We start from the raw sequence: 72,089 nt of genomic DNA on the forward strand, positions 1-72,089 counted from the left end.
TGTTATGGATGGGGTATTACCTGCCCACACCACACACTCCCAAAGTAGCATATCTGCAAGAGCCAGAGTGAGTGAGTGAGCAAGTGAAAGATAGATAGATAGATAGATAGATAGATAGATAGATAGATAGATAGACAGACAGACAGACAGACAGACAGACAGAGACAATTTTATTAAAAGTTTTAAAAACAAAGGTAAAAACTAATACAAACTAATATTAAATTAAGCAAGGAAGAAAAAAGAAAAAGAAATCAAAGAGAAAGCTAAAAGTGCAAGGAAGAAAGAAAAAGAAAAAGAAAAAGAAACATAGAAAGGAAAGAAAAAAAGATACAAAGAAGTGGCTTCCAATCTTCTTTACAGCAGTTTTAAGTACAATTATAAATTCACCTCTTTCTGTAAAGTTGCATCATGGCTCTCTTCTTTCTATAATGTATCCTGTCTAATCATCAAAACCATAAATCATAAGTTCATTTTTTGTGTGTATTATACAAAAAGTCCATAATAAATGTAGATACTGTCTTTTCTCTAATCAAAGTCAATTTGGCCATCTCAGCAAGTTCTATCATCTTCACCAATCATTCCTCCATTGTAGGTATTGCCAAATCTTTCCATCTTTCTGCATACAATAATCTTGCTGTGGTTATCATATACAAAACAAAGTTCCATGACTTTTTTCCAATTTTTTGTCCATTGTCTTCCTCTAGAACCAGGGTGCTCCTTGACCCCCATCTATTTCTAGTTTCCCAGTTGGGGAATTTAGAGGAAGAAGGGTGTTCAGAAGACTACACCTTGCCTGCCAGCTGTGTGGGTCAGACCTGGCACACAGTTATCTCTGCTTTATTCACAATATAAACCACCCTGACTACTACAATGTGTACTGTGTCGGGCTACCCTTGAGGAGGGTCTGGAAACTTCACATGGTGGAGAACAGAAAACAGGTTGCTAAACAGTACCTAATATTGGAAGCATATCAAGCCCATGTTGAAAAGCTTGCATTGCTTACCTACTCTTTCTGGGCAGAATTTAAGATGTAGATACTGATTTTTAAAGCCTTTTAACCATGTGGGGTCTAATTATCAGAGGGATCACCTATCTTTCACTAAACCTAACTGAACATTAAACTCTCTTTTGTCAGTCACACAGAGGGAACCTTTTCCTATATTACTCTTAGACTATAGAAGGTATTCACTACCAGCTCAAACTCTTTTCTATTTTTACAAAAGATTGTAAAGCCTTCCTTTATAGACAAACTTTTCAGTTTGAAGTGGCAGATATATTGTTATTTTAATTGTTTTAATAGTAAAAATAAAATATAGTGAAAATCCAGTTAACTGCCTTGAGGGTGGACTACAATTTGAAAATAACAACAATACCTGCACAGTGCAATTCTATATGAGTCAACTCTGACTATATCCCTTATATATAAGCTTATATTATAAAAACATGGCATCAAGATCTGCTGGAATGTAAAGATCCTGATCTGTAAAAACAATCAATGTATAGTAAAATGAAGTCAGCTTTGACTGTAGTGTGCATGTTCCTTTTATACTTTATAAGTAGTTTTTAAAAATATAAAGCTTTATAAAGATATAAAGAAAACAATATGTGTGGAATATTAAATGAAGTGGGTCAAAAGGCTAATCTTATTCTTTAAAGGTCAGTGAAAACAAACTGCATTTTTTGCATCCATCATCCACAAATTTGTCACAAAACTGCAACCCAATTGGATGCTGCCAATAAAATTGGAAGAGATCTGAAGGCTAATCTAATCAAGTTTAAGAAGAGTCTCCTATACCCTATACCTATGTCAGATAATGCTAGCATGAGATAAGACTGTGGAAGAATCATCCTAAAGTCCTACTTCTGGTTTTTGCCAACAATTCTGAGTTATCTTCTATAGACATTGAGATTTACACAGAAGAAGCATATAAAACTCCTACATTAAGTCTTATTGGGGAAGAAGTGGATGGAGGGAAGGACTCCTTAATGCCTAAAATGTACAATAAATCGTTTTGGGAACACTTGACATATGCAGCCTAAAAAATTATTTATTTATTTTATTTTATTTTATTTATTTATTCATCATTCAACATAAAGAAACTATTACCAAGCTGTTTCCTTCCTCCTATCACCTAGTAATTCCAGTTCCTCCCATTTCAATGATGTCAACACCACCTTAGCTTAGAGGGGAGGAAAAGGAGGGAAAGAAGGGGAAATTATTGTTGTTGTTGTTGTGATTTGTCGCACAGCCAGCCTGATGTTTAGACTGGATTTGGCATTTTTATCCACCTATCAAGTCCTTCCCAAAGACCTGGGATAGGCAGATGTTGTTTGATGGTGTTAAAGGTATCGTCGCAGGATGTAAGCTGTGCCAAGTAAAGCTGCCTTTTACAATTGATGATGGTGATTTTGTCAGTGCTGAGGGTCTTCAAGTGGTGCTCCAGATGTTTTAGGATTGCATCCAAGATGCCTATTACTATTGGTACTATCTTTGCTTTCTTTTGCCATAGTCATTCTACCTCTATTCGCAGGTCTTCATATTTTGTGACATTCTCTCATTCTTTCTCATCTATTCTGCTCTCTCCAAGTATTGCGATGTCCACTATCCAGACTTTTTTGTCTTTCTTATTAACAATTGTTAAGTCTGGGGTGTTGTGTGGCAGATGCTTGTCTGTTTGAATTCTAAAGTCCCAGAGCACTTTAGCTTCTCCATTTTCTATTACTTTGTCTGTTCTGTGATCTCACCAGTTCTTGCTTGCAGGCAAGTGGTATTTCTTGCAGATATTCCAATGCACCATTGTTGCTACTTTGTCATGCCATTGTTTGTAGTTAGTCTGTGCGATCTTCTTGCAGCAGCTAACTAGGTGGGTCACTGTTTCTTCAGCTCCTTTGCAGAGGCGGCATTTGCTCTATTGCTGTCTTCTCAATTCTGGCTTTGTATGCATTTGTTCTTAAGGCTTGGTCTTGTGCAGCCAGAATTAGCCCCTCTGTCTCTTTCTTCAACTTTTCTGCTCTTAGCCATTGCCAGGTCTTGTTGTTATCTACTTTGCCTGCTAGTTTTGTGTGTGTGTGTGTGTGTGTGTGTGTGTGTGTGTGTGTATGTACTGGCCATGTAATACTTTGCCTTGCCATGTCTCTTTTCTATTCTTCATTTGTCCTTTCTTATAGGCCAGTTTGGTTTCTTTGGTGTTCAGTAAGCCTTCATGATGTACTAGCTTCAGTGCATCTTCTTCACTGTCCTTTGGATATTCTTCCAATGCCCTTTTTTCTTCTTCAACTGTCTGATGTACTTGTAACATTCCACATCCATCTATGCTCTTTGATAAGTAGAGTCAATGGAGTTTGGACTAGGCAAATGTGCCAGTCTTTCCATCAACAGGGGAAAAATAGCGACAACTGAAGGAATCAAGATGCTCTATGGAAATAACATCAAGAGTCTGGATGAAGATCATTTCAAATACCTGGGCATCCTTCAGGCTGACAACATCAAGCACACTGAAGTCAAGAAGAAGGTTAGTAGTGAATACATCAGAAGAGTGAAGAAAATCTTAAAGTCCAAACTCAGTGGCAGAAATACCATCAAGGCGATTAACACCTGGGCAATTCCAGTCATTAGATATACAGCTGGAATAATGGACTGGACTCAAGCTGAACTAAAAGCCCTGGATAGGAAGACCAAAAAAATAATGACAATGAATCATGCCCTTCATCCATGCAGCAATGTTGAAAACATCATCATCATCATCATCTGCCACGCAATTCCTAGTGACAATAAGATGTTAAAATAACAGTACAAGAAACACAAAACAAATAAAAAAAGATGGCAGAGAAAAGAAATCCAATTGGGAAGAAGGGAAAGGAAGAAAAGGGGCTTCAATTATCCTCACCAAAGGCTTGGGCAAAAAGCCATGTCTTCAGGGCCCCTCAAAATCCCAATAGGGTGAGGGCCTTTCAGTTCTCAGGGGAACCTCATTCCAGAGGGCAGGCACACAGAGAAGGTGTGCCTCCAGGGTCCTGAAAGACAGTATTGTTTAATGGATGGAACCCAGAGCATGCCAAACCTTCCAGATGAAATCAGAGCCTCTTGAAATTCCAGAACCTTGGTCAGGGTTTTCTTGCTGGCTCTTGGTCTGTCCTTTCCAAATACCGCAGTCTTGTTTTCCAGCTAAACTGCTCTGCACATCTCCTTTGGCTGTTTGTTCTTGCTTGTTCCTCTGTTGCAGGATTAGGAGGATTACTTCTTCCTCTAAGGATCATCTCTCCAATTGTGCCTGGATTCACATAGCATCTTCACTCCCCACTACAACACCAACAGCCCAACAATGTCCTTGCCTAATAGAGCTGTCCTTTTCATACCTTCTCCAAAAAGTAGATATGTCTGCCTGAAGGTGTCTTAATTAGGCAAGAAGCTTCTGGGTGTCTGGTGAGCATGGAGTTGGCAAATAGACAAAAATCCTTTACCTTGAGTTGAATTACATCATCCCGTGCCCATCAGATTATCTCATTCTGCCACACCCCTAAAGAGGGGGGGAAAGGCAATTGGACCTCATCATAAGAAGAATGTCCACCTCTGCCTTAAACAATGCCCAGAGTTTAGAATTGTCCCTGGAAAGAAGATACTGATAATCCTGCCTAGTTTCTCACACCTTTCTGTAATAATCTGAAAGTGCTTTTGTGAATATGAAAAGTGTTGAAAGAGTTTGTCAGGTGTCACCAGTTGCAGCATTGATGTGCATTTGGATTCATGCTTAATTTGACCAAATGAATGAATGAATGAATGAATGAATGAATGAATGAATGAATGAATCTTCCAAAGTTTTATCATGTTAAACTAATCAACAAAAGGAAGAAATACATACAATGCATTAAAGGATCAATGTAACCACAAAACCAACCAGGAAAAAAAATAAGTAAATCAAGTCCTGGAAATTGTGTTATAAACAGATCTCCAAAAAATCTGAACATATTCCTCAGCTCAGAAGTCTTCTTCCTTGCTTCTTTGTTGAAATATTGACAATACCATCAATTTCCAATCCACTGCTGCAAATCAGGCGTAGATTCCTCCTTCCAGTATTGTTTACTCACTCTTTTGGTCAGTGTCCATGCTGGCTAAAGTAGTAGTACTATCATTAAACACCCACCATTGGATTATTGTCCTTTTGTTTCATACAAGAACAAAAGGCTCTGGTCTACTGTCTTTTAAATTCAGCTCTTTAAAAAGAATGAGATTCAGCTTAAGCAAGATTGCCTATTTTTTTTTAAATAAGAAGCATTGAGCAAACCATAACCTGCATTGTTGGGTGGGTGTGGAGTGTCTTTTAACTATGGCAAAATCATTCCTTGCCAATAGCAATTTCTTCCTTTGCCTCCACAACATGGCCTTCAGCTTCTGCCCAGCCCATGACTGAAACAGTTGTTACAAATTTCTCCATTTATACTTTGTTCATTCTTTTCCTCTTTTAGATACCCCATGGAGGCACCCAGCTCTCTTGCAATCTACCCAGTCCAGAGACCAGATAGGTGTAATTAAGGCTTCACAGTGCATAGCTCTGTTTGGGCAGGGGGATTATTAGTAGATATGTTCACACACTTTCAGTGGAGATAAAGGAGTCAAGATCTTATGCAGCAATGAAATACTCATGGTAATACACAATACCCCAAGACTTTCTGCTAACCTACGAAAGTTTTATTATTGACAATTGCTTAAGCATTATATGCACATGCATGTTAATACTAACTTGATCTGCTACACCCTGGCCAGAGGATGTACAGAAACTGTAGAAGACAGAAGCTCCCTGGACGTGATTGTTGTGTACGTGAATTGAGGGTTTTCCAATAGAGTCCTATTGTATGCAGCTTGTCCCTTAACTTTTTGCCAACAGCTTCTGTCCTGCATTCCTTTCTACACATCACCTCAGCCATTTGCTGACCTGCTACACTGCTGGGCCAAATACAACTTGCTGCATGGCAATTAACTGTTAACTTTCTTATTTCTAGTTGCTGTTCTCTGGTCCTTGTTGGATCCTGATGGATTGTTTCTTTGTGATCTATCTCTGGTAACTCATGTCCACATCTGGTCTGGTGGCTTCCTTGTTCTTCACCTTCTCTGCACATCTGAATTTTTCCTTGAGTTCAAATTCTCTTCATCTCTCTCTCCTAATGTTTTGTTTCTTGTAACAGAGGCTTAAACAGTCCTTTGCTGTACTGGTATTAAAGTAGCATTTACTTCCTTATTCCGACATGGTCTGGGGTAGCCTCAAGGCATGTAACATGTTATGTTTTGCCACCCCTGAAGTTAGAGATAAAGACCAATGACCAATACAGTGAATATCAGAGAGGTATTTATTAGTTGCTTGGGGATGATGTTGGCTCACCTGCTCTGTTCTGGTCTTCAGTAAGTGTTTTCCCTGGCATTTTGTTATGTGTTCCTTAAATAATTGGATGTAGTAACACAAAATGTTAAGAAACTATCAAAGGTGTCCACAAGTGGAATCAACAGTATCAAAATGACAGGCATGACAATCAGCCTACCCCCTTTTAATATGTGTCACACACATCTCACACATGTAAACATTGTTAGGGTTTCAATCTGCTGGTCAGGCCCTCCATTTTAACTCTGTTGATCACCCCACCACCACCACTACCAATAAATGCTCTTGGAAACTACTTAGTGGATATGTAGTCTGGAACTGAAATAGTGTAATTGCAAAATGCTGGAACTAACCCTTTTGCCTCCAGAACACAACACAAAGGAATCCACAGGTCAGCAATTGGTGAGTATATAGAAAAAGAAAGAGGCAAAAAAGCTTAAATAAAATTTCTCTCTCTGAAGAATTGTTGCCAACAACTCCTCTCCGTTCATGATTTCCCCCCGTCATTTTATTTGATTTATGTCAAGACAGAATGGGATCTGGAAGGAGAAACAGACAAAGCTGCCAAGAGATTCCTGACAGAGTCCTGGTGTCAGACTCCATTCCCCCTGCAATGCCATGTTTGCAGATTACACACACACACACATACACACACAAAGCTAGTGCTATACCAAAGAGGGAGGCAGCAAAACCAGAGGACTGTACTAATTGCTTTGCCTATCACAGGCTGCATATGCACGTGCATTATAAATAACATTATAATGAGGACAATTCCATTCAGCAGTGACATGGAACAGATGCAATAAAGGAAGAATAGAGATCAACAATGAGAGCAGCAAATTTCATGCTGATGTAGTTTTCTGCTAGTTCAAGAATGGGTGGATAGTACTTTAACTCAGTAGGGGGGAAAGGCCTTTAATGTGCTTTTGTTTTCATTTTAAAGCACTGTAAGGAACGGTAAGTTAAAGGAGGAGGAAACAGGAAGATTCTCCCCACCCCAGCTTTTCTTTTATCCCTGTTAAAGTTAAAATGTCATTTTTACATATTTCTCCAAAATTCAATCACCACCAAAAAGGATATGCTTGTTTATTTGGGAATAATTCTAATTAATTGTCCCTATACTTATACTGATACACAATTTTTCAAGCTTCACACACAATATTAGTAGAACACTTTTATTTTTAGTCAAGGCTTACCTATTATGACTTCTCCCAAAGACCCCTATTGCCACCTTAGTACTAATTTGCTACATCAATCTTTTTATAAAAAAGATAAACGCAGTAAAAAGTTATGTTATTCATAAGGCCGTGCAGATGGCTACCTGCCAGCCAACCTGCAGAACTTTTGGCCAAGAGAATGATTTTTATTTTCATTTAATTTATTAAAATATTTCTTTTAAACACACACACACACACACACACACACACACTAAATAACAGAACCAACCCATCCCATCTACTTTTGTGACACCAGGGTGAAAAACAAGGAGGCAATTGCTTTCTCTAGCCACAATACTCAAAAACATTTTGACTTTTGTCCCAAAGAAACTTTCTCCAGTTCTGTCCCACTGGAACAGAGTTAACTCTGAATGTTCCAATGGAAAGGTTTGAGGGGATCTGTTTTGTTCTGAGCTCAAAACAAAACACATTCCCCATTTTAGGCACATACCTACACTTTTTCTATAAGCACTTTAGGTAATTGTTACTGGGTTTTTTTTTTAATTTATGATGCAATAGAGCAAAAATAATGCTAGCTTACAAGGGATGGTATGGTCTTTTTTCCCTTAAGCCCACCAGATGTCCTTTCTCAGGATCATCTACCTGAACTCTTTCTTTAAAAGAACTAAACAACCATTAGAAGTCAAAAACAATTTTGGCTCGTCTGTGATATTATTGCAGTTTATTGAATTAATTAATGGTAGAGCTTTTCCATCTCCATTAATATATCTGTATTACCAAAAATGCTATGCAAATCTTTCATTCAAAGATTCAGTTCATAGCCAGTTTGATTGACTCTTCAAATCAAAGTGGAAAGTTGAAATGAATAATCAAATTGTCTCAATTTTCTAAATTGATTTGAAAGGTTGGATCACATTTAACTGAATCAATAATTCAGGTGAGACAATTTGGACAACATTATTAACAAACAAAGCTTTTAAGTCTAGTTATTTATTTAGGACATTTTTATCTTGTTCTTTAGATAAAAGATTTTCCAGAACAACTTACAGATCATTTCAAAAACAAGACACACCATGTCAATTTTTCAGCCGGGGATAAGATGTGTCTGTATTCCTTATAGCAACAGAAAACTAGAAAGATAACCTTTAAAAAAACAACTAGATAAATAATAAAATAATTTTGCAGATACAAGCACAAAATGTCCCAGAGGATGAAAAAGGCACACCTTGGACAATGCTTCTTCTTATAAAATCTTTTTCATTGGCATTTGCTTATTCAAAATAAATACAGAGGCATTTAAAAATGGGCTGTCCTCCAATTACTTTCTTCCGAAAAAGAATCCAACATATTTTATGTTGAAATAGAGCAAAGCAAGCCTTTCCATTTAAAAGCAACTAATTATTTCCATCACACTGTGTCTGAAGTTGATTTTTTTTACTTCCTTGGTACAGTATAATCTCCTTACTATGTGAAGTTGTGTTTTCTGTTTCAGAGGCACAAATTTACTTTGGGGATGAACAGAATGGATTAAACCGTCCTTGCTTAAAAGATTTCTTGATAGCTCCCAGTAGTAGGTCATGTACAGAATGGAAGAGTGGAAGAAAAAGATCATAGGAGGTTCGGGCAGGGCACTTGCTTGAAGCCAAATATGAACTGTGCTCTATCTTTTTCTGAGGTCCATGGGTTATGCAAGCAGTAAGAGCTGGAGCAAAAAATGAAGGCTCTGCAGAGGCCCGGTTTTTACCCCGCCATCTCATATTATGCATCTATACATTATGAGCACTGTTTGAACTATTGGCCCTGGCCAACAACAATGGGCATTCAGAACATTTGATGCCTTTCTGGAGTTCCAGCCTCCTGTTGTTATCAGCTGCTCTCTTGGCAGACACAGAAAATTGGCAGGGGTGTGTGTGTCTCTATGTGTATAGCCAAGCATATTATGATGCTGGGTGTCAAGAATGTTTGATTGTCTTTGAACCATCATGGGGGAAAAACATTCCTGTTATCTATCTTTTTAGTATGACAATAGGATGATCCTAATGGGGAGGTCCATCCATTTGCCAGAAAGCAAATGGTAATTCAATTACATTGGCAGGATGAGAAATAGTAACTAGGAGCTGACAGCCTGGTCTGAGAAGATTTGTTACAGCAACTGTAACTTTTCTCTTTCTGCTGAAAGGGTTGCTGCTCACTGCTCACAGTTGTGCCTCTAAGATGGGCAGTCATACAAGTCTAAAATAAATAGAATAGAATAGAATAGAATAGAATAGAATAGAATAGAATAGAATAGAATAGAATAGAATAATAAAATAAAATAAAATAAAATAAAATAAAATAAAATAAAATAATAAAATAATAAAATAATAAAATAATAAAATAAAATAAAATAAAATAAAATAAAATAAAATAAAATAGAAAGGAACTAAGCTGTTACTCAATTTGGAATATGAAAAATCAGGGCAACATTTTCCAGCTTGCATCTATTCTCCAGCCTGCTTGCTTGCTCCATATATAACTACACTGGGCATCCTAAATTCTAGTTCACTATATTTCCATTTTCTCTAAACTAGCCTTCCCCAATTTGTTGCCTTCCAGAAGTAAAACTCCCAAAAATTCTAGCCAGCACAGAGCTAGTACTGGGGTTGTAGTCCAACATCTCAGGAGGACACTAGGTCAAAAGCAGCTGATCTAGACAGTTTGAGCCCTTCATTCATAATAATCCATGAGCAAAAAGTAATGTGAACTTCTTAGCAGTGGCCCAAGTTATCCTTTGTCTGAATGTCTCAATAAAATATATCCAACTAGCATCCGTTAAAGATAACACTGCAAAACAAGGAAAGAGACATCACGTCTTAAATATGGCATGGTGTGCTTTTTGACTCTTTGTCCTTTTATGTCTGGTTCTACATTAATGTTTGAGGAGGAGGAATATAACGTTACAGTGGGAACATACTGAATCACAGTGACTGCCTCAATCTAAAAACCAAAACCAAAATTTGGGACATGAAGAATAGTTCTCCATCACTACCATCTTTCTGTTTATGGAAACTACCATAGTGTCAAATTCCTTCTTCATCCCCACTGCCACTAGCCTTGTTTAGGATGTTAAATATATCCAGAACATGATGCAGATGATCGCAGACTAACATTTACAGAAGGAGATTTCAGTCCCAAGGACACATTAAAAGGCAGTTACCTTTAATAAGGAAGGGCAGCTGCAAATGCTTTTGTCAAAGGCATTGCCTTCTCTCATTGGTTATGGAAACAAATCTCTTTTGGTGCAATTTAATGCATGGATCACAATGTGTCTCATTAGATCAGATACTGCTGTGTCAGACAGACAGCCTCTGTGCTGGTGAAGCCCAAAGTGATTCAGTGCAAAGTCACATATTCCACTAGTAATGAGGGCAAGTACATTCACGACATAGGTTACATAGGAGCTATGCAAAAAATAGGTTTTGTTCATTGAACAGTTAACTAGGTGCAATGCACTATGGACAGAGGTGGCTGCAGAATAGTCATATTCCACTGCAAAGCAATCACTTATTCTTCAGGTATAACTAGCTGGAGTTATATCAACTAACTTGACTTACAATAGGTTGCCTTGTCTCAAAGGGCTACTGGTCATTATAGCCAAGACATAGGTAATATGGTCTCCTGTTGGCACTGGTAAGGGCTTGTGGGAGTTGTGTTCCAGTACAACCAAAAGACACCAGATAAGAACAAATCTAATCCTTATTTTTCCAAATCTTGTATCATTTTCTATCAACTTTTTCCACATATATACCTTTTTGTATGCAGCTTTCCTTTTTATTTGGTTTATTTAAATGGAACTTTCCCTAACATGCTTTTCAAAGTCATTTGCCCAGCTGTACCCTGATATTTTTGCAGATCTCCTGAATGTAAACTTATATGAATGTTTATTTTCAGCAGGAATGAAAAATGGAAATTCACTGTTGTGTCTACGCCATGGTAAAATTTGTTTTGGTAGAATACAGCGTTTTGATATAAAGATTTATTTTGGTTCTCTTGCACTAGGTAATATAGAACTCTAATCTAACCCAATATTGTGATTAAACATGGCTTTCCAAAGTTTTGTGTGGATATTTGTCCCAAGTTTTCCAAATAAGGTAGGCCAGAAATGAGAATACAAGAGGCAAACTCCACCAATAAGCCATGACGCCTCCATCATTCCAACTATAACTGCCTCCTCCTGTAATAAGATACACGGGATGAATTCCGCCATGTATTTGGTAAATTGGATTTCTTTTTTAAAAAAAAAAGAGGAAACAAAATGTTCAGAAGTTTCCAAAGTATAAAATTTCATATCCACTTCATTTCAGGACAATGGATAATAATACTAATCTCAGCAGTGTAATCATCATCTTCTCAATAACCACCTTCTTGATCTCCTCCAGGTATCTTATCTCAAGCTAATCTCCCCACATTCAAAAATAAAAAGGGAATAGCCATCCTCATGTATCAACCTGTCCACAAATTATCAACAGATCCAGCTGTCACTTAATTTAGATAATATCCTTGCTTGGGTGAACGTAGGTGGGTGCTTGGACCACCATATTTGGTCACCTGTCAAATTGCCCCACTAACATCTTTGTGCCAGTGACCTCTGAGTCAAACTATTTCTGGACAAAGATTTAGCATTCTTCTGAAAGGTCATGCCAACATCAGGAAGTGAACAGACAATAGGTAGGAGGTGGAAAAAGGATGATGGCATTGCAAAATAATGAAGATTAAGAGGAGAGGAGAGGAGGAGGAGGAATGGGGAATATTTATTGTGGGGATGGAATATGGACTGTGTGAAGGTCTGCTCCTAGGAAGAGTGCTGTGGTGCTTTGGTGTATCAGGCATTCCTTGCAAATTGGAATGGGTGAAGCAGTGTCTCCCTCTCTCTTAGTGATTCCAACAACATGCAATTACTAATACCCCAAGTGGCTAGCCTCTAGAAGCTACAACTAATACAACCTCAGAGCTGAAGAGGAACAAATCTGTTGGTGATCCCCTTGGACCGCCTCTCCATGGTTCTAAATTTAAAGGGGAAATTATGCTACTCTATCCCTGCCCTAGAGGAAACTGGAGAAAGATCCAATGCAATCATCATCACCATCATCGCCCAGCAGAATTGCATCACATCCTCCCAGGTACCATTTGCTTCCCAAAGTTGTGTGACCAAATCTCAGGTGAAACTGGGGATCAGGAAGTTTATGAGAAAGGGCCAAAGCTTTCTTTCTCTTCCCATCACTCTCCATACAGGGATCATGGTGATACAGAAACAGAACGAACAAAAAAAGGTAATTAAATCAATCTTCCTTGCAGTACAGGACTAGCAGCCTGTCAAGAGACAGCTAGACCTAAAGAGCACTAAGTTTGTGTTTATAAGGAGCCTCTGAAAAACCTGACAAATGCTATAGAAAGCACCAGGCAGCCATCACATGGGCCGATGCCTCAATAGAAGGCAGATGTCTGAATTATCTTGCAATCTAAGCCTAAACAGCCATGAAAGACACTTCCCAGAGGCTGGAGGGGAGAGGCTGTGCCCATAGCAGCCTAAAATGGCCACTAAGAGCTGGGCAGATGTCCGTGAAATGTGTCAGATCATATCCATGGACAACATTGTATCCAGAGAAGAGGGTAAAGGCTACTTTCAAACTGGAGCAGCTAAAGACGACTCTAAGTTTCTTCGGTTGTGGGCTAGGGATGAAGGCAACGTTATGAGAACACAGCAGAAAAAAAAATCTGTTACCAGGTTATGTTTGTGCCATGGACAGGGAAATGCACCGATGAGCCAGAGGTTCATCTATTTGGGCTCACTCTATTCTACTTTTATTCAGTTTTGTCTGGTACTTGATTCACTGAACTGACACATAAGACTAATGTAAGAGAAGTGAAGATGCAGAATACAGGGATGCTAAATAAAGCTTTTCCAGAGGGGGGGGGAATAGAACACTAATATTAATACTAGAACACTTGAACCTCACATTGTGTTGACCTGAGCCAGTGCCCACCAATTTATTTTTAGCCTTGAGGACCGAAGCAGCATAAAAGCATCTGTAATTTAATTAAAAATTATCAAAGAATTGGCTTTTCCTGCTGCCCTGTTCCTTTCCTTTCTTGATCCAACAATTTCCTTACTCCTGCCCTCTCCTCTCACTTCCCTGCTCCTGCACTCTAGGTGTACCTAGCAAAGCATCAGCTGGTTTGCTATCTTGGTGAACTCAAATGATCAGACTGTTAATTAACTAACCAGCCAGCTTTCCGTTTTGAAGGTGAATTTGGGGGAGGAAATAATTTAAGTCACAAGGGGAAATCATTAGATTTTAAAATGATTTGGAGGAGGAAACTAATTGATGTTTAAAAGGGACCCTCCCCCCACCTACCTTAAAAGGCGGGGAGGTGAAAAGCAACTTATTTTCTGATTGCTTATTATTTAAATTGGCAGAATAGCTTTCTAAATGAGTAGCAGAGAGGGGATGACTGCTACATGTGTTTGTATAATAGCTGTCTGTTAGCAGTGTTTAGCTGCAAATTAACTGTGTATTAGTTGTATCTATATGTTAGCTGTATTTAGCTAATTTAATTTTTGACTTGACTCCACTACTTTTTGAACTGGTCTTGCCCATTTTGGGAGAATAGAATGTGATACACTACTGAAAAAATGCCTGCAGCCCATCCAACCTAAAACTATTCCATAACCCACCTATAGAGAACATATAGAACACAGCATGTTGCTTAGAGCTGAGGTCTCTGCTCAGCCAAAGGATGTATTAAATGACTTCAGGCCCTGAACCCAGGCTGATACACATTAGTTGCCTGAAGTTAAAATAGGGATGAAAATTACATATATCTGCTGGCCTGAACCCACTGAAGAAAAGAAAAATGTAATGCAATAAATGAAGACTGTAACCTACAATTCCTCAGAATCAGTTCTGGAGACCTCATATCAGGAGGAAAGCTCACTACAAAGGAAAAAGGGAAAAGGGAAAAGGGAAAAGGGAAAAGGGAAAAGGAAAAAGGAAAAAGGAAAAAGGAAAAAGGAAAAAGGAAAAAGGAAAAAGGAAAGGAAAGGAAAGGAAAGGAAAGGAAAGGAAAGGAAAGGAAAGGAAAGGAAAGGAAAGGAAAGGAAAGGAAAGGAAAGGAAAGGAAAGGAAAGGAAAGGAAAGGAAAGGAAAGGCAGAATAAAAAAAGATATTACCCTTATTAGGAATGTAGGGTGAACATTTTGTGATTTCCTCAGTGACCCCTACAGACATGAACTTCTTAAAGCAAGTAGATTGCAGGTAAAAAGTGTTTGGCAAATGGCTGGATAAATGTGGGGTGACATCCAGTGAATGTAGGTACTTGAGTGTTTATGTATGTACATGTTTATTCCCAAGTCAGTATGTAAACATAAACTAATGAGCTGTCATCCTTTGAAGGAAGTGAGTATGAAACTATAACATAATTGTGGCAATCTGATCAAAGACTTAAAGGAAGTGGACTCGTCTAAGGCTCAAGAGGAAGGCATATGCTTCAATCTCATCTAGGCTTGTATACATGTAATTTCCCACAGCTGGCTTCCGTATGAATCTCAGGGTCTTAATGAACTCAGTCTGGGCTCTAAAAATGTCTCTCCCAACAGATCTAACAGAAGCTAGGGGGATTCACAGCCCAACGGCAGTTTCTAAGCAATCAAGTTTTTTATACAACAGCTCCTCCCTTCCCACATGGTCTCCACCATTTAATTTTGTGCCGTAACTGAAAAAAGTCACTTTGCATCACCTCCTGAACAGACCACAAATGTCTAATTAAGTCAACAGTATTTCAGTGAGCATGTTAAACTCGGTTCGAAGGAAACAGTGTTGAAATCCCTGCTTAGCTTGGTATATACTGGATGACCTTGGGCCCCTCACTATCCCACCATTGAATGTAAAACCATCTCTGTAGCACAAAATCACAAGGAGGGTAACACTGAGAAGAGGCAACTATTTACCCTCATTGAAATAAGGGTATAGTAAAAATGTGATAGTAAATCACTTGTATTCTTCACTTTGGGTACCTTGACTATGTACGTTTCCCCCCACACACACACACACACACATCCCGTATCACTTTATCTCTGCTTTTTTCCCCCTTTTCATTGGCCATTGGAGTTATAACCAAATTTGGGTGGTTTATTCTCAGGAATTCATAGTGACATCAAAGAAAATTTAGTAACATTTATGACATGTATCATGGAAGAGGAGAATTTATCTTTTGTTACTTCTATCTTTACTTCACCTTCCATTTCTATTCCACTGGTCCATGTGGATCCCATTTTTAATTTTATTGACCTTTCCTTTCATTGAAATGCTAAAGGGCTTTATATATCAGTATTTCAAGGACTCAGTGGGACAGAGACAATTTCATTCAACCTCATATACATGTAACTTCAATTTCCCTCAAAGCCCATCCTCCATGTGAGCCATTTTCCAGCCCTGACAGCACTCCAGCATGTGCAAAATCTAAACACCTGGCATATTTTGAGAGATTTGAAAAGCTTTAAGGATGAAATGAGTGCTTTAAACCTTGAAGAGATTTAAGGCATTCATTTCATCCCTTAAACTCCTCAATTTTACCCTCCCCCAAAACAAGCCAAAAAATATGTCTTTGCCCAATGCAGTGATATGATGACATCATCAGCTGCACCCACTGTAGTCTTTGGAGGCTAAAGGAATCTCACCACCACCCATCCCCAAAATATTGCATGTTTCTACAGGACATATGGAAATTAGACTACTGATTTCTCAAACTAAAGACTCTCCTTCTAATCCTTCCAAATGACCAAATATCCTAAAAGCACAGGCTTTAACAAGAAAAAAGACTGCTGAGATGAACTGCATACATTCACACTACGACTTAAAACTAATATATGGAAGTTAGTGAATTAAAGCAGCTGCTGGACAGCTTATCTCAGAATTGACAGGGAATAAGCAATTAGGTCCTTCATTCTCATATGGATGAAACTCTGGGTCTCCAGTCTGTCAGTCTCCCATCAGTGGCTAGGCTGTGGCTGAATGACAATACCTCAAAGGCCACTGTTGCCTCCTTCATTATTCCTCCTCACAGCATATCTGCAGATTACTCTGTCATTCATCTTTCCAGTCTGTTGGGCTTCCTCTCAGATATCAACCCCTTCCCAAAATCCTGGTGCACTTCTTCAGGGACAGTATTCTCCTCTAGAGGTTAAAAAAAAAAAAAAAGTAACAAAGCCTATGTTGGATTAAATTTAAAACCTCTGTAATCCAGCATCCTGCTTCATGGATGACCAACTTGTGGATAAGCAGGACAGAAATAGGCTAATACTAATTGTCCCATTCATATGCATCATCGAATAGTACTGAAAAGAGTACTGAAAGACCCAACACAGAATCCACATTGTATATGCTGCACCAAAAATCTGGTTCAAATTAGTGAGTCTTAAGTAATATATGTGCTCATAGGATTGCTACTCCCTTTACCTTTACTCCCTCCCTTGTAGCCTTTCCAGTAGGGAAAAGAGAGGATGGGAGGTTGGTTGCTTTTATTTTTTTAAGTTAGATATGGGCGGCGGGGGGGGAGACTGAAAAAGAAGTGAACATAGTATTATACAATTAAACTATAAGCATTTAAGTCAGTTTAGTAAACAGTAGAAAAATATTAGAAAATTAAATATATCAACTGGTAAGCACAATCCACTGATAAAATGATTGTCTCCCATGCTGCTCCTGGCTGTTTCTTAAGCCAACTTTGAAAATTCCAGTCCTGACTGAAGAGGGTTGGAAATGGAGCTGGGCTGGTTCTCAGTCCAGACTAGGACCATTGCAGGTCCTAATGGGTCATTCACATGTTTCTGCCCTTCCCATCCATGTTGAGAAAGCAAGCCTTGCTGGCTTGTTCCTGTGTGGACCGGTCTACCAGTGCCTGCCTTTAGGGATTGTTACTTTCTCATTCCATGCCTTTCCTCTGTTTTTCCAGATGTTTGCACACATGGATGCCCCCTCCCCCTTCTCTCCTTGAATACTAATGCAGACCATTCCACATCTCTCTCACACACGCACGCACACACCATGCTCTTTGAGTGAGATGGGCAGTGACTAAATTTGAAATATAAATAAATAAATGGTACTATTGTAGCTCCGATGCTACAGTAATCAGAGCAATAGGGAACAGGTTGTTCTTCCGTTCCTATATTCCTCTATATTCCATAGAAACTTTGTAGCAAAGAAGAACTGATAAATCAGCTTCATAGAAACAAGTAGCATCATTCCTACATTCCAATTTAAAGATTAAAAAAATGAAAAGAAAAGACAGGAAGCTTTGTAGTACTATGAGCATGAGGTAGGAAAGCAGGAGAAGCATGCTTCACCCCTGGGCAGAAACTAAAAGGATACCCACTGGGAGATGTAAGAGTTGAATGGAGCCTGAGTTTCTAAGGTTGAGAATAGTTCATTCACTTCATGGGTCATTGTTGGATCAACTACAAGATTAAAAAAAATAAATAAAGCACTTATCAGTCAGTAGAGAATATAGCCACCCAACAATCCAGGACAATATGGTTGTCCAGGGCAGCAACCAACCGCTGGAAGGAAGGTCACATTACCAGACCCTGCAGGCAATTAGAGACAGGGCTGCTATCGAAACAGAATAAAATGTTGGCGACCATATGCTCAGAAGGACTTAAGACACCTTGGGTCAGGAAACAATAGTTCTGAACTGAAACTGGAAAAGAATGGAAGGGGCGCGTTTGCGATGGGATGGGAGCGGGAGGAGAGCAACATCATCTGTTCTTGCTCTCGGGAAGGATGAGTGTCCCATACAGGCAATGGGCCAAGCAGAAAGTGGAGATATGACCATTGTCCTTTCCATTGTATCCCTGATGGATGTCCATCCACCTTGGAGTATCAGGAGAGGAGGGGCTGTAATCATAAAAGCAGCCAATATTAATATTAATATGTTTTTAAACCATTGCTATACAATTGCAAAGAACATTGGTCTCTACAAAAAACAGTTCTCCAAAACAAATTTAATATGTGAAATATTGAGTCCCTATCATATTAAACCACATCATGTGAACCAATATGTGCATTTTAAGCACCACACATCTCCAACTATTGGTTGAATCTATCAATTTCTTCTTAAGAATTGGGTATGAGTGTCTAACAGACTCTAAATAATATTTTTGCTGAATTAACCATTAGTTTAAACCTATATAAACAGGATGTACAGGTGCCAAAATGTTATTTCATTGATATTCATGTACTGAACACGGCAATTTCTTGTTCTATGCATCCCTATATTCTAGAACATCTCATTTAATATATTCTAACAACATATAACTTGTTATTGTAAGCTTATGATTTTGCAAAGAATGTGCTAAATCATCTAGTAGAGACAGATTTGATGCATGTAAAGCTGCCAGCCCATATCTAAATATCAAAAAGTATTTTAACTGAATATAGTGCTACTCATACCTTGTTGCAAAGAAAGGAAAGGGACTTTGTAACTTCAGAAGGGGATGATAGCTATCGCTACATATAATGTTCTGCTTCACCATCAACAGATCTAGACATCAGCCAGTTTGTTGCAAAGTAACCACTTATTTCCTTCAGAAGAAGCTGTTGATGAATGGTGCTCTGCAGAATTCGTACTCTAACAGACATAGCAGCGTCTCCTATGAGAGGGTCAATAAATGGTACCCAAGCAGTAGTGTTACCAGAATGTTTGACTCCATGACACAGCAGGGGACAACAATAACTTTCTTAAATCAGTCCAACGCTGACTTTCAATGCAGTGATAAATTGCCCCAGTTTCTACATCAGGCTGATCAGAAGCTAAACTCAACACCAGGGATACAGCAGGTCAGGCAAGAACAGTCCATAAATAGGGCTGCATCCCATGAGTGGGTGGGTCTGGGATTATTTTTCTCTGGCAGTAGGTGGAACTTACACAATAGTATTTGTATTTTCAGCTGCAAAATAGCAAAAAACAATGTCACATCTGTTCAACAATAATGGTCAGAAAAAATGGTTAGAAGCTGCATGCTATCCTGGGGACACACATTACCTCTCCCTCTTCTGGTTTTTTTTTTTTTTTTTTTTTTGCTTAAGAGAATCCATTGTCCACTTTCACCCTCCTCATTCAGAAGAGTTGATGGCAATCTGCTGTCTTTACATACACATGCACATAGGTAATATCCTTTATTCATCATCTTCTTGAACTCTCCTTTCCCCCCGCCCCTTTTTCCTTTTTCTCTACTTTTCAAAATTATGCTTCAATCTTTCTTGGCCCCAAAATACCAGAAGCAGAGAGGCTGCTCTGCCCACCCTACCACTGATCTTGGATGGTCTCACCACCAAACGTGAACATGGCTCTCCTGCATGCAAGATGACAAAACTATGTTCAATAAATAAAGGCCCCCCTCTTCCTCTTCTGTTTAATTGTAATAGGCACAAACATCTGCTTCTGATTTTAGTTAACACTGATTGCTTTTCAGTAAACAGGCGCTTCCCATGAAATTTTTTTAATTCTTTTTTTAAACCAAGGTCTAAACATTTCATTTTAAAATAGTATACAAGCCTCGTAGCATGTTGCAGCTGGTAAACAAAGGGGAGAGTGGTGGATAGAGTAGATGGATTCTGTCATCCTTATCATGACCATTCATAGTACAGTACTGTAGAGTCATACAGATTTCCCTTCCATCATTTTCAGAATTAGTTTTCTCATCTCTTGCTAAAATACACAAATGTATCTAAATATTATAATGATTATCAGATAATCTGTTTCAATTCTTTTGCAAAGTTAATGCTTTTATTACAATAAGCTGGAAATTTTATTATATAAAAATTCCTTGCAACTCCCTTTTGGGCATGTAACATCTGAATCATATTACAGTAGAACTTAGTTCAAATAATTATCCCTGAAGGTCAGCAGGCAAATTATCCATGCATAGAAGAATTCCCCAATGCCCTGAAGAGATTTTGTAGCTGTGTGTTGGGTTTAAGAGGCTGAGTTGAACCAAAACCATCCTCATTTTCATCTAGGTTCAAATTACTTCAGTTTTCCCCTAATTGTTTGACAATCTCCCACCCACCCACACAAACACATATATTTTCCACATTAATTTCCATATGGAGCCATGGAGTCTTCAGACAAATTCTGCTCATTATTACATTCCAGAAGAATGCCAGCCTAGCTAGCTGAAGCTACGTATAAGGCTTCAAAGAGCAGTCCTGCTACAGTCCAGTGAGGAATATTTCCTCAAACTGATTCGTTTGCTCTGTCTCAGGAATTGCAGAAATGATCACTTGTGCTCTCCTGAGCTAGTCCAACAACTCTACGGCTGCTTTTTCAAAAACTAGTCCACCGTTTTCATCCCTCAGGATTTCTCACAACTTTTTCAGCCAATACTTGTAGATCAGGAGTTCTCCACTCCTCTATTAAATGAGGGCTGTAATAGAAGTCAGCTTCTATTAATAAAGTTTTTTTTTTACAGGGTTACTCTAGGCTCTTCTCTCTATGGCTTGCAAGTAGAAGTGTGGTGAATCCTAAATTAACCCTCTTTTCCATTTTTGAATGACAGGGCTGACTGGGAGAAATTAGTTTAACCCAAAAGAAGCTCAGGGCTTTTTTGTATTACAGCCAACCTTCTCCTTTCCCAGTCCCAACTGGATTTTTTGCTTACATGACATACTAACCTTGCCCTTGATTCAATTAACTATGTCAAGCAAACAGTGCCAATATGGAAAAACAGAACTCTGCCAACTAGCCAGTTCACTTCCATTAATAAGAATCCATTTCCTTTCTGGCGGCCTCTCCCACTTCAGATTTTTATTTAATCCATGTCCCAATATTATTGATTGATATAAATTTGTCTTCTCATACATGTTCCCTTCTCTATTTTTTTATAATAATTTTATTAAAGATTACAATATACAGATAAAATGAATACAAACTATAAAAAGTAAAAAAAGTAAAAAGAAAAGAAAAAAGGTGCAAAGAAAAAGAAAGAAAAAATGGAAAAAGAAAGAAAGAAAAAGTAACTTCCCCCTTTGTCCCAGCTAGTGTAAACAACTATCACCATCTCTTAAAATGCAACGAACCATCTCTTCATCCCATATCTCATCTCATTCTCTATAAACAAATCTTTAAAGCCTCATCATCCATCCTAATCAGCAAAAGTCCATCAGGGGTTACCAGAAATAACAACTTATCTGTTATAAACCTGATCTAATAAACCCACTTGATTTCCTTCCTTTTATATTTATATCTCATTTTCTATCTTTAAACAAATCCCCCAAACCTCATCATTCAAATCTAGTCAGTAAAAATCCAATAAAATTTACCAGAGATAATAGCATAACTATTTTAACTTTAATCCAATAAACTTAGTATGCAAAAAAATTAACTCTTTCTCACAGAACTTTTATCTATAAACAAAACCTTAAAACATCATCATCCAGTCCTAGTCATAAAAAATCCATTAAAACATTTATTTATTTATTTATTTATTTATTTATTTATTCACTCACTCACTCACTCACTCACTCACTCACTCACTCACTCATTCATTCATTCAATTTATATAGCCACCCATCTCAAGCCAGTGACTCTGGGTGGCTAACAATAAAAACAATCAACATTAAAAACAGAACGAAAAATAAATATAATATAAATGTAGCCAAGAGATCTTTAAAAAATGTCAGTGTCAACACAACCATGAAACAGGGCCCTTCACACACTCGGGGCCCCAGACCCGGGCACAAAGCCAGGTCTTCAAGGCCTCCCGAAAAATTACCAGAGATAACAACCTATCTATTTTAACCAATTTTACTGTATATGCCTTCCCTTTGCTCCCAACAACCTTCATCTTTAATCCCTTCAAATAATGTCCAAACACTTGGTTTCTTTTCATTTTCTCTTTGTCTCTTCTCACAAAATCACTGACAACATTAACAAATCCCTTTTGTAAATCCAATATAGAAAAGTTATCAAAATTACTCTTTTGATCCATTATTTGTATGTCCTTTTTAGTTATTAAAACATCAACTGGTTTCATTTGTACATTCAGTATTTCACCTTTTTCCATATCCTTCTTGAAGCCTATCATTTTTAAATCCACATTTAAATCAGTTTCAGTCTTATCCAGTAAAGCTTGTTCCTCTTTCATAACATCATTTAGTCTATCAATAATGGCTGAAAAAAATTAACTTCTGAGTCCATTGTTCACAAATATTTCTCAATAGATCCAACACTGAAGTATTTTACTTCGCATTATCAAATCAAGTTTAAGTATGGTTCTCCTTTAACTGTAATCTTTATTTCCTTCTGGTGACCTCTAGTGTCCAACCTTCAAAGTTCCATCTTATCATTTCTTCCTAAAGCAAAAACATGAATAGTTTCCCATGGGAAGAATTCTTATATTTACTTTCAATGTTTTATTAAAAATCCATCTTGACCCTTAGTCCATTTTTAACTTTCTAAAATCAACTGTCTAATTGCCTTTTTGCTGTTAATTCTGAATATATATATATATTTGCAAATTCTTGAATTCGTACTTAAAACTTTTATTGTAAAGGATTGAAGGAAACTCACCTGGTGAATACCATAAAACTTGCCCTTCCAGAGGTTCTTATTATTTTTAAAAAAATAAAAGATTAATTCCAACGTGATTAAGAAATGAGGATCAGCTGAACCTTATGCCCACAAAGGCTGCACTGTGACTATGAGCTTAGATGGATCATCCCTCGACTCCCAGCCACTTGACTCACAAGCAAATGGCAAATTCGCCAATTCCCGCTGTCTACTCACAAGAAGCAGCTGTCCAGAGTATATGTGGGCAATCTCACAATCTCTCCTTTCACCAGAGAGATTTCGCTGGTCCAGATCCCACATCTGGCCACTGATTTCAGCCTTAATGTCATCCCCACTTCTTCAGGGACGTCTTCAGTTCACCATATCCTTGCCTGAAGTGTTTCCTTCTCTATTTTTGAGATGCAGTATCTAAGATGTCTTCATGGCAACATTTGTGCTTGAAGGCAAAGTGTAAGGATGGGTATCTAAAAATAATCTGCCTTGGAATTATGTGGAATATGCTGCATTGTGGCTTTGAACAGTTTGTTAGAGTCCATCTTTCTCTGGTTAAAAATCCACTCACAAAAATATTATGAAACAGTAGTCCAAAAACACATTTCAGGCATATATTCCTGAAAGCATATGTATGGTATAAGAAGGGGATATTGGAAACTTTTTCATTTAAAATACGTATTGACTTTTATATTAAAATCCATTTATTTGGGAGGAAGTTACACACAAAAACACCATATGTTAAAAAGATATGTGGATAATAGACAAATACAGATTTAAAGAAAAAAAATAAGAGAACACCACAGACTTCCATGCTGTTGCTTTCTAACAGACTGTAGCACAGACTAAATTTATACTGATCTGCACATCCCTTATTCCATGCATGCATGAATGATGTGGCAATCTGCTGGTGTCTGTGCACAATGTGTGAATTGGCTTTAATGTGGGGAATTAGGTGAACGGATTCTACCATGACAAGATGCCAGCTTGTATAATGTTGCAACCAGCACACAAATCAAGGATGTTTACTAACTTGATACTTCTACACCAGCATGTTCCACTTTTGCAGAAATGCTTTATGGTCATAGGGCTGGTTATCATCGACCAGCCTAACCTACCGTTGGGTTTTGTTGTGAGGACCAAGGAACTCCATGTACATTGCCACTGGTAATGTAAACTTGGAAAGTTATAGACAAATTAACTTATGAGGATTAAATATGATAGGTTGCCATGCCTGCATTTCAGCAACTTTGCCTTTTAACTAGCAGCTTGCTATGAATAATGTTAAGAAATTATAGCTGCCAAGCAGGATCACAGAATAAGACTTTCCCATTTGGTTGCTTTGCTCAGAGCATTCTTCATCTGGCTTTCTAAAGCCAACTTTATGCACCAGCTAATGCGACATGAGTACCTTATATGCCAGGTTCCATATTGATAAGACTCAAGGCATCAATGACTGTTGCAATTACAGTGAAGAAAGAAGTGATGGCAATGGGCTAAATCCCCTATGCCACCCCCTCATGGCATTGGGGTGAGTCCCATTTCCTCCATACTTCCCCCATTGCAATTTCAGGGCTGTGCAACTGCCTTTGAAAGACCAGATGTCTCCAGGGTCTGCTTAGAGGGGGTGAGACGCCTTTGGTGGCCAAGAATATGCTTACTATTAATTTTATTTCATGTGCTTTTTGGAAAGACAAAAAATATATCCTTTGCATTTTCAGCTTATTGGGTAATATTGGGTAGGAGGGTGGGGAACAGAAGGCTGCAAAGTTGGCAGATCCACATTGTATTTGTGGCTGAGTAGGCTGGGGGTGGGATTTGTTTTATTTCATTTTAACCATGATACGTCTATTTCAGGGTGAATGTATAGTTTACATCTCTTCTCCATTTTATTTCAAAATGGCAGGAAAACATGATATCAGTTTTCAGCAAAAGAAGGTCACCTCCAGATCTGCAGCTGTAGGTTGCCCACCCCATTCCAAACTACGTAAGTGTCAGTTTCATCGCAGCCAGGAGTCTATACTGAATATCATAGCATGAACCAAGTTGCTTTTTTTTTTTTTTTACTCATTTGATAGAACCAGTTCAAATGGGCCTGTAAAAATATTTTAATGAATATTTTTTATTTCAAGGTAGGGTTTTTTTGTTTTTTGTTTTGTTTTGGTTTGTTTTTAACTCATTGTTTGTACTGATTTTCTACATGATTTTTATTTCATGTGCTTTTTGGAAAGACAAAAAATATATCCTTTGCATTTTCAGCTATCAGAGTAGCATCATCAGCATAACACAGGTTGCTGATGTTTCTTCCTCCCATTTTAAAACCATTCTCATCTTCTTCCAACCCAGCTTCCCTCAATATATATTCCACATGTAGGTTAAATAAATAATATACAGATTTGTCCCAATCCTTTGCTAACCTGAGCTAATCTATTTTACCATATTCTGTCCAAAGCAAACTACTTAATTGATTTTAAAAGGGAAAATAAACTTGTTTGTCCATCTATGTTTTCTTGGCCTCCACTGCTTAAACATGATTTCAGTTCATTTCTAATCATGTTAAACATCTGATATGTGATAAATGAAATACTGGTGAAGAATCACCTCAAATACCAACAGATACTGTATTTCATACATTATTATAACAAATTTCTGGGCCCCAAAGATTTTATTTTGTTTGTTTTGTGATGAAAGGAAAATGTCTTCTTTTCCCAGGCAAGTGAACATGAAACTCTTTAATATATCAAAGAAGAGACGTCTTTTTATAACAGCCACCAGAATCTGCTCAGGTTTCCAGTTTAAGATTAGTTCTGATTGCTTACCTGAGCTTTTGAGTGCCAAATCACTTTTCCCAAGGGTGCCTGCAGTGGGGAGGGAGGGTCAAAAAATTCAAGATGGCAACTGCAACTTTGTGACTGAAGCTCTGTCCCTTATTCACATACATCACACATCAAAAAGAAGTGGGGATTCAAACATGCAGATCCTCCTTCTGGCCTTTTTTGAACTATGGATGCCCCTGAGCTTCCTGCCCAATATCTCTTCTCAGCAACTCCCTCCTTCATCATCAACCACACCGTGTTGTAGTGGAAAGAACTGGACAGGGAGAGCCAGAAGCTGTTACAGTACTAACACAGAGAGGCTCCTAGAACATATAACAGAAACTTCTTTGGAACTCTGGGTTTAGCTGAATCCCAAGTAACAGATGTTACCCAAATTGGTACATACATTTACAATGTTTTAGGGCTGTTTCAATCCAGAAAGACACTAAGTGGGCTACAAGAACAGTTCAGGCCTTTGATTTGCATGAGTATGCATTGCTTTCCAGTTGCTCTTTTTTTATTTATTTATTTATATATATATATATATATATTGGAGGCTAAGATCAAGGCAAGAAGCGGCTGGATAGCATAATGGTTAGAACACCACCTTTGATGCAGGAGACCAGGGTTCAAATCCCGGCTGGTACCGGTAGGGGTCCTTGGGCAAAGACCCCCTAATGCTTCACCTGCCTACCTGAAAAATATGAGAGTGACATGAACTAAGAGAGTCATGCCGGCTCGGACGTCACCCGGATTAACAAGGTCCACGTCAGATGTTGGGGAACCAGGACAATCTGATGTTAAGTGGGCTACTGGAACAAACCATACATGGACGAGACAAGAGAACTTGGAAATGATGGAATGCTACAACAACAGCAGACCTAATGAGAGGGGATATATGAAACGTATGAGGGAACTATGGATAGACAGAAGGCCTACATCCACACTAACTGAGAAACAACTAATTACCCAGTGCTTCAACATAGTGAAGAGGAAGCTGCTCTCACAACTTGAGATAGACCAACTCCACATTACAACCCGGACTCAGATAGTATGCTAGAAGATGCCAACAGAGCCCTCCAGACAATACCTACTACCACCATAACTGAAACCAATGAATTGGTATATGCTATAGCCGCTGTAATCCTGGAAATGCTTGGCTTACACGATCAAGAACAGCAGTACATACCCACCCTGGAAAATGAGATTGGAGGCTAAGATCAAGGCAACTCAGAGAGAAGTCAGTCAGCTGGTGGAACTACAGAAGTGTGTGGAGATTAGGGATAAGACTCGGCTACTGAAAAAATACATGGGCCTGACTCCATCTGAAGCCCTAGAGACTGCTAAACAAAGGCTCACAGCACTGGCTACCAGGCTAAGGAGATACACTAGAGAAGCAGAGGCCAAGAAGATAAATGCCCTGTTCTCCAAAGAACCATCCAAAGTGTACTCCCAACTGCAGTGCAACCACAGAGTAACAGCAGAGCCACCAGCAGCGGAAACTGAACAGTACTGGAAGAGCATATGGGAGAAAGAGAAGACGCATAACACCAGTGCAAAGTGGCTGCAGGACCTGAAAGCAGACAACAGCAATCTCCCAGAATAGGAACCAGTCACCATCACAGTAGCAGACATCCAACAGCGGGTCAAGAACATGAACAGCTGGACAGCACCTGGCCCGGACGTGATCTACACCTACTGGCTAAAGAAACTAACAGCAGTGCATGAACACCTAGCAGCACAGATGAACCAACTGCTAGCAGCAGGCTCCCACCCAGACTGGCTAACATAAGGAAGGACAGTGCTGATCATGAAAGACCTTCACAAAGGAACAGCACCGTCCAACTGCCGGCCAATAACCTGCCTCCCCACAACATGGAAAGTTCTATCAGGCATCATAGCTGCCGAGCTACAAGACCATATGGGCCAGTACATAAGCATAGCTCAGAAGGGCATTGGGAACAACACCAGAGGCTCAGAACACCAGTTACTCATAGATAGGGCAGTCACCCGAGACTCAAGGTCTAGGCAGACCAATCTAAGCACAACCTGGATTGACTACAGGAAAGCCTACAACTCAATGCCGCACACATGGATCTGTGAATGCCTAGCACTATACAAAGTCAACAGGACACTAAGGACCTTCCTCAAGAACTCAATGGGACTGTGGAAGACAACACTGGAAGTGAACTCAAGACAGCTCGCACAAGTGGCCATCAAGTGCGGCATATACCAAGGTGATGCACTGTCCCCACTGCTGTTCTGGATAGGCTTAAACCCCCTCAGCCAGATAATCACAAGGTCTGGATATGGGTACAAGTTCAAGAGTGGAATCACCATCAGCCACCTCCTCTACATGGATGACATCAAGCTGTATGCTAAGAGTGAACGAGACATCGACTCACTGCTCCACCTGACACAGATCTACAGCGAGGACATTGGGATGTCATTCAGACTGGAGAAGTGTGACAGGATGATAGTAAAGAGAGGGAAGGTAGTTAAGACCGATGGAGTGGAACTACCAGTGGGCCACATAGCAGACATAGAGACCAGCTATAAATACCTTGGTGTCCCACAGTCACACGGGAACCATGAGGAGGAGGCAAGGAAGACAACAACATCCAAGTACCACCAAAGGATAAGACAGGTCCTGAAGAGCCAGCTCAATGGGAAGAACAAGATCCATGCCATCAACACGTATGCCCTGCCAGTCATCAGATACTCTGCCGGTATAGTGAGCTGGCCAAAGGAAGACATGGAGGCTGCCGATGTGAAGACCCAGAAGCTCCTCACAATGTACGGAGGTTTCCACCCCAAGTCCAACACTCAGAGACTGTACACCAGCTGCAAAGAGGGCGGGCGGGGTCTGATGAGTGTCAAAGCCACTGTCCTGGACAAAACCCGGAGTATCCAGGAGTACATCAGTAAGATGGCACCCAAAGATGAGCTGCTGAGAGAATGCCTCAGGCAGCAGCAGACATGGGAGACAGTTCAAGCAGAGGAAGTGCCATGGCAAGACAAGCCCCTGCATGGGATGTACCATCGACAGATAGCTGAGGTGGCTGACACTGGGAAATCCTATCAGTGGCTGGAAAGGGCCAAACTAAAAGACAGCACTGAGGCACTGATCATAGCAGCACAAGAACAGGCACTAAGCACCAGATCCATAGAAGCAGGGGTCTACCACTCTAGGCAGGACCCAAGGTGCAGATTGTGCAGACAGTTCAAGACATAGTGGCAGGGTGTAAGATGCAGGCAGGAACAGCATACACTGAACGGCACAACCAAGTAGCTGGCATTGTGTACAGGAACATCTGCACAGTGTATGGACTAGACCCCCCCCAAGTCCAGATGAGAGATTCCACAGAAGGTTGTGGAGAATAACAGGGCTAAGATCCTGTGGGACTTCCAGATCCAGATGGACAGGCAGGTACTGGCTAATCAACCAGACATTGTGATAGTAGACAAAGACCAGAAGACAGCGGTAGTGATAGATGCCAAGTGACAGCAACATCAGGAAGAAGGAGCATGAGAAGCTGGAGAAGTACCAGGGCCTGAAGGAGGAAATAGAGAGGATGTGGAAAGTAAAGGCCAAAGTGGTCCCAGTGGTGGTAGGAGCACTCGGGGCCATGACTCCTAAGCTGGGAGAGTGGCTCCAACAGATCCCAGGAACAACATCAGAGCTCTCTGTGCAGAAGAGTCCAGTGCTAAGAACAGCTAAGATACTGCGCAGAACCCTCAAACTCCCAGGCCTCTGGTAGAGGACCCGAAATTGAGGAAGACACGTACCACCCACAGGGGTGAGAGGGGATTTTTTTTATATATATATTTGTCACCACCCATCTTGTTAAAAAGTGACTCTGGACAGTTTACAGAGAAGATAAAATTAAATAAAAATACAATATAAAAGTAGTCCTAAACAAGTAATAAATATATTCCAAGAACTGATGGTAATTGGTGAGTTTTAGGCTCGGGGAGCATCATCAGGGCACCAGCCACCCCCAGGGTTGATTAAAACTCTTATTATCCCATGCAAGCTGGCAGAGCCAGGTCTTCAGTCCTTTCTGGAAAGCCAGGAGGGTAGGGGACCCGCTGCACCTTTGGGGGGAGAATATTCCAAAGGGCGGGGGCAACGGGAGAGAAGGCTCTCCTCCTGGGCCCCGCCAGCTGACATTCTCTCGCCAATGGGGTCCATAACATGCCCTCTCTGCCTGACCAGGTGGGACAGGTTGATGTGATGGGGGTGAGACAGTCACTCAGGTAGCCTGGACCCATGCTATGTAGGGCTTTAAAAGTAATAGCCAATACCTTGGATTGGACCTGGAAGCAAACTGGCACCCAATGCAGCTCCTGCAGGAAAGGTGTTATATGTGCCATCCTTGGGGCACCCAAGATTGTCCATGCAGCTGCATTTTGAACCAGGTGTAGCTTCCAGATACTCTTCAAGGGTAGCCTCATGTACAGCACATTGCAATAGTCTAAACGAGAGATGACCAGGGAATAAGTAACTGACCAGAGAGCCTCCTGATCCAGGAAAGGGCATAACTGGCGCACCACACAAAGTTGCATAAAGGCCCTCTTGGCCATGACTGCCACTTGCTCCTTGAGCAGGAGCTGTGAGCCCAGGAGGACTCCAGATTATGCACCAGGTCTGTCTCAGGCAGTGCAACCCCATCTAAAACCAAAGATGGTAAACTTCCAGATACAGAGGGGCCTCCAATCCACAGCTACTCCATCTTACCAGGGTTCAGCTGAAGCCTGTTGTTCCCCATCCAGACCCTCACAGCCTCCAGGCACCACAAAAGAGTGGTCATGGCATCACTCAAGTTACCGGGATGGAGATGTATAGCTGGGTATCATCTGCATATTGATGACACCTCATCCCATGGTGGCGGATGATCTTACCCAGTAGTTTCATGTAGATGTTAAAGAGGAGCAGAGAGAGTACCAAACACTGTGGCACCCCACAGTGGAGGGGCCGTGGGCTGGACCTCTCGCTCCCAATCAACACCAATTGGGATCGACCTTGGAGGAAGAGAACCAGTGTAAAACTGTGCCACTCACTCCCAACTCCCTAAGTCAACCCAAAAGGATACCATGGTTGCTGGTATCAAAAGCTTTTGAGAGGTCAAGAAGAGCAAGGATGGATGCACTATCCCCATCCTGCTCCCACCAGAGATCATTCATGTGTGTGACCAGTGCTGTTTCCATCCCGTATCTGGGCCTGAAACCTGACTGAAAAGAGTCCAGATAATCCATTTCCTCCAGAATCCTCTGGCGTTGCAACGCCACCACTTTCTCAACCACCTTTCCTAAAAGGGGGAAGTGGGAGACTGGATGAAAATTGTCCAATACGGTGGGATCCAGTGATGGTTTCTTGAGGAGGGGATGCACCAGAGCCTCTTTAAAGGTAGCTGGGAACACTCCCTCCCTCAAGGATGAATTTGCCATCTCCTGGATCCACCCACATGTCACCTCCTGAGTAGCCCTAACCAGCCAAGAGGGACATGGATCTAGTTGAAAAGTGGTGGTATTGACTGTCCAGAGGACCCTGTCCACTTCCTCAGGTTCAACAGGATCAAACTGTTCCCAGATAACAGGGTAAGTCCGTACTCTGGGCATTTCTACAGACCACGCCCCTCTCTTGGCATCTCTTGGCACTCTTCCCAATTGGGAAAATTTTGACTCCCATATATTTTTTACCAGCAATCACTGTGATTTCTGGACAGATTCAATTCTTGCCTCAACTAACACAATTGCCTGTGGGTTATTCCATTTATTAAGACATTTATAGTCACTAATTAGACTGTACCCATTTCTAACAGTTTGTCCAATTTTCTATAGGTACACGGCTTGGTATAAAAAAGGTAAGGGGTTATCTCTAAAAGTCTCCCTGAACTCTCAAATAATACCTTTTCATGCTGTGAACAGTCTCAATTGACTCCTGCTATGTCACCATTATCATCACTATTTAATAATAAATCTTTTAAAATATCTTTTCATCCCAAGAAAGAGTACATTTATTATGTAGCTAAATATATTGGGCTGCCTGCTGACATACTGGCTGTGTTCACACAACACATTTAATCAGATCAGATCAAAACCTAGTATTGATTTAGGTTAATTTCGTTGCACGGCTTAGTGTGCTACATGAATGCAGTCTGTTTGCTTAGTTAATAGTTCAATATATGTGCAAACTCAGAAAATGGGGTAGTTTAGAAATCAGGTTAAGTATGTTGTACAAATGCAGTCACTGAAGTTCGATGAAGCTGTATAGGGAGAAGGTCTTGCCCTAATGATCTTGTTCTGGCTATGGGACAGCTTCATTATTTCTAAAAAGGAGGACATGTTTTCAAAAATGGCTTTTAAGCAGCACTTTAGCAGGCTAAAAGTATTTCTAAAAATCAAAGAGAGGTGAGCTGTGAAAAAATATTGCTATGGAAAAAGCCACTAAAGTTGCAGCACTACTCAGACATGGTGGACGAAGGGGTGATTTATATATACATTTCTGAAAATTAGCACTATTCATATGAGCCTGACCCAAAGTTCCTCACCAAACTTTAAAGCCCTTTAAAAAAAAAAAAAAAATGAAAACAATGAGCTCTTTAAGGACACTTGACCCCTATGAATCCAATTCCCATTTGACCTTGAATATAATATTTAATCTTTATTTTAACATCCCATTCTTAGACATTTGTTTCAAGATCTTCAAATATAAGGGAGAGGAGAGGAGAGGAGAGGAGAGGAGAGGAGAGGAGAGGAGAGGAGAGGAGAGGAGAGGAAAGGAAAGGAAAGGAAAGGAAAGGAAAGGAAAGGAAAGGAAAGGAAAGGAAAGGAAAGGAAAGGAAAGGAAAGGAAAGGAAAGGAAAGGAAAGGAAAGGAAAGGAAAGGAAAGGAAAGGAAAGGAAAGGAAAGGAAAGGAAAGGAAAGGAAAGGAAGCTTTTCAAGAACCACCCTGGCAAGCATGCCCTGTTGATTGTGACAGGAAGGTCATCTCTTTGACACATACAGGAGCTGATTCCCAAAGGGCCCCATTGTCTTTCCCTAAAATGTGAATAGTACTATCAAAGTTGTGGCTTACCAGGGGAGATTCTCATGTTCAGGAATATGATCGTAGTGCATTGCTGCTAAACCTTTGTTCTTCTATATAGTGTGAAGTAGTGCTACGGCTAGCCTGGAACCAATGGCCTCATGTAGAAAAATAAGAATACAGGATATTATATGAGAACTCATTGATCCATGTAGATTTGCTTGAATGACAATTGCAAAAGCATCTCAAGGATTTGGTGGGGATGGGGGTGAGGAAAACATTGGGTTTATTCTGTTACTCAGAATAATGTTATTACACACATATACACCTGATGTGGATTTTGAATTGGTCATGTTCTCTTTGTCAGAAAAGAGCACTGAATCGTCCTACAGTGGACACTGTTTGCATAAAACTCATGAAATCAAAGACTCTGTCAAATAAAGTATGCATTTTTCTTTTAGTCTTCTCTTGCCTGTATCTGAATGCCTTTGTTTAGATCAGGAAGTAAATAAGTAAATGATGCCACAAATGGGAGGGGGGGGATTTATTCCTGAGCTATGTTTACATACAGCTTTAAGCTGATTGTTCCTGATTTCATAAGTAAACACAAGAACATCAGATTGTATCCATATCAGTTATTACTGCAGATGGAAGACTGCTGGGGTATGCAGGTGGAAACCCATGCTCGCTTGAAATGTTTGAACCAAATCATTAGGGAGCACAACAAAATCATCTGTATAACAGTAAGCCATTCTGAAATGTCTCCTGCTACAGTTGATTTGTATGGATCACAACAGTTTTCTTTTAAATCCTTAAATTGCTTGTCATAGACTAAACATTAGTAGAACATACAGTATGTGTCAGTTTTGACATCTAAAGTAGTCGGGTATTCACAGGAACCTAAGAAGCACCCAACTTCCAAGATGTATCTAACACAGCATTCTGCTTCCATAGAAATCAATTGGATGCCAATGTCCATAGTAAGATATGTGTCCAGTAGCTTTGTCTCATTTGTGTACCCCAGCAATGAGATTCAGAATCATTCTCCCCTCTGATACTGCAAGATAATAATAGCTATTATGGGTATAGTTGTTGCTGCTTTATTTTCTATGAATGTGTTTAATCCTCTTTCAAAACAATCCAGACTGGCAGTCATCACATATTGTAATGCCTGACTCCACAGCCTGAGTGTGCACTGTATAAATACTTCTTTTTCTCTGCCCAGAATCTCTCAGCTGTCAGCATTTTTCCCATTCTCCATTTTTTCATTCTGTTTACTGTTTTGATTTTTTTCACACCATGTATAATATCATACATATTTATTTATTCTACAAATTTAAATGGCTGCCCACATAACCAGGGAAGCTTTGAGTGGCAAACAAAGATAAAACATAACAGTTATCAAAATCAATTAAAAAGAAAGGGGAAAAACACAAGTTGAGGCCCCTATAAAAGTCTCAGTATCCACATATCACACACAACCATGCCAGAGCTTCAGAGCTCCATTAAAATCCTGGCTCCAGGATGACATATCGATCACATCCCACTTTTCACTTTTTTCCCCGAGTTAACCTGTTGTAAACATTCCTCATAGGCAAGTTGTGCCAACCCTTTGATGAATAATGTATTCCTATCTAGTGATCCCCGATACCCCCACCTGCATTCTTCACATAGTGTGCTCTGCTAGTCAGCTAACCTGTCAGATCTTCTCACCAATGGTTACCACAACAAATGACCACACCAACTGAGTTAAAACTTATGGTTTAAGTTAACTAATGTTAGGAGCCATTTGTTTGTTTATGTGATTTATATGGCCACCCCTCTCACGCAAGTGACTCTGGATGGCATACAAAGGTTAAACACACACACACAAAACCACACAGCAAGTTTCATGAAACCTTCCATTAAAAATTTTCCAGCTGCTTTATAATCTCAACTACTTTCCTGGGTTGACTGAGTAGGTAAAGACTGGGCTGTGGTACTTCACATGACACAACAAACCAGCAGAAGCACTTTAACCCAAAATAAACCTGAGGTTCTTTTGAGATAAAATTGCTCCTCCCTGACTCTACCCATGACTAATTAATTATGTGAAGGAAAGAGAGCTACTGGATTGACACTTCAACAAAAAAAGCCCATTGATACTCCATGAGTAAACTTAGATTATTTTGCCTCAGCATGTACTTTTGCTTTTGTTTATATTGAACTACATTTTATAGCAGCAGCACACACACACCAGTTTGTACTAATGGATGGTGCTGCCACTGACACCTGACTTGCAACTTCTCCAAATTTTCCAAAGGTAGCAGAGGCCTTCTGTTTTCTTTTCTGTTACCCCTGGCAGCTTTAAGATGCGGGGAGTTCAACTCCCAGAATTCCCCAGCCATCTTGCTGGGAGTTGAACTCCACCCATCTTAAAGTTGCCAAGGTTGAGAAGCACTGGTCTAGATCTTGTTGCTGCTATCTAGTGGTCCTCTGGATTTCTGCAGCCCAGAATTGGTAACTCTAGCAAGGACCCCGTTTTTGCCACTGTGAATGTGTTCCTTATTTCTTCAGTTCAGTTCAGAAAAAAGAAAGAAAGAAAGAAAGAAAGAAAGAAAGAAAGAAAGAAAGAAAGAAAGAAAGAAAGGAAGGAAGGAAGGAAGGAAGGAAGGAAGGAAGGAAGGAAGGAAGGAAGGAAGGAAGGAAGGAAGGAAGGAAGGAAACAGAAATAAAAGTATCAGCCTCTAGGCTTTCTTTACAGCTAATGGAAGAAATTAATATCTGCTTCAGCACAATCATGGAACTGAGTCTCACAATCATGGGCTACCAATGCATAAATGTTCAGTGTTCTCACTGGGAGAGCTCATCCCAAGTGAACAGGTCCATCAGGTGAGAGCACAGAAAACTCTACCCTTGAGAATTTTTCCAATACTTTCTTCACCTTTGAAATAAATTGCAGAAGGTCTATATCTTTCATCAACTTGAATGAGACTAAGGTAGCCAAAAAAAAAAGCAAGATTTTTTTTCTGCATATCACCGAACTGGAGTTCCTTTCAGAGTTGTTCACTGAATGTTCTTCATTTAATATCATTAAATAATTTAGTGTTGGCAGAAAATTAATCCCTTCACTGCTTTCTTCAAGATCATTATTAGCAATTTAAAAGCATCCATTGCAGTATAGATTCTTGGAGGACTTCATTTTTTATCACTTCATTGCAAGAAGTACCAGTTTCCTTTCTGTAATTGGTATGGATCTTCAAGATCAACAGCTTCTTTGACTCAGGATTCTGAGGTTTGCTCAGATTCCTTTGGAAAGGGACTTTTTCAGAAGCCTTTTAAAAATCCAGATAAACATTTGACACTTTTTAACTCTGTTCTTACTAAATGCCTCTAAAGTTTCCAGTTTCAAGGGGGGGGGGGACTGTGTTGCATTTCTATAGCAATTTCACACTTGCCTATAAATTAAATTAATTAAATTTCCAAGGCTCCCAAGAACTCATACATCTCAGACTAAGTCCTTTGCACCCCTAAGAGTTGAATTCAGTGTAATGTTAATTCCCATTAATTTCATGATTTGTTTCAGTGCATGGTCATATAGACTATCTAGAAATCTAACTTCATTGTCATAATCTAAACATGCATTTATCTGATCTATGTGAGGGTAGTTAATATCATCAGTTATGACCATTCTTTTGTCTTTGAATACCTCACTAATTTCAGTTGCCATCTCAAAATCATCCTGAGGATTTGTTAGCACATTCTGGTGTTAAATATCTTTGTTTCCTGATATTAATAAATCTTCCTTTTTCAGGTAAGGTATCTTACCTCAGTAAACTTTACAAATTCTCTGTCTAAGCTGCTTATAGCTCAGTAAACATATCTTGTGACTCACCAGCTCCTAAACCATCCCTATAGGTTCATGTTTTGTATAAGCAATTAAATCAAGAAGTTAATAAAACCACAGACCTTCAAAAAACTTATTGAGACAAGATACAGGTTTGCCTCTGTTTAGACATACATGGGATTGTTTCTGGCCTTTCTGCCAGGCCATACAATGTGTATAGTGGAGATTATTTGGATTATATATCATGCTCAGCCTTAAAATTTGGTCACTATCATTGTCACTCTCCCCATGACACAGGTAAGAATCTTGGGGCAAGGATGCTATAGCCATTCAAAAGTCAGGAAGACCTGCCTTGGACCATAATGTCCAGTTCCCATGCCCCCAAAGTTCACTCAGATAAATACCTGACACAAGCGCCAGTTTGGTGTAGTGGTTAAAGGCAATGGCTTAGAAGCCAGGAGACCGTGAGTCACAGTCCTGCTTTAGGCACAAAGCCAACTGGGTGACTTTGGGCCAGTCCCCCTCTCTCAGGCCTAGAAAGAAGGAACTGGCAAAGCCACTTCTAAAAATATTGCCAAGAAAACTGCAGGGACTTGTCCCTATAACCACCATGAGTCAGGATTGACACTGTGGACAATAGCAACAAATATCTGACACAGTTACCATGATGCATCATGGTAGAAGTTTATGGAAGGGCTTCTTCTAATCAGAAATGGTGCAGATATCGTGTGGGTATGTTGACTTAGTCAGTAGAATTAGGCTCAAGAAACTGTGACTAATTTAGCAAAATCCGAGTCACTTTTTTCCCTTCCCCCTAAGGTAGGAATAGCAATAGAAGGACTGAATCCTTTTCCTTCTAACTGGTTTGGCCAGAAAATGTTCTGACTTTGTGGAGTTCAGGTGTATCATTCCCTTGCCATATTGCTTGGGCAAAGATTATGTTATGTTCGTGACCAAACTGATACCGGCTATCTGTATGCATGCATACATATGTGTACATATGTTGTCAAATGTTGTCAAAAAACCTGGTAAAACACACACCCCTAGCAGGGCAAACATCAGCTCATAGCCTTTCCTCTCCACAGAGTTCTTCTAAATTGGATATCAGAGACATTAAACAGAGATGTCACTGCCCCTATTTTTCTTGTGGCTCTTTCCATATTTTTCCTTAGGAAGGTTAAGGTTCTAAGCCCAGGGAGGGGGAGGAAGATCCCCTGCTTTTAAAAGTTTAATCTACTTTTGTAACAAAACCTAAAAAGAAAGGAAATTAAACAGATGCATGTGCGAAGAGAAAGAGCCTATTTTATTTATCACTCAGTCCTACTTTACCTTCATTGACCTAATTACTTCCCACACCAGGGGGAAAAGGGCTGAAGAGTGGAAGGAGCACGGTTGCCACCTAGTGGACATCAGCTGCTAGCAAGCCAACGTTGAATCCTTGAGGCTTGATGTTTTAATATGTCTAGCACACAAGTATAGGTGACCTTCCCTGGCGTGCTTATGTGAAGGCAGAGGATATCTGCATTTTACAATTCTCTGCCCTTTCATGGGCTCAGCATAAGGACTTTACCGACTGATATTTTTTAAGTAAGAGTGAAATCTATTCCTGCAGGAGGTAAGTGAGCATGTAAAGTATCTCACCACAGTGCCACTGCATTTTAAAGGAACTACATCTGTTGGGGAAAAAAAAAGATCTTAGAGCTCTTTGGTGATATTAAGACAAGCCTGAAGAAAACATCTAAGGCCCAAGCTGCAAGCAAATATTTCTGAACAAACTTAAGAGTGTTGGCTACCTTGCTAAAGGTTTTAAAATTTAAAATCCAAGCTTTAGAATGCAGAATGAATGATAATATTATAGCCTTACCTCATTCTTTTTATCTGATCTTCCTGAGAAATTATGATGATCATTATCATTTTCAAGAATTGCTTTGCAGGGATATTAACAAGACTTTATATTAAAAATGAATATGTCTTATACAAAATGATCCACACATAGTGCCCTGAAAAATATTGTGGTTAAGCAGCAAAAGGCAAATCATTTGTACAGTGCTCAAGACATGAGTCTTCCATCAGCATTCTGAAAATATAACTTCTAAGTAAACTTTAAAATAATCCTGTGAACAACTGAAGATAGGACTCATTGTCTTAAAAGCCTCAAATAAAAAATAGGATATGAGTTCAGTAATGAAATGGCATTTTTTGTAGATCAGAAGATCACCATGATATCCCGCCCTTCAGGAGAGTCCCCCCTCACAAAAAAAACACCTTCAATCCTACATATCTATATTCATATATAGATGTGTGTGTGTTTGTGTATGTGTATGTGAGCCAGTGTGGTAGAGTGGTTATGGTGTTGGACTGAGATCAAATCCACCCTCAACTAAGGAAGTTCCCTGAATGACTTTGAGCTAGTCACTATCTCTTAGACCAACCCTCAACAATAAAACTTCAGTTGGAGGATGATTAGAGGTGGAAGTGCTATCATGCAAACCTGAGCTCCCAGAGGAAAGGTATAAATCCAATTATAATTATGTAAAATAATAATTATACATATAAATATGTATGGGCCTAAACACATGTGAGAGCCCTTCTCTTTCTGTGTTGGGGGACAAAGATTGCATAAGAAGGGGAAAAGAGGAGATACAGCATGTCCAATTTTAGACATTTCATCTCCATCAGAATTAGGTCTTTTCTAGAGATTAACTGTTCATTAAAAACAAGTCACCATAAATACTTCGTGTTCCAAAGAGGATAGATCATAGCAATATAGTGTTGCTGGGAACACATATTCCCCCACTTCATTTGCAAGCATCCACAGGATCTCATGCTTTCATCAAAATGACAAAAACAGCATCACAGTGTGAGCTCTGTACCTTTCATATGTTTGTGTGACATCCCTATGTGCATTCAAAAGGGATGAAGTTTACGTTGTGATGATGCCACACTGCTTTTGTGATTCCCTCCCCTCTCTTGATCTCGCCTGCAGGTTTATGTGGCAACTAGTGTGAGAATTGCAGCTAAGATCAGAGGGAACTGGGAAGCAGAACACCAATGACAGATGACATACTTAATCTTCCCAGCTAAAAGGATGTTCCTAGTGCTCTATCCCAAAGAGGTCTGGTTCACTATCCCACTACATATTAGATGTTCTGTGATTTTGTGAGGGTGAACCACTTGATCACTGGAATAAGAAATATAGGAGACCTTTAGCTGACCTTGAGCATTCTGAAAGGTGTCATTATTGGCAAATTCTAGAACCTAAGCCAGTTCTGACAGTTCTTAGTAGTGTGATTTTATAAGTCAGCACTGGCCTTTCATGATGCATTTCAAAAAGTATTGAAAATATTTGCCTAATGACCCAATTCTTCCCTCATCTGTGTCATTTACAGGTAAAGATGGCTATTTATCAAGACTCACCAGCACTGATAAAAAATATGTCTGATGACTCATGTCCAACTAATTAGAAAATGTCAAGAATTTTCAGGTGCTTCCTAAAATTGTCCAGGATGCTGTCTGGATCCTGAAGCCTAAATGCTTAGCAATCATTTTAAATAAATATCCATCACAGATATGCTCTGTCTATGTGTGTACTTCAGATCCCCACTCTCAAGTCTAGACATTTTTGTTTGAGCAGGGACACTTTAGTTTTTAACAGCCCTATTTTGAAGGACAGTCATACTCTTCATTCCAAATCTCTATGAGGATATATGGGGATAGAAAAATCCTAGTTTTCAATGGGCAGTGTAATGGGGCGGGGGGGGGGGCGGGTTTTACAATGATCTAAATTCAGGACTGAAGTAATTCACTTCTATTAAGAAACATCTTAACTAATTTGCTCAACCTTTCAAATTCTGTTTTGTAACAGTTTTTGCAAAGATTCAGTAGAAAGAGAACAGAAACGCTTAAAAAGATTACCAAGTTAGTTTTTTCCATTTGCAGCAAACCAACATCAAATATAGAACGTGCAGTGTCCTACTGCTACATGTGTTGGTGATAAATATTACCCATCTCCTAAGATACAATACATTGGCTTTAGTAGAATAATAATCAAAAATAGGTTGAACTCAAATACATTATCCCATAAATCTGGGAATACGTCTTCACATCTACAAAGGGGGTGGGGGGGCTGGGGAGGAATCAACTTACGTTGCTTTGAAATGTAAATTGAACCAACAACTTCTCTGTAGGATGCTTTTCCCCCACCAGTAAATGTATTTTGTTAATTGTTTGATCCATTCATTAAACTCCCAACAGCCTAAAAATGTAACACCACATTTGCTTAATACATATCATGTGCTATATTTCTTGTAATATGTTATCATACTAGAATGCCAGGCATTGGTGACAATGTATTAAAAGAAATGTTCATCAATTCAATTAAAACCTTCATTGGCAAAGTACAGCTGCTACAAACAACATTTATAAAAATGCAGATTCTTGCCTCTTTTTGAAGCACATGCTCAATTAAGTGTAATAAGCAATGTGCTGTTCTTAAACATTTCACTACAACAGATGTAGTGTAAAAAAAACCATGGATTTTATCTTAAAACATGTCACATTCCAGTTTATCCATAATATATATATAGAGAGAGAGAGAGAGAGCGCCAAATGAATGAATGAATGAATGAATGAATGTATGTGTATGTATGTATGTGTGTGTGTATATATATATATGTGTGTGTGTGCGTGTGTGTGTGTGTGTGTATTCATTCATTCATTCATTCATTCATTCATTCAGGAGGCTCAATATATATATATATATCTGAATGAATGAATGAATGAATGAATGAATGAATGAATGAATGAATGAATGCATGTGTGTGTGTGTGTGTGTATATATGTGTGTGTGTGTGTGTGTGTGTGTGTATTCATTCATTCATTCATTCATTCAGGAGGCTCAATCAAGACAGGGGCATACTATCTACTAAACCATCCTGCCAACTTTCAGTCAAGTTAGGTAATGGGAGAAGATTTGAAAAAGAATAAATAAAATCAGATGGGGTATAGCACAATAGAAGAGCTAAGTGGAGACCCAGAATGTAAGCAATGATAACTGACCTAATCCTACATGTCATATGTAGGGATTTTGTTTCAAGAAAGGGGGCAACAGCTTGCCCTGTTGATCAAGGGTAGAATAAGGAAGCAATACAGCCCACTCCAGAAAAAGTTTGGACCCCCTTCATTGCACTCCACTGCAGAGACCCAGCAAATGAGACTACACATCTTCAGCTGCACAGGCCACAGTCATACAAGCCAACTCTTGCATGACTATGTTGATCACTCTTGCATTGCCTAGGTTACTCTAATTCCTGGGAAGAACTTTGCTTTATAGTTCCAGATTTACCATGGTGTGACAATGAGGAATATATTCCTCCATAGGAATGAGGTATTCCAAGAGTGCACTGCACCCAGGGAAGGATTGAGCAAATTCTCCTTTGTCTATCTGGATGTTAATATACAGAGAACCTGCACACTGACTATGGTCATATATGCATACTTAAATTTATAAACTGCCTCTTGCTCAAGAGATACATGACCTTCTACATATACTAAGAAAGGGAAATGACTGTGTCTTAAATTAGTAGTAGCAGCATCATGGGGAACCCTGATATTTGTGGAAATATAAGAACCATTTTAAAAAGAAGTTACAGTCTTCTATTCCAAAGAACTCTGAACTCAGAATGAGGTTCCAACCTAGAACTGGTACGCAAAAGGACACCAATGGACAGAGAGTAACCAATTCAAAGGAGATCAAAGGAAGATGGAAGGAATATACTGAAAAACTATACCATAGAGGTATAAACATCCAAGATACCTTAGAAGATATTCCTTCCTTACAAGAATCTCTAGTACTAGAAGATGAAGTTAGATCAGCACAGTGCCCAACCGATTGGAAGAGGTCAATCTACATTCCTATACCAAAACAAGGAGACTTAACTGAGTGTGTAAACTATTGTATATATCCTTAATTTCACATGCTAGCAAAATAATGCTTAGGATCATCCAACGCAGATTAGAGCCCTACATGGAAAAAGAGATGCCAGATGTTTAAGCTGGCTTTAGAAAAGGCCAAGGAATACAAGACATTATTGCTGATACACGCTGGATAATTGAGAAAGCCAAAGAATGCAAAAAAGAAGTCAGTATGTGCTTCATCAATGATAGAAAAGCCTTCAATTATGTCAATCATGTCAAGTTGTGGAAATTGCTCAGAAAAATGGGAATTTCAGAACATCTCACTGTCCTCAAGAAAAACGTATATGCAGGTCAAGAAGCCACAGTATGGACAGAACTTGTCAAACAGACTGCCTCCAGGTCAACAAACGAGTACGACAATGCTGCATGCTCTCACCTTATTTATTCAACCTATATGCTGAACATATATTAAGGGAAGCTGGATTGGAAGAAGATAAGCATGGTTTTAAAACTGGAGGAAGAAACATCAATAACCTGCACTATGCTGAAGACACTACCCCGATAGCTGAAAATGTAAAGGATCTGCAAGCCCTAGTACTAAGAGCTAAAGAGCACAGTGAAAAAATGGGACTAAAATTAAATATAAAGAAAACCAAACTAATGACAACAGGTAGAACAACCGACCTTAGAATTGATAATGAAGATATCGAAGTGGTGGATAGCTTCTGCCTTTTAGGATCAACCATCAACAGTAAAGAAACAAGCAGTCAAGAAATACACCACAGTCTAGCATTCATTAGAGCAGTCATGAAGGTCTTGGAAAAGATATTCAAATGCCATGATGTGTTTATATCTACAAAGCTCAGTATTGTGTGAGCATGGTATTCCCTCTGACACTCAATACAAGTGAAATTTGGACTTTAAAGAAGCAGGATAGGAAAAGTATTGATGCCTTTGAACTTTGGTGTTGAAGAAGACTCCTGAGAATACTGTGGACAGCCAGGAAAGCAAACATATGGATCATTGAACAAATAAACCCAGAGTTCTCACTCGAGGCACAAATGACCAGGCTCAAATTATCCGACTTCAGACACATTATGTGAAGACCCAGCTCTCTGGAAAAGGTCCTAATGCTGGGAAAGTTGGAAAGAAAGAGATGAAGAGGACGACCAGCACCAAGGTAGATGGATTCAGTTACAGTGGTGATGAATGCACAATTGGGAGACTTGAAAGAACAGGTTAGGGATAGAATGCCATAGAGAAGACCTATCTATGTGGTCTCTAGGAGTCAAAAATGACTTGATGGCACATAATCAATGCATAAAGTCATATACTTGAAAAAAACAAAACTAAGACATAACATCACTGAAGCAATGAGCATGAAACTGAGCAAACTCAGGGAGGCAGTGAAGGACAGGAAGGCCTGGCGCGATATGCTTCATGGGGTCACGAAGAGTCGGACACGACTTAACGACCGAACAACAACAACAAAGACATAACATAACATAATGGGCTAAAGTATGTGGAATAATATTTTGATGGAATGGAAACATCACTCCCATTACTGTATACTCCAATGGGCATCATATGGGGAAATGATGCACATCCATATAGAACTGAGGCTTTCCCCCATATATATCCTATACGCCCTTCACATTTCCCTACTGAATATAATTCTTTTAACCTATAATACATTTTCAGATCTATCTGATGCAGATTTCATTTTCTATAGTGTCTGAAATTCTCAAAACATAATTAGAGAGGACACCTCTAAACACAGCAATGAAATATCAGATGCAGTTCTTCAGGGGAGGATCTCTCATTGCTTATAATTAATACATAATTGTTTAAATAAGTACACACATTCTAATAATGCCATTAAAACCAGATGGATCTATGTTCATACTGAAATTCCAAATCACACAGATGTTCACAAGTGCTTATCTAGTGTATAATATACTAGAGTTGGTGAGCACAAACATTTTCAGTATTTTGCCCTATTGATCAGTCCAATTGCTTTCTTTTGTACTGTTGGGATTTTGAAGACAATATACTTCCTAGGGTTTTAATATTGATACAACTATATTATATAAAACATTGCTTCTATTTCCTTATTTTGATCTTATTACTACTACGAACACACAGTATAATTGCAGAAGTAAAGATTTAAATTTGAAAACTAAATTGAAAATATGCAATCCTAAATAGCAGCAAATATTCAAAACATATGGTTATACTGGTTATAAAAAAAAATAAATTCCCACCTTAAGCAACTCAGATTACACCTTAATATTAAAACAAAAGTAACAGTACCTTCTTAATAAATGAATCCAATAACAAAATATTATGTTTGTGTTTCAGAATTTATAAACCTTACCCTGCTATATCAGTTCTCCGTTCAATTCATTTTCTTGTCTGTTAAGAATGTCCAGGAACATGTCAAGGAAAGGTTCAAAAGCAGAGGATGATGGTGTTATTCATAACATAATTCATATTCATGTTGCATTCACACAACATAAAACCTTGATTACCTTTCAACTTGGTTAATTTTTACAGCCAGTACACCAAACAAGCCCTGTCCATTTGATTAGTTTATGATTTCCAGAATCATAGAGTTGAAAGGGCTATGTAAGTTATCGACTCCAACTCCTTGCTTAGTGTGAAAATCCAAATGAAAGCACCCCTGTCAAATAGCTGTTGAATATATACAGAGGTTAGAAGGGAAGGCCAGCCCTTTCTGAGTAACTGGTTCCACTACCAAATAACTTTTTCTTTTAGAAAGTTCCTTTTTTCCCAAATATTTAATTGGAATCTGTCTTTCTATAAACTGAACTCATTGTTTAATCCTGCACTCAGGTTGTGATCTTGATTTTTCTGACATCCTTTCAGGTATTTGAACAATGCTTTCCCATTTCACCTCAGATGCCTCCTCTCCTCCATTCTCAGTTGCTTCTAGCTCTTTTCATAAGCTTTCATTTCCAATACCTTGGTCAGTGTGGGTGCCTTGGGGCCTTTTCTCACTGCTGAGTTAAAGTGTTATTCAACCTTGGTTCAGAGACCTGGTAGACACATGAGGAGAGCCCAGTTTCAAAGACTATCTTACTGCTCAAAGCAAAGTTGCTCTAGAAGATAGCCCCCAGGGACTTACATAGAAAGAGGGTTGCCCTCACCAACCATGAATATTCAATTGGTGCCAATGGTACCTGCTCGCAGCCTACAGGGGTCAACCAACTGCAACATTGTGTCAACCAAATTGCACATCTGGTTGCACCCATGGAGGGTAAAACAGTATTTTAACAGTGGAACAGTTAAATATGGCTTAGGTTGCTGCACATATAGATGGGGATGGGTAATGAAGTTGTGGCAAAAAAAAAGCAGTTGTTGTGACTCTCTTTTTTGCCACATTCAGGTGCAAATGGAGAATAACCCTTTCTCTGAACCTGTTCCAGATTGTCTGAATCTTTCCTAAATTGTGGTGCTGAACGTTTTTCTAAGATCTTTTCACAAGTAATATTTGCCAAGGCAGGTAGCTGTCCATTCAGCTTCAGTTCTCCTCCAGTGGAGGACCACTCAGTGTGCATCAAATGGCCTTTGTTGCAATCCATAAGGTAGACTATGCCCTCAGAGCCTGTGGCTGCCAACAACTTTTGAATACGAGTGACCTCTATGCTTTCCTCAGAGAATGAAACTTGTTTGGCTTCTATGTTTGGAACGAGGTGAGATTTTATCTTGCTCTTTGTTTCAGGCACAAACTTGCCTTTCTTTTTTGGTCCTTTTAAAAGGTCACCACAACCAAAAGATGACCACCTATCTTACCTCAGAAGGATGAAAGAGAGCCCTCGAAAATGAATTTCGACCGCAAGCCATTTGATGTGGCACGTCTGAGTCCCAAATCACAGGCAAGCACCAACTGTTTCTTTTGCTAATTATTAAGAACATTATGGACATATATTTTGAGAGCATATTCAAATATGAGGCATTTCTGACACAAAGAGTACTTTAATAAAAGAAAAGTGTTGGCAGATAATATGGTCCAGTAAAGATAGTCAAAGAAAGATAGTATCTGGCAACCTATTTTTTACTACAGAGAAACTGGAGTGTATATCTGGATCCATTTCCTCAGTCAGAATATTGACATACAGAAGGTAAATGTTTTTGCTCTAAGATCCATTGTAGCAAAAAGTCAATCAAACTCATTTTCTTTTGGTCTTTTGCCAATATCAGCAGCAAGTTCTGTTAAATTGGGTGGAGAGCAAGAAACAAAAAGTGTTAAGCATTCATATTAGATGAACATAGATGGGGAGCACAAGATGGTGGAGCTGAAAGAGTACCCCTTGATTTTCCCTCTACTGCTCTCTACCCTAGAAGGAACAGAGGGTGCTAATTCCTTTTGTAATGAAAATTTGGTTCACTTACTTCATTCCATGTGTTTCTTCCCCTGGGGGTTGGTTCCATGCCACTTTCCTCTCTTCCAGAGCCTGTTTAGATGTTCTCCTCCAAAAAACTGAATGAACAGGTTCAAAAGGAGGAAGGGAATGACATAAATATGTGTATTTCTCCCATATCAATTTAATTGATATGGTAAATATATTATAACAATAGTAGCATTGGAAGAGAAGACAGCCAGAATCTAAACAGGAGGCTGAAACACTAACAATTTGTGATTTGCAGATGACACCATTTGTTAGCCAAAAGAAGACTTAAAAGAGCTTGTTGTGGAAGTAAAAATAAAAAGTTTCAAAGTATGTGTTAATATTTACTATTAAGAAGAAAAAAGTTATGTTTATGAGTATGCTTAGTAAACATATGATTGACAGCAAAGAAGAGAAGATGGTAAATAGTTCTTCTTTCTTGGGGTCAAGAATAGATTAAGATGAGTAGTAGGCTGGAGAAATGTATATTAATCCTTGGATAGAAGAGAATGACAAACTTAGACAAGGTCATGAAGAATAAGGATATTTCTTGGCAGCAAGGTTCAGAATAGTTAAAGCAATGGTCTTTCCAGTACCACTGTGTGACTGTAAAAGGTGGCCATTGAGAAAGAAGAAAAAGAAAATAGCTACCTTTGAATCATGGCTCCGGTGATAGTTATTGAGAGTACCATAGAATGCAAGAAGAACCAATCAATCCTGCAAGAAAGAAAGACTTTCTTTTCATTTGAGATTATTAGCAAGCAAAAATGCATATCCTTCAAAAATGATATGATAATGGACAAGGCAAAAAGTAGAAGAATCAGAAGACAATAAGCTTGGTGGATGGTACAGATGGATTACAAGACTGTCTTTAGAAGAGTTACAAATTACTGCTAGGGACTAGTCAGGGTTTTGAACATTTACTCACGCTCACCAGTTCCTAATTTAATTGCTCACCTCCATCCTAACCTGAATGTGATGGCTTTGATAGTTGGAGATTTGGAGATATATGGGGCTTGTTCAGAGTCCCTACAGATATTTTTCAGTTGTGCAGTCTGAGGATGTGGACAAACTATTGGAATGCTGAGGCCTATTACGTGTCCTTAGATCCTTACTTTAAGATTGTGTATTTGAAACTTGAGAGTGATTAATGCCTTATCAAGGTGATATCTCAGTAGCTTTCTAGAATGACCACCAGAAAAAGCATTGTATTTCAGCTTTGATAGCTCAAAGGGAATGCTTATATATTTGTGAACCATCATCACCACCCCCGGTCCTTATAGTTACTGAAATTGTAAGCCTGTATACAGATTTTTTAAGTTTCATTTTAAGGAGGAACATAAGAAAACTTTGCAGACCTTCACAATATTTTACAGTCTCCTTCTAAAAATGTTAACATGGTTTAAAAGTAGCAGAACGTCATTGGCTAGTTTGTGGATTTTCATACAACTTAGATAATAAACGGAAATAATAAACAGATCTTTGCCATCGGCAGGCCATGCATAATAAATAGATTATCTACTTTCCTATGGTTAATTCTGCAGCACTTCTAATATACAAATCTGTGATTATATTAGTCTCTTTTTTTAATCAAAACTACAACCCACTGAATACGTAAGAGCCAGCTCATCATTTTCTCAAAAAACAAGCAAGACTGTGATTGCCTAAATAATTTATGAAAGGTTGACAATGATCCTTAGGGTAATAGGGGACATTTAATAAAAGGTCCATGGGAACTAAAAACATTTGGATTTTTTTTTTCTCTAGCCAGAAATACATTTAGATGGGAATGTACTGAACTAAAAATGTACAGTTTGGGTATATCCATGAAATAAAAGTCACGCAATAGACAGATCTATAAAACAATTCCTAGTCTATACAGTTCAATCCAAGGGTGAGATGCTGAAAGGATAAACAATTCTGTGTCAAGGGAGGGGAAAACCCTGTCTTTACAAAACTCTTATTAGGGAGAATGGTAGCTTAGAAGTTCTGCCATCCAAGGAAGAAACAGTCATTTAAGTGAATGACCTTCATCTATAGCCTGACACTGTAGTGTCTTGGGGCACTTTTACACTTTGTAATCAGTTCTTATGGATTCATCCTTCTTCATGATTATTTTTTAAAAAAGAAAAACTGAGGTGGCAATCAATACAAGAGAATGAAAAATCTCAAAAATGTGGCATCAGCAATTTCTTCAGTATGCAATTTTTTCTGGCCCTGGAGATATAAACTGATTGATTCAAAGTAGGTATTCATTGACCATCTCTCTATGACTCTTAAGCTTCAATCCTGTCTTTGCAATTGCATAACAGAATACATAGTTTCCTGTTGGAGGAGACAGAGCCATAGTTTTGCCATTTGTTTGTTGTTGTCATTTTTCATCTTTATTGAACAGTTGCTATAATGATTTTTTGAACAGATCTAAATAAGCCATTTTTGTTCCTAGAATCCTTCACTCTTCATCAATCTGAGCTCTAGTTTTTCTGACACCATCTCTACTGTTTCAAGTTCTCTGTATACACCTCTTATTTGTATCCATTTTGTTTGTTTCTTTCCAGATTTTTGCCAGATTTTTGTGTAGCAAAATTAACTTTTTGTCATCAAATCAAATATTTCATCAGTATCTTGTTAATTTCACAATCCCTGTGAAAAAATTGCCTGGCTTGATTCTTCCTACTGAAATAAATAGTGGTTACAAAGCATTTTTTATCCTACCTTCCAGCCTCCCATTCTAGCAAGGCAGTGCTTTCCACCTAAAGACATACAAAAACTCTCCACTGCAGCCTACAACCATGGATACAGCAGTTGGGGAGAACATCTGGCTGTAAAACTACAATGTTATGCATTCATCACAACTTTGAAAAGTAATTTATACATGGAAAAAATCAACAATCTTAACAATCATGCAGTTTCTTGTCATACTTTTTTTTTTTTTTGCAAAAATACCAAACAGTTGGACATAACTTATACAGAAAACATGGAGTGGGGGGAGACAGTAGGACTAACTATTTATTTTTTCCCTTCCTAGGGAGAATAAGGACAAGATTAGTTTTGCTTCTCTGGGAGCTGCCATAGGTCAGAGAAGGTGGGGGGTATTGACTGAGTGACAACTTTTATATACATGTTGGTTGGTTAGCAAGAGCACTGATTGGTTCATGGCATTCTCTGTGTTCTAAGGTTGGCAGGTGTAAAGACAAACACATAGATAACTTCACAATACTTTGGAGAGATTAAGTAGTAGAAATAGTGCTATGTGAAATGGCCACAATATGATCTCTGCTTTGTTGGATCAATTGCCATGAGCTACATCTGGCCCACATTTAGCAAAGCTGAAAAATATGAAATCACAAATAGGTCTTCAGTCAAGTTCTACTGAGTATTATGCAGATTTATTAAAAGCAAAATAGTATTACAAGTCATCATAATGATCACCACTATTATCACGTGAGCGTGTTCAAAATGCCTTACACATCGCTTGTATGATTTTCTTTCCTTAATTCAATTCAGTTCAGCATTTCTTACAAGGATTCCATAAGTCCATCAAGCTAGGAGCAGGAAAATGCAGAGGTGAGATGAGATTTAAACCAGAGTTGTCTAATTCTAGCCTTCTGGTTGATTTTTGGGTAGGTCAGTCCCCCAGGCTGGTATATAATTCTGATCATCCACCACAGCCAACAGAAATGCTGGAAATTCTTCTCCAACAAAGCCAGGCCCTTTTAGGGAATACTTGACAGTTTTGGGGGTGGGGAGGGAGGATGGTAAAATTAATTCAGAGTTAACAGTAGGAGTGAATGCTATAAAGACAATGAGCAATTGTGCTTTCACATTTGACAGGCTTCAGTAAGAACACATCATAAAGCTATAGCTAGTTATGCAGTCTGAATTTTTCCTCACCTCCCTAAGCAGCAAAAGTACACACTGAGCGTTTTTATTGCTTGCTGTGAGTAACCTGAATCTGGTGTTATCCTTGTATCCATTTTTGCAGGTAGGACTCTAAATAGAAATATATATTTATTTCCCCCTAAATAGATCGTATTTGAAGAAGCAGGACTCTTTGATTCCAGCCTGCAACATCTAATTGCTACCTTGCAGGTTGCTTCTTTAAGAAGGATCTTCTGCAGCAGAAAGGCATGACCTATTGCTGTGCTTATTATACAGCTGAAGTCAATCCGTATAACCGTTTTCTAACACATTAGAAACAACATTCCATTTTTTCTGTGAATCCTGAGAAACAACTTTAATTATTTGGTTCAAATAATTGAATGCATCGTGATTAGTACTGAGCATTTTTATCTGATATATGCCCGTGTCTAAGCACAGTACAATACCTGTTTTTCTGACCTGAGTAGATTCTGAATCATTCTCTTTCATTCCACATTACTGTCTCGCTTTTCTCAACCACCCTGCTGCAGAAACGTATGTTAACCTCCCGGAGGTTAAAATCAAAAGCCACCAACATTTAGTAGCATGGTTTCCCATATTTTGAGATGCAAAAACCAAGGGATGAGCATAGAAGCCCTAAATTAGGCTTAACATTTTTTCAACCAATAACAACAAAAATCCTCCCAAATGCAAGGAAAAAAAGAGCCCCAAATCATGGCTTACCCACAGGCAATTCTGCATCCCTGCCCTGTCCTTTGCAACCCCTGTCCTCTAAAACACGTTAAGTTTGGACCCGCCACAACCCAAAGTTGCCTAACTCTGCTTTCCATCACAAGAGCAGGAGAGGTTCAACAGCCGAGTCAATTAATAAATCATCCTATAAGTTTAGGAATAGGTACAAACACCGATTACGCTTTTTTTCACCAGAAGGGAATTGTTTATTTGTTTATATCAAGCAGTCATTGTTGCAGGGATGCCAAAGCAATATGCTGTTTATCATCTTTGTATTTCTTTTGTTTCTAAGTTCAAATTAATGTGGTAGAAGTGGTCTCAGTAACATAAGGTGATTTTCTTTATGGCACACTTACAGTTTATGTCACCATAAAACTCTTGGCAAGAATGGAAAGGTTAGGAGGAGTAAACAAATGCTATAAAACATATCCAAATAGATTGTATAAACAATTATTGTACTGTAGGAAATAAATGATTAAATGAGTGATTAGGGACAGCTGTGGAACATAAGCCTAACTGGAAGTATTAAAGAAGCTTGGTTTTGCAGAATTTATGATCAGCAAATTTATCTTTTTCATCTTTATTGCAATGAGTGCATTTAATACCCTCTCGGTTAGGCTATGAATGAATAAGCTTAAAGACTATGGAAATATAGTGAAGACATTTGTTATATTAATAACAATATTCCATAATGCCTTAAGTTCTATGATGGTGAGGTGGAAATACAGATGGTCTTGCATTCTGCATACCTGCAGTTGTGGGGGGGGGGGGGACATATTAGCCCTCAGTATCACCAGGAAAGAATTTCATGTATCCAGCATTTTGGATCCATGGTTTGGGTCTGCCTGCCATTTGCTCAGGTGTAAAAGTACACATCAGGCCTCTACCCCACCTTCCTTCTTTCCTTCTTTCCTTCCTTCCTTCTTTTCTTTATTTATTCAATTTACATAGCTGCCCATCTCACCAGCAAGCAACTCTGGATGGCATACAGCAAGGCTAAAAACAATCAATAAATAATTAAGAGATATAAAAACCAGCTAAAACTTTCCAGCTATGTCACTGATCTTCCCAGTTCTCCTACAACCTGCTGCATGTTTTTGTACTGGCCACAAGCTAATTTGGCATTTGGTCACTCTGGAGGGGATCACATTTTGTCTTAGGGTGTCACAAAAATTATTTGAAGGGATTTGGCTGAGTTCAGAATTCAAGATTCAACCTCATTTGACCCATACACCTCTAATTCCAATGGCACCCCTAATTTATGCCGCACAGTGTTCACTTCATCAGGATGGACACAAATTCAGTTCAACCAAGTGAAGCTAAATCTCATTTACCTCAACTTCCCACTTGGTGGTCAAACTATTAAATTATATATTAATTACAAGAAGGTATTATTTTGACGCATGGAGCTCTTTCAACTTTAGAAATCCCGTAAGATACAGATGGATTTTCCTGTAGCCAAGCTTTTGAAACAAAATGATTAGAATTAACAAATAGGTCACAACCTTGGCAGCTATCCAGTATAATCTGCCACTGTGTTGGTTGCCATAGAAACCAACAATTGTGAAAGTTCTTTCATTGCAATCTATATTTTATGCCTAAGAGATTAACACATTTAAAATAAGGAATCAGCTAATCAGCATAGTACTGATGTTTCTGTTCTCTAGAGCTGAACGGCAACTCTTTTTTTTTCACCATTTCTGTTTTATCACATTTACAAGAACATGGCACATGTAGCTGATGACCAAGCATTGCCATAGTTGCCTTTTCTATTTTCATTTTGATAAGCTATCAGTGAAGACCGAGGCATTTCCACCTTACCTATAGAGAGCATGGTCTGACCAAAGCTAAGCGTTTGCAACTCCCATATATATATATATATTCATTCTACAAGCAATCATGAGATATGGATCAAACAGAAAGCTTGGGTATATAAGATCTGTGTCATGCCCCTAAGAGTAGAACACAAATAAAGAAACTAGATTCTTACAAAGTCTAATTAGTCAAGTTTATTGCAAAGAGAAGGGATTAGGTTTGGTTTTTTATTGCAAAAGTTGCTGGTGAGTTGGCAGTGTTAGAATGGATTAAATCAATAATTGAATAAATCAATTACAGAAACTTGGAAACTGGAAGTCTATGTGTAGCCCTCATTTATCAGAAAGTACGTTAAGTCAGGGCCTCCTTAATGCCTTTAATATTCTTTCCAATTGTTTCTTGACTCAAGGGGCAGTTTGCTAGCCATTAAGCAGACATAAAAGCCTTGTCATTCTGTTCTTGTTCTGCACCATTTCGGAAACATTCACTCCCATTCCCAGGCTTAGAGAATTCCTTTATAATTAAACTCCTGCTCATAAAAAGATACATCAAACAAGGTATTTTGGTGAGTGCAGATTCTCATGTTGGTTACCAAAGATAACTAAGTTAGTCCTCACTGTTGTCAGATACAATAGCATGCCCAAACAGATGGGTAGAATTCATTCTGAAATCAGAACAAATACAAATAAATATTAAAAAGTTGTCTGCAAAGTCCAATTCACAGGAAAAGTGTGAAATCTTGGCTATGCCAGATGCCCTGGGGGCCCAATGGGGTCTCACACCATTGGAATTGGCTTGTGGGGGAATTGATTCAACACCCCCCCCCCCAATCATCTTGAAAGTTTTTAGTCTTTTTATGTATCTAATCTTTTTATATAGTTTGACTTTTTAACTAATTAATGTGGATATTTATATTTTAACTGTTTTGGGGTTTTACTTTAATTGTGAGCCACCCAGAGTCACCCTCTGGGGGAGATGGGCAGCATACAAATTTAATAAATAAATTTAAAAAATATTATTTGGTCATTGACTCTCACTGTTAGTGTTGTACCCAAATGCTATCTTAGCTGTATCTTTCCTGCCTATGAAAACAATGCTACTGTATTCCTTCTTTGTTTTTCATGTCTTGAGGGGTAAACAATATTATCTTCTGACTGAAATTGTCCAGTTCCAGTTTATTTCAATTTGCTGATGTCTGAGACATCAATTTATGGTTGATTCATTTCATCTCTCACTGTGTTGAGCTTCCCCATGCTCGTGCTTCTTATCTTGCATGTTCCCACTGTAATTCTGTCTTTGCAGCTTCAGATTTTCTTTTCCTGCATCACAACATCAACAACTAATGTCCCAAAGGCTTTAATCTAGCCACATCATAAACACCATTATTACTCCAAAACATCCTCAGTAGCATGTTGAGTGCCATCTGATCTGAGGAGCCAATCATATTGTACTGTATCATTAGTCACTTTATATTTTCTATTCTTGTGGTTTTCTTGGTAAAAATACAGGAGTGGTTTACCATGGCCTTCTCCTGCACAGTATGAAATGATGCCTTTGCCTTTATCACTAAAATGATTGTTTGCCTCCAGCAACTTCCTATATCATGCTGCATGACATAAGTGCCTGCTTGCTTAAGCTTGGCAGCTGGGAAGACTTTCATGGCTTGGGTGACTCTGCTGGGTGTCTATATTCTTGGGGTACACTCCCAGTGTTCTTACCTCATCCCTTCTTTGAACATCACCACCACCACCATAATAAGGCGGCATAGCAGGACTTAAGGGGAAGATATAGTATTTTCAAAGTATGGATAGTCTGGTCATACTCTCTTCCTTATCTGGGGCATATGAGATATCTCATTTTTTCTTTCTCACCATGGTGCAGGCCAACAGATCTTTGAAAGGGGTGAATATCCCACCAATCTATTTTAAAGTGCTCAGAAAATCTGTAAAGTTCTGCCCAGTTGCTTGAAAGTAAGATCCTTTGAACTCAGTTGGACATAATTCTGGGCCAGGGGTTGGAAACCTCTGATTCCTGAACATTTTTTTCTAGGCCCAGAACTTACTCCTCCTGCAGTTTCAGAAAATCAGTGGCACAGTTTCCTGCCACTATGATTATCACATAAAACTGTAGAGAAGACTCTAAAATATGCCCATTTTGCATGTTTTAGATGCTGTGGCCCTTCATAACATTTTAATTGTCATTCCCCAGCCACCAAAACCCAGATAGATGGATACAGTTTATGCAGTAAAATCTTATTTACTTCAATTACGTTAAACAGTTATAAATGTATTCTTTTTACCATTGCAAATATAATCTTGGGTCTTAATATATACGGGTAATTATATCGTAAGATAAAGCAATTTCATATCCTTCTAGGATTTTTATTATGTGGCCACTTTCATCATAGCTAGTTAATTGTTCTAGTTTCTTTTGCTTTAATAACAAAATGCATTGGGCTGCCACAGAAAAAAGATCTTTCTTAAAAGTGAAAAAAAAAGTTTTCTGGAAATATTTTAGTAGCAGAGGCCATATTAGTATGGGAGTGCCTTTGCTCAAGAGAGAGTATTGTGACATCTACATTTTTTTTTTTTTAAATCCAAAGATCATTTTGATCAGATATATTCTGAATGCTGCACTGGCCTATTGAAATAGGCTCATCATATTTCAAAAGCATTCCATAAATGTTCCCTTCACTCAAGAAAATATAGCACTGATATGACACTTGAATGACTGAGCATTCAACACTTGATGTTATTTAACCACTATCTCTGTCACTGAGTCTATATAACCAAACTTTGCCTTGACCTCAATCTGTGAGCAATCACAGAACCTTGTAGCTCTTAGAGAACACCTCCTCCTTTGCAGAGAACAGATGAATAGATAAAAAGGGGAATAAAATGCTTTAACTAAGGAAGAAGGAGGTTGCTATGACTATAAGGGTGGATGTGCTTCATACACAGCTTACTATCTATTATATGCTTCCAGATATTTATTCAAGGTTTCCACAAAATCCCTGAAATTAGTTGGAGAAAGCAAGGCCAGATGTCATTACATATTGATGACACCTGGCCTTGCTTTTTCCAAACTTTTGGACAACTACTACCAAGTGGCTAGATATAAAAAGCAGGAGGGACCAGATAGAATGCTGAAACACCCCAAAGTTGTATTTTATTATGGGGCAGAATAGAAAAGCCTCAAAATCACTTTCTAAATACATTCTACAATGACCAGAGTTACTATAGCCCCATACTTCCAAGTCCTAGTCCAAAAAGGCCACCTGTAGGAATACCATGGTTGATTAACTTAAAGGTCAGGAAAATAAATAGGGTTGGACACCTGCTTTCTAGTCTTTTCTTTAGCATAAGCTAAAGCATTATCTTGGAATCAGGCATGACTAGTGCAAAGGCCAAGTTTTCTGATGATACTAAATTGTTCAGAGAGGTGAAAACAATAAGGGACTACGAAGAGCTCCAAAGGGATGTCTGCATATTAGGGAAGTAGTCATCAAAATGGCAAATGTCATTCAACGTGAGCAAATGTAAAGTGAAACACATTGGTGCCAAAAATCCCAGCTACTCATACAAAGTAATGGGATCAGAGCTAGCGGTGACTGATGAAGAAAGAGATCTTGGGGTAAGGTAAACAGTGCATCCACTGTAAAAAAAAAAAAAGGACCACACCATGTTAGAGATAATAAGAAACAGTAGTGAAAACTGAGATGCCAATATTATAATGCCCTTATATAAATGAAAGGTGCAACTTCATCTGGAATATTGTGTGCAGTTCTGGTTGCTGCACCTCAAAAAGGATATAATGAAACTAGAGAAGGTTCAGAGAAGGACAACCAAGATGATCAAGAGGCTGGAGCAGCTTCCGTATGAGGAAAGGTTGCAACACTTGGAGCTTTTTATTCTAAAAAGGAGGTGAATGAGAAGAGACATAATTAAGTGTACAAAACTATGCACGGTGTGGATAACGTGGAGAAGGAGAAGCTATTTTCCCCTCCCCAAAATGCTAGAACCAGAAGAATGAAATTGAAACCTGGAAGAATCAGGACAGGCGAAAGGATTTTTTTTACACAGTATGTAATAAACCTTTGGAATTCTCTACCACAAGATGTGGTGCTGGTTACTAGCTTGGCTGGCTTCAAAACAGGTTGGACCAGTTCAGGGAACTTATGGGATCAATCAATGGCAGTGTGACTGCCTCTGAAGGCCACCTGCTGGGAGACTAGTGGGCTTCCTTGTGCAGTTGGTTGGCCACTGTGAGAACAGGCTGCTGGACTAGATCGGCCAGGATTCCAATCCAGCAGGACACTGCTTACGTTCTTATTACCTAAGGCAACCAAATCTGCTTCTATCCTAAAATCAAACCTGACAGGATTTTGTGTCAAGATGTAATGCAAATTACTCATAGGGATGCTTCTTCACTACCATAATAAAATAAGCCTTAATATAGTTACCTGTGATTGGATGGACTTATCACTAGCTTTTTGCTATCTACGCTCTGTCAATCCAGCCATATCATAGCCCTCAAATGCCTAGTCATTAAGTTGTAAGTTTAAGATGCTCAGGAACATTCATAACAATGGACTACTTGGGGTCATCTCCGCATTCCAAACAAAAATCAGAATCTCTGAAGAACCCCTGGTTAAAACCACAAAAAACTACTCTACAAACTAGGAAACCTTGCAGCCTCTGGGCATGGGCTGTTAACATTGATACACTATCTTTCAAGAATTAAAAATGGTAAATAGATCAAAACAGATCAGAAAAGAAAGAGTTAATAAGAGTTCCATCGTAGTAGGGAATACTGCCACAGGTATTCTTGCTCATTCTTCTGTCCAGTTGCTAATAGTTTGATGGGCAATTTCAAGGTCCTTGTTCTCTCTTCCTTATGGTGCATTTATTTAAAACTAGACTTGGACTGGATGGTTCTTAAAATAAAGCACACTTTTTAATGTATGTCTGCCAACTTTAAAACAGGAATTATGGCCACCCTAATATTGCAGCCTGCAGTGTCTGGTTCAAATTAATTCATGGCTTATAAATATTTCTGATGCTGTACAATAATCAAGTGATTGGTTGAGCACAAACTTGTCTCTCAACAAATATATCACCATTTAAACAATGATCTGAATGCTACAAGTATGGATTTGAAATGAAGAAAAGTTGGGGTATTGTCACAAGTTTTTTTTTTTTTTAACTCCCATCACCAGACTGACCTAGATCAATAGACATAGAGCACTGGAAACTTCGCAGTTGCTTGGGTTTTTTATCTCCCTTCCATGGATGGAGGGAGACTTATTTTACAAAAGGAAAGCTTACACATTTAAAAGGAATTGTAAATTATAAATGCCTTTAATTAGTGCAGAAATGAATCTTAATAATAAAACTATTATCTATTTTAATTATCTATTATCTATAAGTTCTTTATCTATCCTATTTTCTTAAAAGTCATTATATGTTCATATCTTTATATTCCATATCTCCAGTACCTTTGTTTATTGCTGACTTCTATATTTCTGTTGTCTTAATTCTTGTATATTTCTATTGTCACTCTCTATAGAGCTATACATCTTTTTCTTCAGAGTTCAATCTGTCTTTTATCTTTTTTAGTTTCTGCTTTTCTTCATATTTTCTGCTTGTTTGTTCCTGGCTGGGTTTCTTGATTCTTCTCCTCTTCTTCTGAATCTTTACTCCATCTGAGGGAAACGGCTTGAAGAACTTTTAGCTCACACCAGTTCTGAGGAAAGGAAATAAGCACTTCTCTCTCCCCAGTTTTCTCAGTTGCTGCCTCCTTTCCTGTTGCTGCTGCTCATCACGGCTGCCTATCTTTTCATTTTCCTCTTTACTTTGACTCCTGGGCTTTGGCTTTCTTTATTCAGCCTCTTCTTCATGAGGCCGGTGGCTGCAGAGACCCCAGGTAGCCATCTTGTCTTCCCTCCTCCTTCTGCCCAACATTGCTGCTTGATTGGCAGCTACTGTTTGATTGGCAGCTGGGTCATCCTGATGATGTGGGGCAAGAAGGGAGAGGAAAGAAGGAACGCAGGTGCTTATAATCTGCTCAGGCAGTCTGTGCTTCCCCAGGCATAAGTATGGACATATGGACTAGTAGACCAGGTAGGTCTGAAAGTGGCTTCTCAAAATGTTTGGATTGAAATCTTCCCAAGTATAATAAATCCTACATTATGAGAATGTTTTAGCATAGGAAGGCTTGAACATGTACATTCATTCATGCTTGGAGTCCCTACTTATAAGTACTACAAACGTTCACATGGACAATGGGGACAGGGCTAGCATGATCTCAGTCTTATCCATAGTTTATACTGACAGTCATTCATTCTTTGGACACCTGCATAAGCATACAGTCATACAGGTGCTTAAATAAAAAGTGATCACTTCAACCAATGTACTCAGTGTGCTCAAAAACAACACTTGTGATCACAGTCTGATGTGCTAAAATCTATGTTGTTCCATCCATAGCTAAGCACGCTCCAAAGCAATGTGATTTTGTTTGCTTTTTTCTCCCCATTATGCCCAGCCTATATTGCACTACATCTGCCAAACTAGACCATCACACACACATAAACATGTTATGACAGATATAGCCAGGAATCAATATAGATTAATTGCAGGACACAGCTGTTTTTCACTGAGTATGTTGTAAGAAGTGACCTCTGTATCGAACGGATTCATTTAACCCACACAAATTTAGCCACGTCCATTTCTTCTGTTCACTGGCCATGAGTAACCTTGCATCCCAAGCTGTGAGTTCAGGCAATCCCTGGTTTAAGCCCATAAATATTTGCTGCCTATTCGATAAATCATTATGCTGTTGCGTGAATTTTCCACCAGATGGTAGGCAATAAAAGGAAGAAACACACACTCATCAGCCAATATATATTTAACAGCATCAAGCTAAATTAAATGAACTGCCACTATGAAACACTACATGCATCTTTTCCTATTGGCTATATTAAAACAGAACACAATATTTGAACAGGTCAAATACAGATGAATGTCTTCAAATTAATGATCTAGATGAGAGGTATAATAGAACATAAGTTTCCCTCCATACTTAAAGATAATGGGCACATTTCAGCCATAAGTCAGACATTTTAAGTTCTATTGATTACAATGGGACCCGTAAGCACACACTTAAATCCCTTTTTTAAAAAGTGATTGAGATTTTAAAATGTTTACCTTTGATTGGCTTACACCAATCATTACCAATATTTCCTTTAACAAACAAAAATAAAGAATCATCTCTTCGGTGGATAAATTTCTTCTCCTGCCTTATTCTTACTATCTAAAATGTGAAGTATTATTTAGTGCATAAACCAAATATAATTTGTGTCAGGGATACATTTAAAGGGTTTTCTTCTTCCTTTGAACATGTTAAGCCATGGTGCATATGCATTATTCATACTGCCAATCTTGCAGGCAGTTTTTTTATTGAATTTTTATCATAATCATAGTTATTACCACAACCCTGACAATTCTGAGGATTCTTCAGTGTTGCTGGCATGGAAGATTTCAATAAAATGTATAAAAATGCAAATCAATGTCTATAACTACATTAAGCTATATCATTTATTTTTTCATCCTTATGATAGAATTAACACCGTCTCCCTAATTGTAGGATCACCTGAAGTTAAAGGACAATAGAAAGTCTCTCATTCTAACTTGTGGAGAAATTCTCCATTCCCCTTGCATTTTCCTTGGTTATTGATTTGACTTTAATCCTAAATCCAGTTGTCATTTTTGGCTTGTAGCACATGCAGGAGAAGAGGGGTTAAACCAGCTTGTAGTACATCAGGCAATTAAGGGCTCTGCCAGGCTGATTTCAAAAACTTAGCTATGCATGCCAGATTTCCTAAGTACATAGAAACCAACTCATTGAATCACAGTAGCTGAATGGCAATATCTGTTTTTTAATCATAAACTTGCCATTTAACCCCATACCGATAAACAAAAACACATTGACCTCAGTAGGACTGATTTTGCCATAAGTATGCGTAAAATTGCAGCTGTATTTAAAATCAATACATCTGGTGTTTGAGAAGGGGGAGAAAGTTGTTCAGTTGGCATTTTAATATGAGCTTAACAGATTCACACTTCTAGACCCTGCTGACAAACTGTGTGCAAAAGTGCATGAATTGGCAGCAAGGCAGCTTATTTGATTCAGAGAAATCAAACAAAAATGAAAAAAGAAAAAAAAACTTCCACAGGAGGAAGTGCCTATCTGCACCTCTTTGGGTCTCTTATATATCAGTTGAAATAATTAAAATAATGAGCAAACAGAGGCAGTACATAACAAAATGAATGCAATGATGAAAAAAATGAGAAAGTGGACAAGTGAATGTCGAAAAAATGTTGAAAAAAATGAGAAACTGGACTAGTGAAAAAGTAAAACCTTAACTCTAAGACAATGCTCAGTGCCAAAGGAGCAAATCAGTGGTTCCGCTTTTTAAAATTATAAGACTAGTTGAACTCCAAAGTTCATCTAGCAGTATGGCTGTCTGTAGGCATGGCGTGGTGTTAGTCATACCCATTCCTCATATCACCTCATGACTTCTGTCATGAGAGATGTGGAAACTCATATACAGTACCTAAACTGATCATTATCAATGATCAAATCCTGTGGCTGTCCATATTTGCTTTTAAAAGAGTCCAATACTCAGTCTAGCAGCACCTCTTAAACCAACATGTAGAACAGCTGCCCCCTTGTGCACAGTTTTATGCTTTACATCGTATTTCGAGATTGTATCAGAGTCATTCCAGTTCATGTCTTTCTCTTTGTACATTAGCAGTGAAAAACCAGGCTGGTACAGGAACAAACAAGCAATTTATCCATTCTTCTGTTGCTATTTTCTGTGTCTTCCTTTTAAGAAATTCATTTCCTGCAATGCAAACTCTGCATGAAAAGTGTTTTCAAAAACCCCTACAGGCAGTTTTCAGACTCTCATACAATAAAGTAATCCAATCTGACAGCAAGAAATTTGCAATTTAAGGTTGTGCACAATGTATGTTTCTCTATCACTATATATATATATTCATTCTTTGTTTTTTTTCTCACACACACCCACTTCAAAATAGTCCTAGGAGACTGTACAAATTCTCCTAAAAATCCATTAGTCATAGGATGATGCTCAGTTAATAGATGTTCAGCCAATCTACTGCTACTAAATTGTCAACACTGTTGAAAGAAAAGAAAGAAAGAAAGAAAGAAAGAAAGAAAGAAAGAAAGAAAGAAAGAAAGAAAGAAAATGAGAGAGAGAGAGAGAGAGAGAGAGAGAGAGAAAGCAAGCAGGCAGGCAGGCAGGCAGGCAGGCTTTCCTGAGAACAGCTTGTCTACACATTTCCCAATGTTGCTGTTAAATAGACTAGGCAATTTTCATCAATTCACACAACTTTAACATTCAATCACGACATATAAAGATCCTGCTATGGGCCATTCCCATAGGGTGAAGAGAAGATGTCCTGGGAAATGGTGTCTTTATACATTAAGAGTTCTAGTTCCTGGAATCAAGACCCTCTTTCACATGGACAATGATTCTGTCCCAAGGATGCTTTTCCCTTATTTTCCTATAGGGCTTGTGACCAGGCATAACCATAACCCAGTGAACAGCGTGAACAGTGTGGAGGTTAAACTGTTGACTGGGAGCAGGGAATCCCACATTTCTAGTTCCTCCTCAATCATGGAAGCCCACTGGGTGACCTTAGACCAGTCATTCTCTCTCAGCATAACCTACCTTCCAGGGTAGTTGTGATGGTGAGAAAATTGAGAAGAAAGCACTGTGTATACTGCTTTGAGGTCCTAAATGAAAGTTATAAATCTAATCAACAAATAATATAAACTCATACCTCCTTTTGGCTATCATTATCAATACATTTTTTTCTATTTAACATTGTTCAATGCCATTTTCAGAAAGAGTAGTGCATTATTATAGAATTAATTCTACCAAACTGCTGACAAAGACAGCTATACTATCTTTGACTACATCTATGCTGGTCTGTCACAAACCGCAGTAAAACCTGAAAGCTTTAGCATTGCCTCATTTCTCTCTTGAGCAAAGAGAGTCCATCAACTTTATCTAGTATTCAGGCACCTAACGTAACCAATTCTGCTTTCTAAAAATGGGGGAGTTGCTTGTAGGTGGGAAGAAAGTGAACCAGCAGCAGTAATAATGAAAAAAGGATAAAGGAATTTAAAGAAGGACGTCCATGAAATTAGTTCCTCAAAGACCTCACCAGGCACAGAGATCAGATCAGATCCTTTGATAGATAGATGGAAAACTTTTAGCAGCTTTTACTATTATCATTACAAAACACAGGAACAGTTTTGCTATTTTCATTAAGACACAGCATTGAGACACAGGTATAATAATAATTTCAAGCAAACTAAGCTTATGAATGATTGGAATCAGTAGAATTAATCTTCTTGGGTTCTGCAAGGAGATTGGCTCAAAACTAGCAGTCTTTAAGATGGTACCTTCAAGGAGATCGCTCACTCTATTGTGTATGAGAGTTGATAGATATGCTGTCTGTAACTGTCTCTACCAAACACCTCATGAGTAGTCTTCCTATTTCCTTTTACTTAAAACATTGCCTCTTATTCCTTTTATCTCCTTACGTTACTTTTATAGGCTAACCATTCCCTTTTCTTTCTCTTCTTTTTCCTAGTCTTGCATCCATCCTAGATAAACTTCTTCTGTCCCTTTTCTCTCTTCCCCCCACCACCATGTGTGTACATGTCTTGCATCTACAGCTATACAGCTTTTTATTCCATTCCCAAACTCTGAGCTTCAGTTCATGCCTTCCTACTCTTTGGTACTGTTTTGCCAATTGTCAAAGCACTGTGCGGGTGCAAGACAAGTGGTTCTTTTAGTTCTTTTAGATCCAGAGACAATGAACACACCAGTAGGTAAGGAGATTTTAAGCTTTAATGCTAACTCTAGCAAACAGATTTAAACAGGAGTACAAGAGCCTAAGTTAGAATTAAACAGAAATACATAAGCATCGTATAAAGACATAATATACCAAGCAAGATGATAAAACTCTTCCCCTACTGTCAGGAGCTACCATAAGGCAGTGGAGAGACCCCAAGATGGCTTACATAACACAGCACCTAGTCCCGAGGCCTGGGTCCATGCTCCAAATTTCAGGGGCAATGCCAGGGCTTTTTATTAAAGTCTGGCACTATAATCCCATGACTCTGTTTTGGAGTCAGGGGCTCTGAAAGTGACCTTGACCAAATGTGATACCTGCTCATCAAAAAATTCCAGAGCCTGAGAACTGCATAGATAACCTAGTACTTATCCTAAACAATCCTGAAGGTTTTCCTCCCTCCTCCCACTTCTAAGTAAAAGTGAAAAACAAGCCAGCTAAACATTATTATGATTCAAAGTGAGCTTTCTTAACATATGCAGGAGAAATCAAACTGTGTTACCTAAATTCCTTGAAATAACAAAGGTCTTCCACATTGCCACTACAGGTACAGATCCCTTCTCTTCTAGAGGGCTCCAGTTCTGATTTCCCTACTGACTTCATGCTAACTAACAAGAAGACTCTTATCTCTCCCTTTATTTACCTTAACATCTCCCAGAATCCTGTTTTCTCTGCTTCTAATTTCTTCCAGTGCACTTTAGCACCCAACTTCTCAACTCTACTGCAACCAACTGGGTTCCATATAGGACTTCTGAGTCTAAATGTTCTTCTTCTGAATTTTCTAACTTAGACTGACTTCAAATCAGATACTTTGAACACTTGAAGAAGTTTGTCCTTCACATGTTTATCAATACCTATATCACTATATCTGGAACAAGTTCTGAAATCCTCTACTCTACAAATATCTTTACTCTCATTGCAATATGGAATAAGTCTGGACAGCTGAAAAGTATTTTAAAGACGTTGTTGTGTCATTCCTAGAATGTCAGAATATACACATATTGGTTACATTAGATTCTTACAATTAGAAGCATGAACACAATAGTACACTCTACAATAATTGTCAAAACAGTTTCAAAGAAGAGGACAGATTGAAACAAAAACAGTTTGGGAATAGAATTACTTAACTCTTAATAAATTGGATTTTCTTCGTATTCAATGTAGACTGTGTTCTTTGTATAATAGCAGCACACAGATTGTGTTTATAAGCTTTTGAATATAAGCTTGTGGCAACAAAGGAATTATGTGAAGGTAGGATAACTGATGCATTGTTTTTTCCATTCAACTGAAATGACTGACCTTGATATGTATACTCTTTTGGCCTGATCCAAAGGAGGAATTGTTCAAATAAATGAGTGCTGTTTGTGTTTATAAAATCACCTGAGACCCTTAGTTAAACAGCAACAAATTTAGTTTATTTAGAAAAAATAAACTGTTTGCAGTCTGATTTTTTTTTAATATAAAATCTCATTCCCCAGTTAATTCCTGTTCTTTCTGGGTTCTTCCTTGTCATTTAAGATAATAGCTCCTCTTCTTCTAGTAACTGAATAGAATCACATTTCTTTGTACTTGCCTTCCTTTGAGTCATATGTTATTGTAATCCACAAACAGACAATATTGCCAATTTCCTAACTCTAAGGTGATGAATAGTTTATCTCATCTCTAATGGCACCTCCGAATTACTCTGTTCCAATAAATAATTGCTATTCCTACTAGGAAAACTAGTAAAATCTGCCTCTAGAAGTTATAGGTTCTATGCTTGAAGATGGGGAACATGATTCTGGTGATAACCTTTAGACATTGCCATCTATTACTGGTACTAATTTAGAGTTTACAGAAAAGTATATCTCAGATGCATGGGAAATTCCTATTAATGTGATCAGGGTTGCTTCTCTGGAACTACTCGAAAATGACTTCTGCTCCTTCTAATTGTCTCTTTGTTGGTTTTGACAATAGCATTGAAGTGTCTTACGTTGTCTCTGTATAGATTTTTCTTGACTATCCTTCTGGTCACTTTTTTTTTTTGTCTGCGCTCAGTCGTTACCGACTCTGCAGTGACTGCTTTGGACGAGTCCTTTGCAGTTTTCAAGGCAATTGTTTTCAGAAGTGGTTTGCCAGAGCCTCCTTCCTAGAGCAGAGCTTAATTCATACTTAGGATCCAAGGTACAAATTTAGTAAAGCATGAACTCCATGATGGTTATTAAAGTACAATTTGTAATAACTCTGGAAATCTTAGCCAACAAAACCTGAAAACATAAACAGATAATCAAAATTGAAAGAGAGAAAAACAAGATGAAATGTTACACAGATGATATAGTATTAACAGTTATGAAACCATAAAGCTCCATACGGCAGTTGATGAAAGTAATCAAACATTTTGGTTGCTTTTCGGGATACAAAATTAATGAAAAGAAAACAAAGATAACAGCAAGGCACTTAACTTCTGAAGAGGAAAATTTATGAAAAAAAAATAAAACAAGAACTTGAAAAGTGGAAAAGCTAAAACCTTTTCTAGCTAGGACTTATGGGGTCAATAAAACTTAATGTATTACCCAAGATAAACCTCTTGTTCCAAATGATACCAGTTCAAATTTCAGATTAAAAATTGCAGGATTGGCAAAGAACAGTTAGTAGATTTATATGGAATGGGGGAAAACCAAGAGTAAAATTCCAGGTTTTCCAAGATGTAAAAGAGAATGGTAGATTAGCTTTTCCCAATCTCAGATTATATTATAGAGCAAGATATCTACCACGGATTACAATGGATAAAATTTCCTAATAGTAAAATATCAACTATAGAAGGAGAGAGTTTAGCCAATGAACTTTACAGATATTTATGGTATAAGGAAATAAAAGAAGACAAGAATCCAAAGGGACATATTATAAGAGAAAATTTATTGAAAATCTTCTTTAAAAACCTAGCCAAATTCAAGCAGGAATGGTTCCCTTATATACAGCATATCACACAGCAAGGCAAGACACTTAAAATATGGTTTTTGAAGAAAAAGAAAAACTGTTTAAAATGATGCTAATCGTCATCATCATTATCATCATCATCATCAGAATGATCCAAACAGAAATGAGTAATAATGTCCAAAGTAAAGTATAAACATATTCAAGCAGCAATTAGTAACTTTAAAAAGTGGGGAGGAGAGGAAGAGAGGGAGACTATCAGAGTGCACTATTTATAGTTTTTAAAAACTTTTTTTTTGCTTTTTTAACTTAAAAAAAAATCTTTTAAATATGTATATGTAACTTTCCCCCCCCTTTTCTTTGTTTTTGCTTGTATGTTCTACTTAGCCAATAAAAAAGAAAAGATGTTTGAAAAAGCCAAAAATTTCAATAGAGTTTTAGATTACTTATTATTCTGTAACAAGAAATAATATTTTACAAATGATCCCATTGCATTTATGTGATTGGAGATGCAGTGAAATTAATATATTATTTAAATGTATTAATTTAAAATTCTCAAATTTCCATTTGAGAAAAAAGCTATTACATGCATTAAGTCAAATTTTGAAATATAATATTTTCAGATATTTATATTCTTTGGAAATTTATCTTTACGACATGGGAGATGACATCTGAACAAAGAAAATGGATTTTCTGTACCTTACTCAAAAGACTTACTATTCTGGATTGGAAAGACAAACATATGGGTCCAGCTATTCAGTGGTCTGCAGGTTTTATTAATATAGATTAGCTGTTGATGAATGTGACAAATCATGGCTTCCATTTATTGATGTATATATGTCTGTAAACATACGCCCTGTATGTTTTTATTTTTATTTTTTTACCCTTCTTTCTTGTCTTATAACTTTGTGTATTATTTTTCTTTGTTTTTTTTAACATTAGTTAATATAAAAAAAATAAAAATTTTAAAGTACAATTTTTAGCTGTATTTGTCTTTGCTTCTAATGGCCAGACTTCCTTGGAATCAGACTAGTGAGAGCGCAAGGCCTTAACCTAATCATAGCTATCAACCCATGATTAGTTCTGCTGGGATATACATATACACCATATAAAGGAGTGGTTGGCATCACCATATAATTCAATGATGCTAACCACGGGTCTTCCTGTGGCAGGATTAGATTTGCAGTTTCCACTATTTGTAGATAGAGGGTACTGGCTGTACTATGAGTAAAATTAGACTTCTGTGCAAAGAGGAGGAGGGGGCAAGATGGTGTCATGGCATCATGATTAAAGTCCTAACCTTTCCGTACAAGTGTCAACATCACATGTTTGTACAAAGGGATGGGAGTTTGTTTTCACTGTCCCCATCTCCTCCTGCAGAGGGTAGCAGCTCCAGTTAGCAATCTGCATGCTGAGAAAAAGGACATGGAGAAAAATAAGCCTCTCCAATCAGGATATAAAGGTCTGGATACAATGATAGAAACAAATTATAATCATGAGCCTACAGGAATGAACTTCCTATCCATCCACTGAGGCTAATGAAAGCTTTTTTTTCTCTCTCTATTACTATTATAATACAGGAAATAATCTTTATTAGGATTTCCCCTAGGGAGGGAAGGCTTCAAAATCTCTTTCCTGCACACTAAGGTTCTGATATACACATGCATAACTGCAGGTCACATAATGCATGTAATACCTAGTGAGAACCCTCTTCCAAATTCTTCAGTTTTCTTTCCCTTGCAAAAAGGGCTTCTATTTTTTTTTTTTTTTTAACCTCATTCTTAGGATATTTGAGTGTTTGGGCATGGAGGGGAGGGGGGAGAGATTTTACACTTTATTGTTCCAAGTTGACACTTGGCAAAGGTCAGTATTGTACTATTTTTTTCCAGAGATAGATAGATAGATAGATAGATAGATAGATAGATAGATAGATAGATAGATAGATAGATAGATAGATCGATCTGTTGACCTTACAAGGTAGTCCAGACAAGAAGTACACTGAGAAGTTCTAGCTCTACTTTATTGTAAGGTTACATTCACAGAATCTTCCAAGTCTGAAAGTACATCTCTCCCCCCTCATTTTTACAATCCAAGAAATGAGGGAGGGTCACTTCTGAGACATTTGCCATACCTCCATTCCTTCTGCGGACTCAACTGCCTCGTGTCTGACCATTGTGTAGTCTGTGGCTCTTCCTCCTGTCTCCCAAGGTCATTCCCACACACCATTACAATATCTCTCCAAGTTCCTTGTATGCCCATGCTTCTGAATCTGAATAAAGAATCATAGGACAAGTTTACTTGATATTTAATTCAAATATGAGAACCCTGGGAAGCAGTAGATCTTTTGGAAGAGTGATTGTACAATGAAAAACTGAACACTAGTTACTTTTTGCTCTACTCCATCAATCCACCTGTGAGAATTCCACCAACATTTGCTTCACTTTCAAAAAGCCTTGAAAGCCTTTTTTCCCCATAAATTGAATATTGTTTTGGATTCCACATGGAGATGTATAACATGACAGGTCATTATAAAAATTATAGGATCCTAGAGTTGGAAGGCAACATTTAGGCTAATTCAGGCACCCCACTACTGAGTGTAGGAATCCAGATTAAAGCACCCTGGACAGATGAATGCCCAGAGCCTCCTTAAATATATCCAATGAAGGAGAGTTCACCCCTTCCCTTGCTAATTGGTTCCAGCATCAGATAGTTGGGTTTTGTTTTTGTTTTATTACAGGAAGTGTGTCAAGATCTTCCTCTTATGAAAGCCTTTTGAATTAGATTAATAATGAGTATAACTTTTAAAAAACTAGGCTGACTGCCCAATGGATGGAAATTCAGGATCAACACTGAAAGAAATAGGCCCTTAATGCTTGTCCTAGAAGATTAAGATTGCTCCCTCCTAGTCTTAATTTTCAGTGCAAAATTAAGCCTGTCCAGAATAAATAAAAGTCTGTTCAAACCTCCTGATGTTTTTTATCAAAACAGTAATTTCCATGTGAAGCAGAGACATCCAAAGAATTCAAGGATTTAATGTATTTCAGAAAAAAAGGGACTCTATAAATCTGCCAAATGATTATACATTCAACATCATTTGACTGTTCAGTTCCAGGGTGAACTGTGAATGTGCCTCTATTAAATTTCAATTTGTTTTTTCAGACCATTTCTCTAATCTATCAAGATTATGTTGTCATAAAGTCTTTTTTTTTAGAATATTAGCTAGACAATATCTTTGGATTAGCATTCCCTCTAGTTCTTTAACCAAGTTATCAATGAAACGTTGAAAACTATCAAATCTAGACAGGCACCGCACTCAGTATCTTACTCATTTGATAAGTAAATGCTGATAAAGACTATGTATACAGTTTTCATGACAGTTGTGTATCCTTCTAGCCTATACTTCATCAGAATTGCATTTATCAAAATGCCATGGAATATTTTCTCAAATGCTTTGTAAGTGTGATGGAATGGAATTATGAAGGCCGAGCTCAGGGAGACAAGCATTTTCTTAGCTCGCCGGAACCGTGTGGGAGGAACAAGAGGATGAGATTGGCACCTCCCTGAGGAATTCACGCTGTTGTGGCTGGAGGACTTTGGGAACTGGGGTTTTAGTCTGGGAAGATTGATGTCAGGCCTAGCCCAAGGAACTCCAAGAGACCATGCAAATTCAGTCCAGCTATGTTTATCAGCTACAACCTCTAGCAAGAATCTTCCCAGACTAAAACCCCAGTTCCCAAAGTCCTCCAGCCACAACAGTGTGAATTCCTCAGGGAGGTGCCAGTCTCATCCTCTTGTTCCTCCCACGCGGTTCCGGCGAGCTAAGAAAATGTTTGTCTCCCTGAGCTCGGCCTTCATAATTCCATTCCATCACAGTAAGATATATTTTATTTGTGGTATTTCCACAAACTACTAAGGACAACATGACATAAGTTTAGTTTGTGAAAAATTGATTGTTGACAATTCCATGCTGATTTCGAATGCTAATTGCCAGTCTCCAGCAACATCCATAACAAATCATGATGATGTCATGAAAATGCAACAATTACATCCCTGAGTCACATATTTGGTTGCAAGCATTTATGTGATTAGGTCATCACAAAATTGTCCCTATTCGTACCCCCTTGCCTTTTCTGCAGACACCTGATGATTTTCCTCAAAAATATTTCTTTTCCCTGTAAGCAGAAATGCAAAATTAGGGTATTTTACTCCCTTCCCCACCCAGTGAAGATATTCTGTTCTCCTAACTAATCACTGAGATTCTTTGTAACTAGAAAATTCTCAATTTGCATGTGAAAGTGATTCCATAAGATACTTGATTTCTTGATTCTGAATTATTTCACTATTCCCATTAAAAATTGACATCACTAACAGCATCATTTTCAGCACTATTTGCCATATTACCTTTGAATGACTGATCTCCTTTTATATCAGCTATGAATATTACAACAGAGAGAACAATTAAGAGTTCTTGAAGACACAGTGTGAGATCAAAAATGACTAGTTTATGATAATGATACTTCATAACAGTTCATCAGTCTTCAGGCATTAATCAGATTTTAAATCACCACAAAATTAATAATAAAATACATCATTTGGACATTCCTCTCTCTCTCTCTCTTTTGCCTGAATAACTCTGAGTGGGATCATCT

Source organism: Python bivittatus, unplaced genomic scaffold, assembly GCF_059951505.1.
Source record: "Python bivittatus isolate LINGU-HERP-01145 unplaced genomic scaffold, Pbiv_v1 ctg000020_np1212, whole genome shotgun sequence".
Lineage (NCBI taxonomy): Eukaryota > Metazoa > Chordata > Lepidosauria > Squamata > Pythonidae > Python > Python bivittatus.